Below are 72,089 nucleotides of genomic sequence, written 5' to 3'. Positions count from 1 at the left end.
TGAGTTAACATCAATCTCAAAAACAAATGTGTGGGCTGAGAGGAAGACTACTGCAATTGTAGCTGGGTAGAGCTGATGAGATTTCTGAAAGACAGAGGGAAGAAGTTTAAAAAAAACAAAAGGCACTGAACGAAGTGATGGATAGTTATGATAGAAACAAGAATGGTTCACAAAGACAAAAAGAGATGGAGAAGTATAAGGAAAGGCAATGGAGTACTGTAACTTAGTTTTAGCTGGGTCTTCTTTTTTTCTTTTATCATTAATTTCTTTTGTCTTACTGTTTTTTTTTTAATCCTTTTCTGTGCTCTGTGGAATATTATTTAAACCAAAGGGGGGTACAATGGATAGATGGATGGTTTTATTGATTTGATAAGGGAATTATTTATTATAACCTTTCGTATACAAGATAGCAGAGCTGCATGCCTGTAGCTTGCTCCTGTGTTTTGGGACTGGAACAAAACATTTTATGTGTTGTGTTTTGGGTTTGAGGAAGTAAGTTCCAAAGCTCCTTCCACTCATCTTAGAGATGAGTTAAAAAGAGAACGTTTATCAAAAGAGTTTTTAAAAATTGAACTGGACAAAGGAATGTTAGGAGGTTCAGCTTGCAATGGAAGCACACCATATTAAGTACATTTTATTCAAGAAACTTTCAGAAAGAAGGTTACAAGATAAATCTTTTAGTATTCCCTTTCCCAAATTGTAATCCTTAGCATTGATCATACTGACCAGGGCTAATGGAAGTCCCAAACATCTGGAAACATCAGATATAATTAAGACCATGTGATTTTCCAGATAATCAATAATTCCTAACAGGGATATCTAATGATGAAGAATAATGGGGATGATCATTGAAGAGAATTTGGAAGGTCTCAGGCAAAAAAAATCACCAATAAAGCAGTAAGGAAAACCAAAGTTCCTTTAACTACAAAGCACATTCATCAACCTGAAAACTTCCAGGTTTTTGAGACTCCAATCCTAGTATTTCCAGCCAACTCCAATCCTAGTATTTCCAGCCAACAGCTGCTTCAGAATCCTGCTAGCAAAACAGTTAACACTTGTTCTAAATAGATTGGGAAACACTTTAAAAATATGGAAATATTGGGAGAGAAAGTTTTTCCTATTTCTTTTTCTTTCTTCCTCTAGAAAAATAATCAAACTAGGGAACATTTGGAAGGGTAAAAATATGCAAATAATTTCCTTATTCAGAATAAGCAGTGGAAATGTTTTTAAAGTTTTAAAATATTTGTACTAAGATTAATTTATGTCCTAAAAATCTTGTAATCTTGCCTGTCCTACCCACAACATTTATAGCTATCATGATATTCTTCATAAGTGTCCAGTGGTCCTGTTACTTATGGTCTACCAAGACACCATTATGTCCCAACAACCCAATCTTTTCCCTTGGTTACACTATGTTTGCCTTATCCCCAACTCTTGAATGACAGCCTTAGGTTACCACAAGGGCCTTTCCCAACTTGCAGTTAGTCACAATGCAAACTTATTCTCGTGGCATTGTGATCATTTTATTTTCATCCAGTGAGTGAAACAGCTTTTTGTCATTCTTAGAGATATGGGTAAAGAAGTACTTTCCCTATTAAGCCAACAACAACAACAATGGTTTCCTGAATTCATTTCATGCAACCCCCTTTCTCATCTCTGTTACTCTCTCATGCAAAGATTGAAAACAACTTCTACCAACAAGGTAGAGTAGGGAAGACTAAGCATCTGCTATTTGGGGGAGGGGAGATGAGGAAGCAGAGTTACATGAGCATATGCTAATAGAAGTCGTAAATTATGTCTGTGAGGCTCCTTAACTTTAATTCAGTGGCCCTGCTTTTGGACTCATATTGTCAGCCTTCCCAAGTTGATCAGGACAGGAAACATGATCACATGCGCTCATACTATTTTACTGTAAGACCACTTTAATGGAATCTTGGAAATCTGAAAGTACAAATCTCTTGCCATCTCCTTTCCAGCCTGAGAAATTAGTGAAAGTTCCTTCTGAGCCTCTTTTTCCAGATGTTATGCAGCTGTGGACTATGCCCCCTCCTATCAGATTGTTCCTTATAGGCAGCCTTTGCCCCATTTCTCGAAGTCTTTATCACATACAAATGGAAGGGTCTATTTATTCCTTTGAATCAGGGGTGAAATCTAAAATTTTTTGCTACCGGTTCTGTGGGTGTGGCTTAATTAATGGGCGTGGCTTGGTGGTAAGGTGACTGGGTGGGCATGGCCAAGTCAATGTCACTTCTTTGCCCTTTTTTAACCTTTTTTAACAAAACACAACACAACACAACTAGCTCGCCCACAATGTAAAAGCAGCTGTGCTAGACCCAAAATGGCCCTGCAACAAGCAGGAACCTCACACAGCCACAAAAAGCCCAAAAAAACAACTTTCACACTTTACACACATACAACACAACACAACACAACACAACACAACACAACACAACACAACACAACTGGCTCACCCACAATGTAAAAGCAGCTGTGCTAGACCCAAAATGGCCCCTGCAACAAGCAGGAACCACACAGCCACAAAAAGCCCAAAAAAACAACTTTCACACTTTACACACACAATACACACACACATACAGCTTTGTGAGATTTTGTGTGTTTGTGTAGTTAGAGTGAAACACTACAGAAACACACAAAATCTCAGAAAGCTGCACAAATATTATATTATTTTATTTTATTTTATTTTTATTTTTATATAAAAGCAGCTAAATTTAAAACTTCCTAAACTTTAAATGGCTAGGTCTAAAAAAAGAACAACTAAAAAAACCCCCAATTAACTATTTTTTTTTAAAGCTCCCAAAGGGGAAAGAAACTTACCCAATAGAACAGGGGTCTCCAACCTTGGCAACTTTAAGACTTGCGGACTTCAACTCCCAGAATTCCTCAGCCAGCTTTGCTGGGAGTTGAAGTCCACAAGTCTTAAAGTTGCAAATTTGAGCTGCTCACCGAAGAGCTAGATTGCAGGCAGGGAGATTCAGTTGCTTGCTGATGCACTGGATTGCAGGTATTACAGCGTTGCGACCAGCAGCTAAGGTAAGCAAGCTGGAGGCTGGGGGGTGGGGGCGGGAGAAAAAAAGAAACTTTTTTTCTTTTAGATGGCTCTGGCGATCCAAGCTGAGTTGCCTGATTAGCAGGCAACTCAGCTGGGATCGTCAGAACTTGGCTGGTCAGAGCCATTTAAAAGGAAAAAAAGGCTCTGATGATCGCGCGGCTCAGCTGGGCATGGGGGGTGGGGGCAGGGATTTTTGCTACCGGTTCTCCGAACTGCCTGCCGCCATTGCTACCTACTCGCCCGAGCCGATCCGAACCAGGAGCATTTCACCCCTGCTTTGAATCCTTTCATTAGTGCAGACTAGATAATCCCAGACAAATGGCTTTTACTTGAATATATCTAACGACCGCAGGGGAGCATTAACTTTCTGGATTGCTGGTTCAGTTGCCAAATCACTGCAATATCCAAAAAATGATAGAAGTTGAACTGGGCTCACACTATATATCAGTTTCCCATATTGTCACCTTCAGTAAATTCCCTGCCCCTTGAAGTAAAGACAGACACTTTCTCAGAATCTAACCAGTTTATTTATTATGCCTACAGCACCATCAAATCTTCTGTTTCATTTCTCTCTGGGATATTTCTTCACTTAGTTCCTTCCCATATGTGTATTTTAAATATGCCCATTTTGTTAATTTTGGAGATGCCCAAAGAGAATATATGGGAAGAGGGACAGACAAACCAGCCTATGGAAGCCCAGCTGACCAACCTGAGTCCTGACATCTGACTATTCTTACTCATGCTGCTGCAGATTGATTGGTGACTGTTTCCCACACAGGTTGCAGATGTGCTTAGGATGGGTAGCAACAGTTTTAAAAAAAACAAGTCTCCTTACCTCTAGCAAGTGGGACACTCATAAATCAGGACAACAACTACTGGACAGATGCAGCCAAAACATGATAGGAATTAGCAACAGGAATTGTAAACGTTTAGCCGGCACCATGCTGAAGAATGAGTGAATAATCCAATAATGGGGAAAGATCAAGGGGCAGAGAACGTTGACTAATGAGAAAAGGCAGGGAAGTGATGGTAAGAATTGGAATTGGAGAGGAAGGATGATGAAAAAGCTGGAGAAAACAGCATATTCTTTCCTAGACAGATAATTCCTTGCTGCACATGAAAAGCCATTTTAAAATGAAATGGAAGTCAGATTAGTGTGCACAGCTGTCAGTCAGGAAACAAAACTACTAACATACTTTTCATCTACTTGGCAAGAAAGAAGGAAAATACATTGCATCCATTTGTTAGGGCCAGTGGTTAAGAGATGCATCAGGAAAATATTCCGTATTTTTCGGACAATAAGACGCACTGGAGTATAAGATGCACCTTAGTTTTTGGGGAGGAAAATAAGAAAAAAGCTGATTGACGGGTGGATCGGCCTCCCAGAATACCCCCAACCAGCTGTTCCCAGAGGTGAACTTTAGCAACAGGTTCGTTGGGTGTGAGCTCTGCATCTTGCTTTTTTTTTCAGCCTCTGAAACCTCCCTTTCAGAGGCTTTTTTCAGCCCACAAATTTTCACCCTCTTTTACTCCCTCTCAGCATCTTATACTCTGAAAAATACGGTAAGTGAATACCATCCACATTGATATACAGGATGAAAGTATACAAGACTTGGGGGGAAAAAAATCAGAACTCTGATGTTATATATGTTGACAGCAGCAAGACTATTCTACGCACAGAAATGGAAGGACACCATGATTCCCACAATGGATGAATGGCTACAAAAACTGGGGGAGTTAGCAGAGATGACTAAATTGACTGCTTTAATCAAAGAGAAAAAATATACAAATACTTGGAAATCACTTCTGGATTTTGTGCTTGAGGTGGGAAAAAAATAAAACTTTGATTTTGGGTTTTACCGATTAGATAGATTTGTTGTTATAGAAATGGCTAGTTTCTATTATTATGAAAAAGTTAAAAGTTGAGGGTAGATGTTAATGAATCGGAAGTCAATGCCTTTTTTTAAATTTTTCCCTTGCTTTCCCCCCACTATCCACTTCCCTTTTTCCTTCCCTAATTTCCCTAATATTTGCTTTTGTATCCTTTTTGTATATCATATTATAAATTAATAAAATTATGAAATATCAAGATATCCAGGATGAAAGTATGTGCAGGGTGTGTCATAGAGTCTTGGTGGACAGAGGAAAGAGGAATTCATTTCTCCCACTTTATTTACCAGTTACCCTCCGTTACAGCCAGTTAGGACTGGAGGTTGTGTGGCCATGATTTAAAGAAATTCTATTCATTGTCGAGATGTTCCACACACTAGTTCATCAATACTGACTTGTATGTTGCTGTGGTTGGGACAGTGTAAAAATATCCTCTTCCTAAGCCATTTGGGATGACCTCAGGAATGACATTTTAACACCCTTGATTGCCGCCTCAGGAAAAATTCTGTGTTGTGTGAGTAAATAGCACAACACCAGAAGAAATGGACAGCTCTTTATTTAACTATCTTTGGGTGTTTGCTTTGCAAGAAAAAGAGACCCTGAACAATGGAAAAAAACCCATCTTTTTAACAGAAGTTGAGGGCTACAAGGCCATGAAATCCCAGGGGTCTGGTTTTCTGGCAAGTTTGGGGAAGCCAGGCAGGTCCTTGTCCTTGTTCCTGGGGTTAGTTCTATGATTAGGCAAAATGAACCTTTCAAGGTAGCAGAGTTGGAAAATTCGTTATTAAAGGAGATGAAACTTGTAATTTCTCTAGGTTGCAATTTCTGTGTAAAGGTTGCCCTTGGGCTGTTCTGTGAGCTAGTGAGGAGGCTTCTGTTCTTTGGTTTCATGGGATTGTTATGTCCTCTACAATTACAGTACTATGGTCTTGTCCCACTTACCAATATATCTCAGTCTTGGTCTGCTGTGTAGATGCTTGGGTGATTTATGGGTGGGGAATTTTTGGTGGGTGGGTGGGTGTCTGGGGATTGTCATGAGTGTTGGGTTTGGTCTCTGGGTGTTATGTGAATTTCGTTGTATGGGTATACTGTGTATATACATACAATAAACTTTATATATCTGGCCCCATGCATGGAGAGAGACACAGAATGGATTGGAGCCTTCATCTGGATGGAGGTGAAAGAGCTCTCTATCACCTCATCATTGTTGCAGATCACTATATCACTATTAGACTGATGCTTGGTACAAAACTCTGCCTAGTTGGAGAACACTGAAAATAATTTACATATACTTTAAATATAAATTATATAATTATATAACTATAGTTTAAAATAATGTAACCCAGCAACTGATAGATCTGCATGTGCTTTCCTGCACGTGCTTAGGAAATTTGTCATATTGCTTGCTGGTAATAACCTCACTGAATGCTATCACTGAACTATGGAATATAGAGATGGTATGTACAGTTAACATCATTACAGCTAGACATTGTTTTTCTATTCAAATCATCTTCCATTTCTTTATCATTGGAAATGAGAATGAAGAGGTAAATAGGGTGTCAGCTAGACCACAAGCGGAGGAACTCTCAGGATGCATCAGATCACCATTGAAGTAAAGCCTACCCGAAGCTGTTGTGGGACCTTCATCACTTCTTTTCAAGAAGAGACTGGATTGCCACCCACCTGTCTTAAATGGTGTAGGGTCTCCTGCTTGGGTGGGGGGGGTTAGACTAGATCAGTGGTGGGTTTCAAAATGTTTTAGATATTTTTAGATTTTTAGATATTTAGATATTCTACTCTACTCTACTCTACTCTGCTCTACTCTACTCTACTCTGCTCTGCTCTGCTCTACTCTGCTCTACTCTACTCTACTCTACTCTACTCTACTCTACTCTACTCTACTCTACTCTACTCTTTCTTTGCAGACCATATCTGTTTCAATATGAACATAAATATTAGGGGGCACAATGTACACCTATGCCTGGGACAATTGCTTGTTTTGTGATTTTGGACTTTTTTTCTGCTTGTAGCTGTGGACAGGATATGTGGAAAGCTGAGAATAACAATATGATTACTCAACCCTTGTCGTTCCTTGTTAATTAAATTAACCAATACAGGACTGCCCCATGGTTAAGCGCCTCTCCTTTTGAGAGGGGTGTGTATCTCTTTGCCTAAAATGGACAATAATAACATCTTTATTGAAGAAAACTTTCCTTGACAGAGGATAGGTACAATTATAGGTCAGTTTCAGATGTTCTATTTCTGGAAAAGGTTATTCAGATGCATCCAAATGATAGTGATTTTTAAAAATCTATTTCAACTGAGCTTTTGGCAGAGATAAAGTACTGAAATTTGTTTTTATTGCTTTAGTAGATGACCTATGCTAGATGGATTGCAATAGTGCCAGTTTTGACTTCTGGACAGCCTTGGCCTTTTCTATGTCATATCCATCTCCATCTTTGGTTTTTACATGTTCTTCACCCTTTATATCTGACTTACTTTTAAATAATATCCTTTAACAAATCTTCCTCTTTTCAACAGGAACTTTTGTGCATATGGATGCTGCTGCTAACAACTGTGAACGCATTAAAGTCCATGTCAGTGGAGATGTTGAAATATCTTGAGTCACTCTGTATCTCCTGCCATGAATGTCATCACAGGCCAGATGAAGCGATGTTCAATGCAGTACAAAGATGAGGAAGTTAATTAAATCGTTCATCAGACTTGTCCCTTTCTGCCACTGTCACGCATTTGTTGCATAAACAAAGCACAAACAAAGGATGAGCAAGATAAGAGCAGAGTTCACAATGAATGCTCCATGACATTACATCCTTTTTTAAAATACAATTTTATTTTAAAAAAAATTAAAAGGGAAATAAAAGCTAAAAGCTAATACAAACTAATATAAAATAGGAAAAGAAAGGAAGAAATATAAAGGAACAAACTAATATGAGAAAGGAAAGGAAAGGAAAAAGGAAAGGAAAGGAAAGGAAAGGAAAGGAAAGGAAAGGAAAGGAAAGGAAAGGAAAGGAAAGGAATAAAAAAGAAAACGTTCAAGAATTGAAAAAAGTAAAAGAAAAATTGAAAGGAATATATATATATATACATACATACATCCATACATATATATGTGGCTTCCAAACATCTTTACAGAAAGTATAAATACAATTATACCTCTTACTTTAGGGTTAGACAACTCTTCTTTCTATAATCTATCCTGTGTAATCATCAAAATCATAAGTCATAAATTCATTTTTTCTTTTTTATGCAAATCATCCATGGGGGCTTTCCAGTCAGCAAGGCATGTAGTTAATATTGCTGATTAAAGCAGCTATTGCCCATCTCAGCAAATTCCACCATCTTGACCAACTATTGTAGTTAATGCTGAATCTTTCAATCTTTGTGAATACAATAATCTCACTGCAGTTATCATATATAAAAACAAAATTTCATGACTTTTTCAAACTGTTTGCCCATTAATCCCAAAAGAAATACAAGTTGTCTCAATTGCATATTAATCTTTAAAATCCTTTGAATCAGTGTATATATTTGGATTTTCTAGAATTTTTACACATCCAAACATTAAAATATCTCTTACTGTTATTCACGTTTGCAACATAAATTTGAAATGTTTTTATAAATCTAGACAATTTATCTATAGTCATATGCTAATGGTACATCATTTTATAAATAATCTCTTTAAGATTATAACATAATGTAAATTTCAATTCTTTCAGCCACATATTTTCCCATTGATCCATCTACATATTATAACCAAAACCTACATATTATAACCAAAACCTACTTTGTCATATACTCTTTCACTTGTTCTTCTGTTTCTAATTTCAATAAAGGCTTATATATTTTAGCAATTACATGTTCACAATTTTATTTCAAACCTAATTTTACAATGTTCAAAACTATTAATTCCTTTGCCTACTATGAATATTTTTAATAGCTGTAAATAAGTAAATCATTGGCAGTTGTATCCCACTGCCACCAGTTCTCTTGATTTTTTAAAAAATTTCTCCTCTAATTCTAATATCTTAAGATATGTTACCCATTTATTCTTAGTCATTATTTTGAGCGTATAAAATCTTTCCTATGCTGAGAGCCACAGCGGATGTTTGGGCATGAACTGGGTTTGTATCTATTTGATATTTGCAGCATGGCACATTTAAAATAATGATTTTTAATATTCACAGTAACTTTGATTTTATCATACCACAAATATCCATTCCACTCAAATCTTGTTATGTCTTTCTTAACTCCAAGAGCTTTCGATTTTTTAGTAGTACCCATTTTTTATCCAAACAAAACAAGTAAGCTGAAAAATATAATTTAAAATCAAGTAAATTCTGTATCTTGCAACACCGTACAGTGAACTCATATTTTTCCCCCTCCCACACAAATTTAGATAATATCCTTCTGCCATTTTTTAAATGATGCATCAGTTGTCAAAACAAGTATCATCTGAAACAAAACATCGTTCAAGGCAGGACATTCATTTTTATCACTGAAATTTTCCCAGCAATGACAACTGTAGTTTCTCCCATCTTAATATGTTTTTTAAATTCCATTCCCTGTCTTAACATGATTATTTTGAAATAACATACAGTACATATTTACTATAGTGATATCAAAATATTTACTTTCCTCTCAATCTTAGAACCTGTTTTATTCATCAGTTGTGTTTGATCTTCTATTTTCATGTTTTTGGTAACATTTTTGTCTTCTGTTTATAGATCTTCAAACATGCTACACACCAAATTCTTTTTGTTTTCCCATTAATGTTCCAATTCCTTGTAAAGGACCTGCCAATATCAAGTCATCTGAAAAAGCCATTAATTGATCAGTTTCTTTTTAAACATTCACTCCCACAATCCTCTCATGTTGTCTTTTATTTCTATTCAGTATTTTAACAACCAAAATAAACAAGAAAGAAGACAGTGAGCATACCTGCTTGTTCATTGTATCTCACATGTTTTGTCTGTATCTCCATTAACAATTATAGATAGTTAGTCCTTGACTTACAACCACAACTGAGCCCAAAATTTCCGTGGCTAAGCAAGATAGTTATTGAATTTTACCTAGTGGTGGGATTCAAGTAATTTAACAATCGGTTTTCTGCCCTAATGATTTCTTCCAACAACCAGTTTGCCAAACTGCTCAGAAAGTTAACAACCAGTTCTCCCAAAGTGGTGTGAACTGGCCGAATCCCACCACTGGTTTTGCCCCATTTTATGATCTTTCTTGCTACAGTTGTTAAGTGAATCACGGCAGTTGTTAAATTAGTAACACAGCTGTGAAGTGAATCTGGCTTCCCCATTGACTTTGCTTGTCAGAAGCTTGCAAAAGGGTTATCTTTATTAAATTTCAAGCAAAATTATTAAAAGGAAAAATAATATAAAAGGAAAAATGGTGGAGAAAAAAAGGACAGGTTGAAAAAAAATAACATGAAACAAACATATAACAAGATGATTTCCAACTGTTTCCAGTACAGAGACAATAATACAACAACCCCTCTCTAAATTTAGATAAATCATACCAATACTTAAAATCCCTTACAATGTTACAATACTAATAATCAACATTAAAAAATATTCATATTATATTCTTCATTTAACCGTAGTCTAATATATAATAAGCTATCCAGTATGAATAATCATATAATTAAAAATCCCCACTATTTCCCCAGTCAAATCTAATCTAGTTTTGGGAAGCATGATGACTTTTTAAATAACCTACAAAACCCAACAGTAAAAATAAGCCTCTATTCATCCACGGCTATGAAATGTTTGTGAACAATCCAAGTCCTTGCACTGCAGTGAAGAGAAGCAGCTCAGGGGGCAGAATGGTGGTGGGAGAACGGTCACTTGTAGAGGAGTTTTGTTTTTGTTTTTTTAATTTGATTTATATGCCGCCCTTCTCCAGAGACTCAGGGCGGCTTACAATGCGTTAAGCAATAGCCTTCATACTTTTGTATGTTTATACAAAGTCAGCTTATTGCCCCCATAATCTGGGTCCTCATTTTACCTTTGTTGTTCCATGGTTTCATTTTGCTACCTGTGGGGGCTAAACAGTTGTAGGAAAAAAGGGCAATTGGGCAACTCTACAAAATTTAGGCCGTATGTTCATGTCCCAGTGATACCCAGGAGGCTGGTACTGAGTCCATAACTTCTCCCAGCTGTGTTCACTTTTCATCATCAGTCCTCTGAAAGTGCTACAGTCCAGTGGTGAGTTGCCCCCGGGTTCGGACCAGTTTGCAAGAACTGGTAGTAAAATCGGTGGGAGGCCCCGCCTACTGCCCCGGATGTCATCATCAGTGATCTGCGCGTGCGCAGAAGCAAGGCGAGTGTGTGAGCAAAGTTCGCACTCATGCATGATCCCATTGCGAACCCGTAGTAAAGTGCTACAGACCCTCTTGAAATGTACAGCCACTAGATTTCTGGGGGAGAAAAAAAAGAGAGATAATTTTTTAATTAATTACACGACTGCAAGCAATTTCTTTTCAGTTCCTTTGTGCTGCCTGGCACTAGGATGGATTCTTTGCATACTTCTATGAATAGATTTGCTTAGGCAAGTATACTCAATTATGCAAATACAGTTCCACAGAAAAATGCCATTCCGGGAATGGTGTTGGAAGCAAATCAGTGGAGTAGGGAATCAACAGAGAGCCGGCCTACACCATTACAGGCAAGCAGCTTGTACAGCATTCTTCTGCTTCAGGAAGCAGAGAATTTTTTTCCTACCACAATAAAAGTAAGCAGTTAGATAGCAAATGGCGCTTTTTATACAAGATGTTTCTTCTTCTTTTTTATTTGGCATCTATTGTTCACTGTGCTCCTGGGTTCTCAGGAAATAATATGAATAATATAAAGGTGTGAAGGTGATCTTTGTATTTAGCTAAGCACCACCTGGCCTCAAATGTAAACATTTTGAAATAGGAAAATAATTTCATCATTATTTATTTTTTTCTAGAACAACTGCCTAGGACAAGGGTCTGCAACCTTAAATATTCAAAGAGCCATTTGGACCCGTTTCCCACAGAAAAGAAAATATCGGGAGCCACAAAATCTGGGTGGGTGTGGCCAACTCAATGTCACTTACTTCCACTGGTCACATGACCCCCCCTAACCACACTTACCCAGCATTAGGGCAGAGAACCAGTTGTTAAAAAACACCGGGAACCACAAAATCCTTCTGACATCTCTCTCTCCCCTCCCTTCCTCTCTCCCCCTTCTCTCCCTCTCTCTCTGTATCTCTCTGTCTTCCTCTCTCCCCCTCTCTCTGTATCTCACTGTCTCTGCCCTGGCCGCTTCTCCATCCCCCGCCGTTGCCCTTACCTTCTCAGGCCAGGCGAGGAGTGACTGGGAGGGGAGGGCGAGGGGCGGGGCCAGCCAGTGTTGGGATCACCCAACAGGGAGCCATCGCAGAGGGCCCAAAGAGCCCCATGCAGCTCTGGAGCCGCAGAGTCCTGGCCTAGGATGACCCAGGCTGTAATAAAGAACCCTTTTAAATATGTCTGCAATCCAGGCTGTGTTCACCCAATATGTTATTCCAAAGCATTTAAGTCATTGCTTACTGAATAGGCATACTTTTGCTAAGTCATAAGAACTTAGTGGTCACCGGTGTAAGTTAAATCAATGTTAAGGCAAGCAGGTGCACTGCCATATAAGCACTAGGGAGGATGATGGGAACTATGGCTGAACAATATCTGATGAATCAACATTTGTGTGAGTGTCTTAGAATAACAGTCTGTGAATTGTCTGTAAGCAAAGGAATTCCTGAAAGTATTCCCCTAGTCTGATCATTATAATCCTGCACATCTGGATTTCTTTCCTCCCCAAATCTAGGTAGTTTTTGAAGAAAAACAGAACTGTCAAAAAGTACTGTTTCCTTTAAGTTGAACTTAACTATAATTTCAGGGATACATTTGTTTGCTTAACAACAGTACAAAAGCCTTTTTGACATTTTCTGGAAATGTTTTTTTTTTCTGATTTAATAGCCAGGATACTAATTGGCAGTGGGAATATCTAACTTAATGCTAATATTGTTTTCTGCCAACTCAAAGGGTGGATAATTTTCCACTTCGGAAGGTGGGGGGGAAGGCCCAAAGAAATGGGGCAGGTCTAGGAATTTCATTTCTGTGGCATCGTGTTCTCCACAGCCACATATGAGTGAGATGGAGGTAGAAAATGGAGGACAAGTACGTAAGCCCCTCCCTACTATGTCTGTAGTAGCTTTTCCCTCCCCCCCCCCAATCTGGGAACTGAGGAAGAGGGAACTGATAGCCTACCAATCTTTTCTGCAGTGGCTAAAAGGACTCTTAAAATGAATACTCCCTTTTATCTCAAAGATCACATGTTCTTGTTCTCATTTTACCAAAGAACAACATGCAACCCATCCTACCTTGAATCCTACCAATGTATCACCTCCACATTATATTTCTTTGGTCTTCCATATGGCCTGTTGACCATATATAACAAGACTTAAAAACCAATAATAAAGGGGAACAGACCATTCCAAATCTGCATCTAGCTGTCATTTGAACTAGACACGCTTTATTTCAAATTAAAATCTCTACTATCAAAAACCCAACTAATATTAGTTCAGTCTTTGTTTAGTAGCAACCACAATTGGGATGAGCAACCCAGTTAAGTTGTCATCAAGTGAAATCATAACTGGACTTGCGATTTTATTTCAGCTTTCCTTTGCTTTACATACCTGCAAAAATCATAAATGTGTAGATTGGTGGCAAATTAAGTTTTTCAACAGTTATAACTGCAAATGAGGACTATGAGTAACCCCATAAGCACATAGTTGTTTACTTGACAGTTAAGTCCATGAAACCAAATCTTATGGCTTGGAAACCAAATTAGAATGTCACACAATAATCGATATGTTACTTTGGAAGTATGAAATAGTCTTGTGTTGTTTTTCATTGGGTTCAGATATACAGTAAGTATTCAAAAGAAATGCAGAATCTGAAGCGGACACGAGCTTACTACTGAAGTAAAAGTTTGCTCTAAAATACTTTTTAAAGGAAGTTTAAGAAGGAGTAGATTCAACTTAGCTCGTGGACAAAATTAATCACTGCTTTTTGCTATGTAGTCTTTTAGAAGTTCATGGTGCTTATTTGCTTTTCCTGGGAGAATGCAGGCAGTCTTCCCCATAGGACATCATACAACACCACTTGAAGAATAGTGTCACCTTGTTTACTTCTCTAGTTACTGGGCAATTATAGCAGTGCACATGGCCCGGAAAATTACCTTCCTCCTTATTCTAATTCTACACTTCCTTCCACACAGCATGAGCCCCAAGAGCTGATGGTAATCCCCTTCAGTTGGCTTTCTGCCAAGAAATTATGCCTTTTTATAGACGGTGGGGGTTGGGTGGGGTGGGGCTATAGTAATCAGTTATGCAAGGCTGCATCAACCAGGTTTTGCACCTAAAACCTGATTTCTACAACTGGCAGTATATTTCCAGCTGTTGCATACAGTCCAGCCAATTGAAGAACTAACGAATAATTCTCTGTTCTATGGGATCATACAGATCAAGATAAGCATATGAACCAGTCCAGGAAATATTTTGGAACATGAGCTTTCCATGCACTTTAAAGTGAAAATGATGCAGATGTTATAGTAAGTGATGTCCTGTACCCATGGGCATATGTGGTACACTATCTATATCACATACCAATGAGGCAAGCTAGAGGCATTTGGCAAAGTTTAAAAGTAGGGTAGACAACCTTTCAATAGCTAGGAGAGACATCTGTCGGGTGGGCGAGTGTCAAAAAAAAGTCAAAATGGCAGCTGCAGCTGCACAATAGAAACTTTTGCAAACTCCTAAAGCCACACTTTCCAACTTTTGGGAAACCATGATGTGATACACTGAGAGCATATGTACCAAGACAAATACCTTGTGTGTCCAGTCACACTTGGCCAATAAAGAATTCTATTCTATTCTATTCTATTCTATTCTATTCTATTCTATTCTATTCTATTCTATTCTATTCTATTCTATTCTATTCTATAAAATGGGAAATTATGCAGAATGGCCAAAACTGTGTCAAGTATATGAACAGTGCCAGGATTTCTGAGCGTGTGTGTTTTTTTTTTATGTGGATTTTGAAGGAAAATTAGGACTGAATATTGCTTGTGTCAATAATGTTGTTCCTCACACAAATATCTTGCCTTAAGGCTCGCTTAAGCCTGGCAGTGCCATGGCCTGGAATGGCTTATTCACTCACCCACTAAGGAAGTTAGCAATAAAATGAACACCTATCTGTGAATTGGTTGTTATCTACAGTGGATGAATCTATGTTGTACTGATGTTAAAAAAAAACTTTACAGGTAGTCCTCGACTTATGACCACAGTTGAGCCCAAAATTTATGTTGTCAAGCGAGTTTTGGCCCATTTTTCAATCTTTCTTGCCACACTTATTAAGTGAATCACTACAGTTGATAAGTTAGTAACCCGGTTGTTAAGTTAAATCTGGATTCCCCATTGACTTTGCTGTCAGGAGTTCACTAAAGGGGATCAAAAGGCCTTAGGGCAGGGGTGGGCAACTGTGGCCCTTTTACAACCTGAGGACTTCAACTCCCAGAATTCCCTCCCTGCCTATTCACGCATCTTTCAGCTCTGCTGATTGCAACTAAACGTTTGCAACTAAACACTCCGGAGGGTTAGTTTTGCACCCGAGAGAGACTGATCAACTGAACCTCTTTGCCTGCCTCTCCCGAGCCATTCTGGACTGCTGCCCATTTCCCCCACAATGCCCTTTGGGGACGGATCTACTTGTCGGGCGCCTCCTCCCTGAGTCTCGTCCTCCAGGCCCAGCTTGTCTCAGGAATTCTGGGAGTTGAAGTCCACAGGTTGTAAAAGGGCCACAGTTGCCCACTCCTGCCTTAGGGCACAGCAACGGTCATAAACACGAACCAGTTGCCAAGCATCTGAATTCTGATCACACGGTTATGGCGTTGCTGCAAAGGTCGTAACTGTGAAAAACGGTCATAGCTCACTTTTTTTTTTGGTACTGTTATAACTTTGAACAGTCACTAAGTGAACCGTTGTAAATCAAGGAATATCTGTATACAGCTAGTGGTAGCCTGGGAAAAGGTATCACTAGACAGAGGGGAGGGAGGGAAATCTGCTAGCTGCTTTCTCTAGTGTTCGCTTCCCCACTCCTCCTTTGCTCCCCAGAGAAGCTATTCCATAATTTGGGATGCTAAATTAAAGGAGCAGCAGCACCGAAGAACTTTTAAAGGAAAACAAGCACAAACACACACACACACACACACACACACACACACACACACACACACACACAGGTTGCAGCCTGTCACTCTCTGCACGTGCACGCTCACGAATAAACGTTAAGTGGGGTTTGGCCAGATTTCTAAAGGACGTCCTGAACGTCGAGGGAGGTTTCGAAATCAAACGTGAACGCTGGTAAGGGAGGGATGCAGGGAGGGCAGAGAGTCAGGTGCCCATCGGGGGGGACGCCGCTTGGATCCTCGCAGCTTCCCTCTTAAAGCGCCAGGCGAGGGTGTTGCGAGACGGGCGCTTTCCTCGGGCGGAGGCGGGGCTTGAAAGTTTCTCGCCCAGTCTTGAAGCTTGAGGCTGTACTTTTCCCTTGGCCCGGCGATGGAGAATTGGGGTTGCAACCCGGCAGACTGAGTGCGGCGCGGACGTCTCGAATCCCAGATCTACCGGGTCCGACTTGCAACCTAAGCTACGGCCCTAGGATGGGCCTGGAGGACGAGACTCAGGGAGGAGGCGCCCGACAGGTAGATCCGTCCCCAAAGGGCATTGTGGGGGAAATGGGCGGCAGTCCAGAATGGCTCGGGAGAGGCAGGCGGAGGGGTTCAGTTGATCAGTCTCTCTCGGGTGCAAAACTAACCCTCCGGAGTGCTTAGTTGCAAACGTTTAGTTGCAATCAGCAGAGCTGAGAGATGCGTGAATAGGCAGGGAGGGGATGCTTTGAGCGGGGTGGGTGGGGAAGCCGGGCGTCGGGGCAAATGGGAGGTGGAGTAAATGGGCAGCAATCTCCGTGGAGGTTTTGGAAACGATCAGCTGGCATTCGGGAAGGATGCAGGTATGGGCAGCCCTTCTCCGTGGCTGCTGCTACAGCTGCCACCGGTGACTTTCAGAGCCAAACCTTCCGTGGATGACCAAATGACAGTTCTGGGGGGTGGTTCGGTTCCCCTCTCTCTCTCTGCGAAAAGAGAAGGGGGTTTTTTTGGGGTCCTCCTTCCGGGCAAAGAAAAGGAGATGGGAGCAGAAGACTGAGCTTGGCTAAGTGGGACCTTCTCCGTGGCGTGGAGTAAGTGCCTCGAAGTAAGACCCGGAGGGGTGGGGAGTGTGGGGAGGAACGGATTCCGGTTCCCGGATCATCTTGGGTCTGGCCCCGCGGGCGGGTGATCGCGGCATGCTAAAGACTTCCTCAGAATAAGTTGCAATGTTTACTGCTTCGAAGCACTTTTAAAATCCGGATTCGCTCGCTTTGGGGAAGCACGAAAAATGCAGGGGCTGAACGGCAGCCGTACAGGAATGGGCTGCAAGCGGCGGCATAGGTCCAGGATCACAATCTGAGCTCTTTATTGGACTGAAAGTTTTGAAGGTAGTACTTTAGTGCTTGGTAACAAAAAATATTTTTGTTGTTGTTGTTGTTAATATGTTGCAATACTACTTTGACGCATTATTTTTTGTAGAAAAGGAACTAGAGTGTCAGGCTGAAAATGCAAATAGATGCATTGAGTGTGCTTGTGCTTCTGGGCTGGGGACTACAGAGAAAACAAAAGGGGGCATTTTATCCTATCCTTGTTCACCCTTGAGTGTTGCATGGACTCCCCTCCCTTTCCTGCGAAGGTCTTGGTGTCTTGCTCCCACCTTTTCCATTGTGTTTACACACCGGGATGTTTATTTCTATGGTGACTTGAGTGTGTGTACAAAGTTCCTTCATTCTTTTTAACCATTTTTGATAGGAGAGGGAGGACAGGGAGAGAGATATCGAGACTCATAGTCGACCCATTAAAACTGACATCTTTCCTGAAAAAAATAAATAAAATAACACTAGACATGATTTGTCCGTGGGAAAGGATTATGCAAGATAAAATAATTAGTAGGCTGGTTAATTTTTGCAGCACCACCATAGAAGGGAGGAGCAACATTGTGAAGGGGCTTAATAAATGGGGATACTACACTACACCTCACCACAAGGTGACTTTGTAGTGTGTTAAGAAGGATTAATGTGGAAATCAGACTTGTGAATGGCATCCCAGAGCTGTGGTAAAAATTCAGAAATGTTCTTGATTGAAGGAACATTGGCCAATCTCTCTTCCTTTGCTTGAGCATTGTGACATGCAGCTATGCAGATTTCTTTTTTTCAGTCACAAGTCCTTTGTGTGAGTTCCACATCTATTGTCTTTGGTTGCTGGGGGGCATGTTCCCTGCAGATACTTATCTTGATAAAGGATAATTGATTCCTATGGTCTCTTTGCTCAGGCTGTTGTTTAATTTGACAGATAATCAAATGTGTCATGATGAGCTGGGAGCTATGTGGATTCATGATGTAAGGAGATTTCTCCATTCAAGGAAGGCGACCTCAATGCTGAATAGGAGATAGTGAATGCATAGGAAAGCTTGTTCTGTCTGTGACAAAAATGCTTTGGGATGTCATGGCAAGTTTGCAACCAGAGGACTGTTGTTTTTTTCATGGGTCCATACTGAAGAGATTTTATTTATCTTGTCATGGTCTGCCTGGGCATACGTTTAACCAGTTTGCAACTTTTGATTAGTGGAACTGAGTTACTTTGTTTGCTGGAAGACTTGTTTGGCTTCCTACTTTGCAGGTTTCCAAGCAGAAAAAGCACCCAATCTTAGTCATCAAATCAAAGCTTTGCCTCTATTATCTGGTGTCAGAGACTATTTCAGAGGTGTATCTCTTGAGTCTTCTCCTTCCTTTTGCTGCACTTGTTTCAATTAGTATTATACATATCAGGAAGTCTAGCATAGAAATCTGAGTTTCTATAGTAGCTAAAATAGAGCTTTCATTAAGAAATGAGAACTGAGGCAAATGTTTTTGCCCAGTCCAACTTTCGTAATGAGAGAGATTCTAGATTGCTGGTGAGGAAGAAACAGCTGCCAACGGCTTCTTTTTCTATCACTAAATTCTATATTTGCTTCCAATAACCTGTACAGAAACCTGATGATGATGGGTATGTTGTGCTTTGGTTCCATCTGTTAATAACTTCTGTCCCACTTTTTGTCTTTGTCCTGCAAATTCCACTAGATTGAATCAGATGGCAGTCCTCTATAGACTGATTGGGGAGCAATTCCAGGTGCAGCTACCTGGTTTACTTGAAAGCTTAATAGCCCTGGGGTAGGGGTGGGTTCTACTTTTTTTTTTTTTGCGATTTATATGCCACCATTCTCCCTTTACTTACCTTTACTACTTACCTTTACTACTGGTTTGCAATGGGGCCGCGCACTTCTGCACATGCGCAGATTGTCATTTATGACGTCCCGGCAGGTGGGCAGAGCCTCCTGCTGATTTTATTACCGGTTCTATAGAACCAGACAGAACCGGGAGCAACCCACCACTGCCCTGGTGCTGCAGTGGTTAGAATGCATATTGCAGCCTGTCCACTCTGCCCACAGCCAGGAATTCGATCCTGACCAGCTCAAGTTTGTCTCAGCCTTCCATCCTTCTGAGGTTGATAAAATGAGGACCCAGATTGTTGGGGGCTGACATGGTAAACCATTCAGAGAGTGCTATAAAGCACTAGTTTGTACCCAGTTCCAGGTGGCTGGATAGGTTCATACATTATTTCTTACTTATTGATTTCAAACTGTTTCTCATCTCCCTTCACATAGTTTCTGTTCGGTATTTAGGATAGGCAAAAATGAGAGAACATTCGTTTCTGTATGACTTAAGTAGGTTTACATTTTTAAAAGCAGCAACTTTCCGTCCAATCCTGCAGAATAACATAAGGTTATTGATACTTACAGTATCCTAGATATAAATACAGAATGGTTTAAAGATTCTTTCTCTCTTAAAATTTTAGCAGGGATGGGCCAAGTAGGAAACACACTTGCTGCTTTGCTCACCCTTCCTTCTACCATAGTAACCTATACCTACTGTAAATTAAGTGGGAAGACATGTCAGTAGGGAGGTCTATGTTTTATTTGTTGTTTTATTCTCCTAAGTGCAGCACCTCCGAATAAGAGGCCAGCTATAAAAAGCTTTAAGCGTTGGAAATATACCTGAACAGCTAGGAAAATAAACACTGCCATGAACAAGGTATTATGTTGATATGCTATACTGATGAAATTTGCATTTTCTCAATTAGAGAAACACTCCCTTTCAGCCCAGGAAAAGGCTCCTCTTCACCAGAGGGAACATGGCACAATGATTAGGTTGCTAAGTCTATATGTTACTTTTAAAAATGGCCAGTTTCTTCACAGTTTAATATATTTTGCTTGAGTAGACACTTGTTTAGGCAATTTTCATTCTCTGATGCTAAAACATCTTAGGCAGCTTTTGGTATGGCTTCTACTTGTGTATGTACATGAATGTGTTTAGGCATATTTGCCTTTTCCATGTTTTGCCATGACAAATTTGGATTATATTATTTATTGATTTCAGAAAAAGATCCCCAATATTTTAAGTGAATTGATTTGGTTGACTCATTGTGTTCAACAATGGGACGACTGCCACAAATTCTATGTCCTGGCACATTTATAGTTCAGTAAATGTATTCACTATAAGGCATTTTAGTGTTATGCTTCCTTTTAAAATCCATATATACAAGACTGAAGCATTAGAACATTTAAGTAAATTGCTTCAGGCGTATTTTTGATTAGGGCTGTAAGAAATTATTACAGTAATCTTATTTCATTTCTTAGTTCAGATTTTCAACCAAACTCTAGTATTTTTTCCTGAAGACAAAATTTCTCTCCGTCTCCCTCTCTTTCTCCCCTCTTATGTTGGCTTTCATTGATAAAAGACTTCGCTTATTTCCAAGTACCGCCATATATTCAAATGTACAGTAATGCATAAACAAGTTCCCATCCAGACAGGTGGCATTTCCTTTTATTTTCCCCCCATTGTTATTAGCCATCTGTATTTATAAAATGTAGCAGCTGTCAAATAGGCACCCATTTCCTGGCCGGTAGATTGTCTTACATCCATGGTCTGCCTACCTCTACCCTATGAAGCAAAGGCAAGAGTTCTGAGCCTGGGGCCTGAAATTGACCTTACAATTCTTTACTAGATAAATGACAAAACACCTGCTTGCAGGCACAAGAGTTTTCTACTTTCAATGCTTCCACCATTATGTTAAGTCAACATGGTCTCCTCTCTTACCTGCTTCAAAGAGTGAAAACAGAAGTGTAATAGCATCTGCAGCCAGGGAGACCTAAATTAAAATCATGTTGCTATCCAGTGCTGTTTTCTGCATAGCTCTTCATAGTCTGAGTTAGGGCAGTTATGCTGCAACTTCATCTTCCACGGTTTCACATTGCATCTTTGATCCAAATTAGAAGTAACCGTGACTGTTTTAATACCATGAAAATTCCCCTACGAGTTCAAATCCTAGAACGCTGCTCACAACTTCTCTTTTATTTATTTATTTGGGGGGGGGGGTGTTCTTGCAGGTCAATGGTTACAGGCTTTGTAGGTGACTCATTAAGAAGGCAGAAGGTGACTATAGTTCATTTACTGCCAAATAGAGCAACCTGGATGGCAGGGAGAAACTATTTTAGGAACTAGGAATTTCAAAGGAGTTCTGACACAAAGACTATTCCTCTTGCCTGGGGCAGAAGGATAACAGGACCCTCAAAACATTTGGTGATTGCTGATTGTGTCCTTATTGAGATTAACATCCTCTATTGGGGTTGATAGTAAAGTTGTGGTTAAGTGTGTGCAAGGACTGGGCCAAGAGATAATCTTTAATCTGGGATCAAGACTGAGACGGCTGTTAGCATGTCTGATGTTAAAACGTTTCCCTAACATTGAGATATCAGCAAATAGGAAGAATTAAGTGTAGCTTCTCTCCAAAGGCAGTTTTATCAGTCAGCCTCCCACAGCCTGATTCCTCCCCAAAATATTGGAGCACAACTTTTGTTATTCCCAACCAATAAGGTCCTAGCCATGTTGTCAAGGAAAGAATGAGAGTAGTGAGCTACCTTCCTGGAAGGTGCCAGGTTAAAAGCAACTGACTTGAACCTTTGTTGACTATAGCCATGGTCTACATGAGCCCCATAGCCATGTCTCTGCTATCATGGCATCTGCTAACGCATGGGTTGCAAAGCAAATCATGAATTTCTGCAGTAAAAATGTATGCTTTTCTGCTCCTGTAAAAAGGTTTCTGTCTTTCAGGATGTTTGAGAATTTCGATGACATTTCTATTGGTGGTATATTTGACAGTATATTTGCCTTATAGGGGAAATTGGCGGCATAGTAAATAAATATATTTTTTAAAATGCTGAAAGAATGTGTGTGTACTGCTCCTGCTCTTTTCTGTTATCCTTGTTGTCATGCATCCTGATGGTGTACACTTTCCAAATTGAAATGCCCAGTAGTAAGAGCTTCCCTGTAAGATCTTTTTTGGAGGTTTCATTGCAGCCTAAGAAGCCAAGGAGGCTCAGGCTGACAGAAAGATAGTTGTGCGGTGACAAACGAACAACAAGATGTTTGCATACGCCTTGACATTTCGTAAATAAATCCATGCAAGAATAGAGCTGCACCTATTTCTAAGCAGGTAAGCCTAGGGGCAGATTTTGGGGTAGGGGAGAGATGCAGGATAGTGAGGTGTTAGGTAGGTAGAATTTCATGTCATGCAGCCTGCTCTGGGTAGCCTCACTTGACCTGTTACCTTTCAATGGAATTCGTTTCCCCTTGTATTTACTAGGAACTAATCTAATTTAATACATAAACTGGAAGGGCCTTCCCTATTCTGAATTACCTGACATTTATGAGGCAGTTGTTTTGGGTTTTTTTGAACATTGGAGAAAAAAATTTACATTGGAGAAATAAAAATGCATGCATTAGGAAATAGTGTTTGGAAATAAATCTGCCTTGGGAACAATTGCATGTCAGGTATGGAAAAACAGGGTGAAAACAGGTTTGTATTAGGAGATGATAAATTGACAGTGTGCACATTTTATCAAGCTACCTTTTGATATCTTGTATGCAGGTATCTTTCCAAGACCAATTTTCTTTGTAACAATCCAAATACAATGATTCCAAATTTCTTCATAAATAAATTCCTGATTTTAGGAACCAATTTTAATAATACACCAGGATCTTTAAATCTTTACTCACTTTCTATCACCTTTCTAACAATTCTAAGAACATTTAATTATTTTGGAGCAATCAGAACTCATGACCAAATCCTATGCATTAATCCTATTCTGGTGTTTCCAAAATAGTTAAATATTCTTAGAATTGATAGAATTATTTATATTAATTTCTGGAATTATTTTTGCATTGGAAGATAGGAGAACAAGTATTGTGTGTTCTGTTGTCAAGATAAAAGTAAACTGCGTCCATAGTGATTCTGCTTTTTATTTGAATTTGTTATCAATAAATAGCAACAGTGAAAGTTTAAATTCATGATATAAATCAGTTATTTTTTAAAATACCAGTCTAGATTTAGGACATTTATGATTGGGTTTTTTTAGGTATATCAAGAATGGGCATCCTGTGTCCTGTGGATTCCCTTTACTACAAGCTTTATAGTCCCCTCTAACTCATTAGAGCTGTGATGGTGCAGTGGTTAAAATGCAGTACTGCAGACTACTTCTGCTGCCTGCCAGCTGCCTGCAATTTGGCAGTTCAAATCTCACCAGGCTGAAGGTTGACTCAGCCTTCCATCTTTCCGAGGTGGGTAAAATGAGGATCCAGATTGTTGGGGGCAATATGGTGACTCTGTAAACTGCTTAGAGAGGACTGTGAAGTAGTATATAAGTCTAAGTGCTATTGCTATTATTAAAAAAACAATAGTGTTCTTTCCATCCATTTTAAGTCTAAAAACATGCAAAGATGTACCATAAGTCTAAAAAGAGGGAGAGACTAATCAGGGAACTCACACCTTAATTCCCCAAACCAAGAAAAAAAGCCCAAGAATTATCCCAGCTTTACCCATAATACACCCCCCTCTCCACCAGTCCTGCCAAGTTGCATCATTGCTTGCCCATTGGAGCTTTCAGCCCTCCCAAAGTTGTGTGGAACACAACACTCGCTACAGTAGGGCAACTTTAAGATGGGTGGACTTCAACTCCTAGAATTCCTCAGTCAGAACCTTTAAATTGCCAAGGTTAAAAAATCATGGACTAAGACTATTGCCTTAGCAAATGCCGTTCCCTGAAGATAGATCGTTAGCACAACTCACAGTGTTTTGGATTTTGCAGCATTCCAGACTGAACTCTTAATCTGGAGAGCTCCAAATAGGGATGGCTGATGCAGTTTCTGATTTGGCCCCGATGAATGTGTGAATTAGCTGTAACTTTCCTGGGAGATTGCTTTGCAAAGTGGAGGAGGAGAACTGGGCTAGAACACACAGATTCTGGTCCGGATCAAGATCTCAGAGATATTTTCAACATTCTGATATTTGTTTTCTCCAGTAGTTGTAGGGTGGGGAAATCCCCTAATTTCTGTACAGTATATGAAAACTCTGAGTCCTTTGACAGTATGGGTGTGAAGAAAGATGGTTAAAAAAATAAAGTTTGAAGGAACCTGTATAGGCACTAGATTGGGGAAGAGTAGCAAACTAATGTCTTATTGCCAGTAGGATGCATCCCTCTCTTGTATACTGAAGCAAATCCAAATTTCCCCTACACCTACATCAACAACACAATCACAGGCATCAACAAGTGCACAAACTAGATTAGTGCCAACGTCAGCTGCTCTCTCTTTAATGTGACACATAGCATGTCTGCAAACAATGCCCTCTTTGTGCAAAAATAAATTATAATAATGGACACAAGTTTGATATCAGGACTCAAAAAAACATTTCTGCCTCCCAAGACACTCCGTTGCAGATTTTAAATCTATTTTGGAGAAAAAGAAACTTTCCCAATCAAATTCAATGACAGAACTCACATACTAGACATCAAAAGATTTAAGCCAATCTCAGAGTCTCAACAATGTGTCCTTAACACGTTCTAATTGTTAATGAAAAAGATACTGTACTTGTGATCTATCCCATGTGCAGAAACACCTTCTCTTCCCTTCACCCCTGCTTCATTGCAATTTAAATCCTACATCATTTTAGCCACTGCAAGCATGTGATGAAGTTAGCCATATTCATGAGTTTTAATAAAATTTGTTAGAAATGGTGGTACCCAACTCCTGGAACTAAATATTTCAGCCAATTTATTTTCCTGCTTGCTTCTTTCCCATGTCCTATTTCAGTAAAATCCTTGCAGTACTGTAGCCTCAAGATATTGTAACCAATAGTAAAGATCCTTGCTGGTGGTCTATCATTACACAGTGAATCTAACCTCCATGACCATTGGTCATCATGGGAATTGTCAACCAACCATATCTGGATGGGTGTACATAACTCCATCTCTGATCTAAGTCCCCAGTGTACTTGTCTCCATTTCCTGTGAAGCCACATGGAAATTCTTGGTTAGAGATTAAATTGACTAACTCCCCCAAGAGCACGACTGAGACTGTGCTTTGTTTTGATGGCCTGTATTTCTCTATTTTATATTTTGATAAACTAATAAAACATTTAATCTCAAAGGAAAAAAGATTTACGGTTTTTATAGTTTTGGGTTTTATTATTGGGAGCTGTCCAGAGTTGTATTTTAGAGGGGTGGCCGCACAAATATTATGGTAAGCTGTGATTTGGAAGGGACCTTATACAGTAGGTCTTCTAGTGCAACCCCCTGCTCATGCATTTTGGACAAAATGGCTGCCCATTCTCTTCTTGAAAACCTCCAGTAATGAAGGATCGTTAACTTCTAGAGGCAAGCTATTCAAGGAAATTTCTTTTTAGATCTAGGTTGGATCTCTCTTTAATGATCTTCCATCTCTTATGTCTTGTCCTGTTCTCAGATGCTTTGGAGAATAGGTTGACCCCATCTTCTCGGTGTCAGTCCCTTATTTTAGAGGGGTGGCCGTACAAATATTTTAAATAAATAAATAAATAAATAAATAAATTTGAAACTTCCACTTAATAACCTTTGGGGATATTAAAGATTTACTGACATCCCACATCCTATAACATGCTACAATACACAGGGGCTATGTGTATGATCAATGCTGTTCTCTGATTATGGAATCTTTTAATTCATTATTAGCCAGTTTGGAATTAAAATTAACTTAGACAAATCAAATCAAATTTATAGCTTCTGCCAAAAATGCCTGAGATTTATTTTTTTAAAAATACTGGAAATTCTGTGGTATTTTTATGAAATACGTTTAAAACTCTAAAATGGTGCAGATGGAACTTCCTTTGCCTTATGTTAGACAAAACTCTTGCTTAAAGCCCTACTGTTTCTTAATGTTGACACTACACAACAGTGCTAGACTGAAAAGTGTTACTGCTGGTTTTAGGTAGCTTTGTATTTCTTCATCCTGTGAACTACACGTGTATGTACTAAAGAGTGGCATTTTGCTTTCTCAGCTGATCCATGATTGTATATTCTTGTGCTTTCCCCAATCTGCCATGTCCTCTACTTCCCCAACTGAAGGTCACATATGAATCACTCTGTAGTTTGTGCAACTGTAAATATTTGAGATCTCCTTTTAATTTTTTTTTAATTTGGGCGATAGAAAACAAGAACCCTCTTTGCTTATCAAGTATCTCACAATCAACATTTTATTTTCCTCCTCATGTGTTTTTTCCCCCGTGAAATTACATATATTCTGCAATAAACTAAAGCAAATATTGGGCTTTTAAAACCCAATTCCTTAGACAAATTATGTGGTTTTTTTTTTTAATCATAGCAATTCTTATATGTTTATTATTTCTCTTCCAAAAGGTTGCAATGATTTTTGTTTGGATCCTTAAAAGCAAGAGAAAAGTGACTGAAATTGAGGGATCTTTCATGCCTTTGTGCATGTGATGAAGATGATAGTTATCAAATGTGGTTTTTCCATTTTTCATCAATGAAGTCGTGGTAGTTATGCGAGTCCAGGGACATTAAACCCTTCTATTCATTTCTTGTTGCAACTATAATCCATCCTGTTCCCTATCTCCAGCAAAGCTTCAATGCCCAAAATAGACTCGGCTAGGGGATGGTTTGCTTGGATGGTATATGAGCCTTGGTGGCGCAGCAGACTAAAGCACTGTTAAGTAACACCAGCTGCCTGCAATTATTGCAAGTTCAAATTTCATCAGGCTCAAGGTTGACTCAGCCTTCCATCCTTCCGAGGCAGGTAAAATGAGGACCCAGTTTGTGGGGCAGTAAGCTGACTTTGTATAAAAAAGAACACCGCTTAGGGGGGCCCGAAAGCCCTACTAAGCAGGTATATAGAAAAGTATGAAGGCTATTGCTTAACACATTATAAGCCGCCCTGAGTCTCTGGAAAAGGGCGGCATATAAATAGAACCAATAAATAAATAAATGGATCAGTTAAACATTCGATGTGCACTTTATGTGCTTACTGTTTCTCTGCCAGAAATTGGCAAGACCAAGTGGTCCTGGGTTTTTGACCCCTCTGGATCTAGTGATTTTTCGTTTTTAACTCTTGTTGGGATCATGCTTCCTTAAAGAGAGTTGGTGCACTATCTGGGGCTCCTCCTGATTCATGGGTCCTGCTGAAAGAGCAGGTGACAGCCTTGATCAATGACCTTTCATTCATCTTATGCACCAGTTGTGCCCATTCCTGGGCCTGGAGATTTGATCACTTCCACTCATGTCTTAGCCATTTCTCAACTGGTTTACTGCAACCCCACTTCTCTTACAACATGAGAATACTGAAGAATACTCAGAATTCTGAAGAATACTCAGACGCATCAGTGATTTCAAAATATACATGCATAATTTTGAGTGCTGCAAAACTTGCCACTGTAGCACTGTGAGATGCATTACCTTCCTGTATGCTACCAGGATACAGCTCAGGAGGCTGAAAAACCTCTATGGCATAGGGCCAGGCTTCATGTGGGACTACCTATCTCCAAGAGTTTTGACCCATTTTACCAAATCTGATAGATTCAGCATGCTCCAAGCTTCCTCTTTTAACCACTGTCATCTTGCAGGACTGAGGTGATATGCCTTCTCTAACATAGCATTTTCCTATGAAACAACTTGGCCTCTCAGATTCAGAAAGCACCAAGCAGAAGGCCACTAATTCCCCAGGCATTAGGACAAGGATGTTAGGAAAGCCAATATTACAGTCAGTTTGGTCTAGTGGTTAAGGCACCAGGCTAGAAATCAGGAGACCAGGAGTTCAAGTCCTGCCTTACAGCCAGCTGGGTGACTTTGAACCAATGACTCTCTCAGCCCAAGCCACCTCACAGGGTCATTGGGAAGAAAATAGGAGGAGGAAAGTGTGCTGGATATGTCTACCACCTTGAGTTATTTGTAAAACTAAAAAAATATGGGGTACAAATAAAAAAAATAAATGACATTTGTGCATCTGTGAAGTTGTTACATGGTGCCTTGATTTTCTTTTGTATTGGATTATATGTTTGGTTATAGATTTTTTTTAAAAAAACTAATTGTGTAAATTGGTTAATTACCCAGATTTATATGTTTAAAATGGGAGCCCAAATGAATGTTCTAAACAAATAAATAAATAAATTTGTCAGGAATTGTCAAAATTGTTCCCATCTTTGATATACTCTAAAGCTGATTAGTGACAATGTTGTGTCAAAGGCAGCTGATTGGAGCAGAGGTCCCGCATAAACAAAGATACTGGAGTGTGAAAATTTTTGTTTTCAGTGACAGCTCTCTAAAAGTAGCTGCCATTGCTTATCATTTGGTGGGGGTTCTCAGAGGTTATAGCAGTTGTTAGAGAGATAATGGCTGCATTCTTTTTGAGAATGAGGCAGCACAATAAATTTCTTTGTACTTCAGTGAGCTGCAATGTAAACAAGTCCCCAAATGTGAAGAATTCTGTTTTTGCAAAACTCTCTGGGAATGTTAAGTAGCCATGTGTGCTACTCTGAATCTTGTTTGTTGGGTTAATGGATAGGGAGATTTTTTAAAATTGCTCTTTATATCCTGCAGTCCATTCAACAGCCTTAATGGCTATTAAATGCATCTTCTTTTCTCTCCTAAATCTAGCTGGAGTTGTCTAAACCTTTTTATTACTTTTCTAGTAGTTGTGACTTTTTCAAGTTCATCATTCACCTTTGGATCCCTGGGGAAGGAGAAACGAGGAGAGGACAACAGTTGACACAACTGATTTGATATAAAGTGACAGGACAAAGTCTGAGTAATTGTTACAGAAAGAAGTAAGGAATTCTGCCTGCCCACAGTTACAGATGGGGAATATTTCAGAAATCACTTGAGAAAGTGCCTGGTAAAAGCAAACTTTTCCGAGTGAGAACACTCTTGGTAATCAAAAGCGGAAGTGGAGATGCAAAGAGGAACTGGGAGAGTGAAGTGTTAAATTATCATTTGGTTGCTGCTGTTCAGCTCTCTGCTTCTTCCCCCCTCCCTATGCACAAATACACTTCCCTTCTAGCAAGACAGGAACATTATGTTGACTGTTATAGAAGTGATTTCATGAGATGTCGCAAGTGCTCCTATGTTGTGTTGTAGCTAACTATTTTGCAGCAGTCCTTTCCCTGTTCACCAAGACTCTATACTTTTCCACAGATAAAAGATATCAGTTAAATACATTTAGGAGAATGGTAGAATATTAGCCGCTTTTAGAATTAGGAAAGACTTTACAGCTTATTTTTTTTCAAAAAAAAAATTAAAAGCAGATTGGCATATATAGGATACATAAGGCCAGATATCAGGAGAATATGACTTGACCCCAGGAAAAATTGTTTTTGGAAAAAATGAATAAAGGCTAACCCCTTAAAAGGAGAACCTGCTTGTCTTTTTAGTTTCACATATAGTGACATGCAACACATTCAGTGTTGCTTTTGAAAAACTACCAATGACCTGGTTTGCTTGTTTGTTTCATTTTTGTGTGTCAGTTTGCACATTCATCATTTAAACATTGCAGTTTTATTTGGTTGTACCCAGTGAAATGCATGCTTTCTTTATCCCAGCATCAAGTATTCTGTTCCATGTGGGAATTGAATAATGACAATTTTACTTCTTTTTCCAAGAATATATTCTGTCTGATACTCTTATCAATTAGATCAGTAAGAGGTTGTGAAAGTAAATTTTATGAAGTGTTTTATCTGGAGTTCTCCTTTGCCTTAATTCTTAGTGGCCTTGTTCTTTCTGGACTGAGGAGCCCCCTTTCAGGAAGGCCCAGATCTACTAATTGGGATGGTAGTTTCTTCATTATGATGGTCTTAGATACCTCATGTATTTACAGGACACTTAAATACTTTCATTTGTGCTACTAAATGTCCCAAGCTTCTATTGTTCCATTGTGGCTGTAGTAGTTAATGTTCTCAGGCTATGGAAGATCTGGTGAAGTTATATTCTTAGAATGATTTCAGATTCTCACAGAATTATACTAGAGGAGTTCTTTGGTTAAAGCAAAAGAAGAATTTGGGAAAAATCTGCTCTCCTATAAGATCTCACCATAGTGATGTAAGCATTCTTCCAAGCCTATTAAATTGTTCTTCCATAAACAAATTCAGCATTTTTCTATTACTACCGTATTAAGTGTGCGGATCTGATGCAATAGAGTTGCTCTTGTTGGGAAATAAATACTGGCTATGATATAAAATGAAAACTTTAACTGAAATTGATCTGAATGAAATCCCGTGCTTCTTTAAAAGAAGTTGGTTTATGTGGGAGCAACTGTTGCAACAATACATACATCTGGAAAGTGACAGGATCTCTCTTGATAAGGCAGCCACAGGGGTCATCATATAAAGTGTCATCATATAAGGTGTGAGTTAGAGTGGAAGCTATATAGTCTACTAAGAAATCTGGAACAATAACAATAGCAATAGCACTTACATTTACGTATATATTGCTCCATCTTGCTTTACAGCACTCTCTAAGTGGTTTACAAAGTCAGCATATTGCTCTCAACAATTTGGGTCTTCATTTTACTGACCTTGGAAGGATGGAAGGTTGAGTCAACCTTGAGCCAGTTAGGATTGAGCTCCAGGCTGTGGGCACAGTTAGCCTGCATTCTAATTGCATTCTACCCACTGCGCCACCAGAGTGTACACATTTCTTTTTGTTTGGCTCACATCCCTTACGTGATCAATGGCAGTTTATTTTACTTCTGAGTACGTTTCAATCACCTGGAAGGTCTTTCCCATGTGTTTGACTACTGCTTGACTACTGCCTTGCAAAATAGGTCCCTCTGCTTTCTGTCAGAATGGTGAAATTGAACCAGGGAAAACATTATGCCCCAAATTTCTTCAGCAGGGCTGACATCCAGAAAATCTTACTGATGAATGCCAGCATTTTCACTTAGGGTTTTCTTAAGTAGTTCTACTTTCTTTTTCTATAGCCCTCTATGTAATCTATGTCATAATTCCCATTCAAATGACTTCATTCTTGAGGCAAATTGTGCTTATTTACTTTCCAACAAAAGGAATGTTTTCTTTCTGAACTTTTAAAGGAATTACTGAATAATACTTGAGGGGCTGAGAATCATGGCTCACGTGCTGCTTTAACATAGTCATAGAAAATCAGTAACAGACTAGATGTTATGTCTGCTGAATGGACAGTAGCATTCAAACATGATGACATGTGCTCACATGAAGAAATTGGCATGCTAGAAAAGTGCTGAGGAATTGTGTAGATTTTATTCTTTTCATCTGTTGGGCTCGATTAGGAGAAATATGACTACAGAACTCAGTGAAAAAAATTCCAAATGTGTGGTTGCTAACTTAGATTTAGAAATCCGCTGCTTCAGATTTAGTTTTTCTGTGTGAGGAAAGGGACACAGGTTGATTTTTAGGAATGAGGCTACACAGGAAAAACCATGGAGTGTTTCAAGTGCATTTAACACTCCCGTTTTGAATGTAAGGTGATGTTAGACAGTGGTGAGTTTCAAACAATTTAACAACCAATTCTCTGCCCTAATGACCAGCTGGGTGGGCATGGCCAGGGCGGGGTGACAGGCAGCACTCGGCCTCCTGTACCCTCCTGGGAGCAAAAACGGGCTGCTGGGGAGCTGCGCTGCACCCCTGTGCCCCATTTTGGGCCTAGTAGGCCTCCCTATACTTACCTGGGAGCCAAAACGGGGCGTGTGGGGACTCCTGAAAGGGGTGGGGCGGGGCCAGCCAGCAATTTAACAACCAGTTTGGCCAAAGTGGTGCTAACTGGTTGAATCCCACCACCGGATTTAGAGAGTAATTCATGCAAGAGGATGTAAGACCTAGAATCCATTGTCAGTTTGGCTTTTTCAAGGTTTGACAACAAATAATTGGTAATTTTTAGGTGCTAAATTTGAACAAGTTCTAAATGAAGCGTCAGGACTCCATCTCAGGAAAACTAGCAGGGCTGGACTTCCCTTCTTCTTTTCTACATTTGCTTTTAGCAGATAATTTGCATTACCAAGGGGGTGAGGTGGCAATGATGCTGTTACAGACTTTCACAGTATAATCTGTATTTTAATGTTTTGGCTTCTTTATATTGTCTCCTTATTGCTTTAACTTAACTTAAACTAACCTGTTTTATAAAATAAATATCGGTAATTTCTTATAAATATGAGTGTCACAGAAACTAGGTGTTTTAAATTGAGTTCTCAACATTTTTGAGCTGATGGTCATATTTGAAATTCTGAACTCATCTTCTGGGCATTCCATAAAATGGTTAATATGGGGAGTGTGGCCAGTTTGCCTAAAGGCAATTTTTTCCCCATAATGCCCTCTAGCTTCCCAGAATGTTATTAACTATCTTACCTCTCTTCCCTTCGGGGCATGGAAACATATTCTAGATAAAAATTCTGCCCTTGATACTTTGATTTTCTAAGAATGGTTTGGAGTACACATGAATACAGAAACCTAGAGAGAGAGATAGTGATGTGCTATAGATGTTAACAAGTGTTTTTGATGTTCATAGACTGTACTGGAAATTAGGAACTAGAAAACTCGGATCTAAAATATGTAAGGTTGCTCTTGAATTCTGTGTTTTGTTGATGGACCATAAGTTATTTCTGGCACATGCTTCCAAGGAATAGCTCTCATTAAGCTCAATTGGAATTCTTTTGAAATGCAGGACTGTGCATGAATTAATTTGATATGTGAAGTTTGTGTCAGAAGAAAGGCCTTAGTTTGATTTGAGGTCCTGAATATGAGTTTGATGCTATAAAACTGCTCACAAATTAGAGGTCTCTTCAGTTTCAATTTTGAGGAAGGAAATGCTCAGATGCTTAAAAACTAATCATTGCAATAGCCTGCTATTTTATGTATAGTATGTTACATTTTTTTCAGATCAATACTATGGATAGCTGTTTATTACAACAAATATGTTTTTAATTCCAAAAAATTGTTTTCATTTTCAACCATTTCCTTTTTCTTCTTTGAAAACAGAGAAGCATAACTGAAAAAAAATCAGCACAAATATATGTGGTCTTTGGTATACTACATTTCTAAGAAACTCTTGTCAGCCTCATCCTTCCTCTGTCGGCTTCACTGATGCTTGCACTACCCTATTAGGAGGTTTCAGATGTTCTTGTATAACTGTAGAGTAAATGCTATTCAAAGTAAACATTCTTGATGAAATTTAAATAAAATCATAATAAATATGTGAATAAGATGTTGCCATGTATAACACATCTTTCTATGTGAGCTTCAGGGGAAATAGCAGGTTTATGAAGTAAAGTTACAGACATTTTAGGAAAGAGACATTTGATTAGATGGCCTTGATCCTCACTGAATCCTATCTGATTGGACTTGTTCTACCATATGGTCTTGATGTTTGGTTAAGTGGTGAAATTTGTCTCAGTGCAAGTGCAGAAATGAAATCTATCTATGCTTCTGATGGTACATGGTAGTAGGCATGACTCTTTCCTAAAGCTGATATAATTTCTGCTATGCTAATTTTGGTTTTCAAAAATTGCATTGAAGTTGGAATCTGGCAGTGATTTGCATACTGTTTCTACAATATGTTTACCATCATATCTTAATTCAATGAATTTGTGAAGTTGCATGAAAGAATAATGACAGTGCTGGTGAAAGTGAAGCCAAATGTGTCATGGACGGCAACCCTAGTGTCAGAAGCCATCTTTCTACTTTTGTGCCTTAAGCCTCAGGCTTGACACAATTTCTACTGTGGGAAAATGGGAGGGGGAATTGTATGGAGTGAAGAAGATATGTAGTCAAAATAGAATTCTTTTAGAAAGTCAAGGCCAAGGTGCCCTGCAGCTGTGCTGAGAAGAATAAGAAGATATCTTCTGTACCAGAAGGTACCTGATTGGTTCATGTGATGCACATGTGGGTGAGGGGAAAGGACTTGAACTTTCTTTTGAGTGAGGAAAACCCAGACATTCTCAGATTCGGGTTTTCCCAGATGTGCCAATATGACATTTCTAATAAAAATTAGCTTTGAGGAACCTCAAGCCTCGGAGTTTGATTTCGTTGGGGGTGTTACTTCGATCCTGATACCCAGGAGGCCGTGGAAGAAATCGATTATCCAGACATTTTTCAGTTGGACTGTAGGACTGTGTATAGCAATGAAATAGTGTTTATGGCTGACAAGGACAGGAGTCATACAACCTTTCTGATTCTACTTGATTTTTCATCATCTTTTGATTCCATTAGTCATGTATTCCTTACAGACTGTCTCGAGGGGTTCAGATTAGGGGATAGTGTACTGTAGTGTCTCCTCCTTCTCCTGGAGTTGGTTCTAGTTGTATGAAATCTAGCCCCAGTTCTTTCTAGGCAGAGTATCACAGTTTTGACATTATCCCAACTCCTATTCAAAATCTACACAAAACAACTGCGTAAGATTATACACTGACACATACCTAATTCTATATCTGAGCTCGACAAACAATATTGTGGAGGACTTGTCCCTGTATCAGAAGGCGGTAAGGGTATGGATGAGATGGGGAGAGGGAACAGATTGGGGATCAACCTTAGCAAAATAGCACTGGTTTCAAGGGCATTATTTTTACAAGGATTTACAACCTTAAAATATAAATAGGTTTGCACTTCCCTAAGCAAAATGTGTTTGAAATTTGGGGATTATCCTAGACCAGTGATGGCTAACCTTTTCCAGACTGAGTGCCCAAAGTGCACACACGCACAAATGCGCACAGGTGCACCCAAACCCCCAAAATGCAATGCGTGCGGGGCCCCCGTGTATGCGCCTTACTCCCGTATGCACATGCCTCCCTCATGTGCCTCACCCCGCACATGCCCCCCTGCATGCGTGGCATAGCTGAACTGGGCTGATGGCTCATGTGCCATCAGAGAGGGCGCTGCATGCCCCCTCTGGCACACGTACCATATTTTCGCCATCACAGTCCTAGCAGGTGGCAGTCATAGCAGGAGGGCAAATATATTTTGTCTGCCGATTACATTTTTTCTTGGATTGAGAAGCCCTTCTCACAATCATTCATGTTCAACTGCTATGATGCCTTCTTCGTGGGGCTTGAAGACACGATAGCCTTAACCAGGGATGGTATTCACTTACCTTCGCTACCAGTTCGCAAATGTGGGCGCGCATGCGCACCTCCTCCACCCATGTGCAGAGCCTTCTGGCTGAATTTCACCACTGGCCTTAACACAAAATAAACATAATTTATAAATTTATAAACATAAATCCCTGCTACAAATCTTGTACTAAACAGATACAGTTAATTACAATTATAGACTTGCTTTATCTTATCTTCTATTAAGAGAACATGTAATGAAAATCCTATTTCTTAGCTTTGGTTTTGTTCCTGTTATGTTTCCTGTTTTGATTTACTTCATGAAAATGAAACACTTCTTTAAATGCATAGCACAGGAAATCATACATGAGTTGGATTAATTATGAGAGTTTTAAAAATCAAATGCAGTGTAGATAAGATTTCTAAAAGACTTTGCCAAGTAGGTAAACTGTCCCAGCCAGAGGAGGACTGAAGTGGGAAAATAGTCTGGAATTGTTATGTGAATACAACACATAAACTCAAGTGGGCAAGGTCTGCTCTCCTCCCCACAGCCAAAAATGTCTTTGAACCTTATTTTCAGTGGGGAAATTCAGCCGGTTCTATCTGGCTTGGGCGAATAGGTAGCGCCGGTGGCGGAAGGCTCCGCCCACCCGCCCAGATATCATCACGTCCCATTTTTTTACCCTCTGCGCATGCGCAGAAGGCTCTGTGCATGCGTAGAGGAAGCACGCGCACGCTCACATTTGCAAACCAGTAGCAAAGATAAGTGCTTATTTGCTTATTTTGCCTTTTCCAGGCTAAAGCTACCAGCCAGGGGGGATTCCTGTGAAATAGGCATAGAACAATAAATTAGCTTGTTTGAACTCTACAAATGTGGGTCTGGTTGACACATAGTTATGAGTAGAGAGGCTTTGTTATGTTTCCTAACAAAGGGTTGATTAGGCAATGAGATTTTAAATTACACATTTAAAATAAAAAATAAATTTAAAGTACAAGATTTTTAAAGTTTGCTTTACGATTCAAGTAACTTCAATGGCTTGACAATATGTTTACTTAATTTGTCTGCTTCAAATGCAATTATAGGGAGCTTTCAGAGCTTACTTGGAACCCTTTTTTTCATTAGATGAGACTTTCTGGTCACTGCTTTTTAGAACTATAGACATTGTTACTCCAATTCAGTATCTGCTGCTCGTCTCCTAAATCCGGAGTTATCTAGGACCTCTGAATTGGGCAGCTCTTTACTAGTTGAATATGTTGCTTCACATCCTGTTGCCACCACACACTTTCAATAATAGCGTAGCTTGACATTTTCATTTTTTGTCCCACATTTTTCAGAACAAAACTAGCCCATTAAGAAAAAAGTTTCACAGTTGTGTTTCAGTGGTTAGGCTCATTTTGTTTGAACCATGAAAAAAGATCTTTATCAAATCTGGTATCTTTGGATCCTTGTGGTAAATTGTTTTCAGAGAATCTAACTATACCTTTTTGGCCTTCCTCTTCCTTTATGAACCACAGGTGAGCTGTAAATAAGTCTCTTATCTTCAGGATCCTGCTTTTGTGGCTCTTTGGGTGGGTTTAACTATTTTTCAGTATGCTTAGAAATAAATGTTTCTTCTCTGTTTCTGAATGCTGATTTGCACATGCATGTAACATTATCTAGGCAATCAACAATAAGAAAACAGAATGGAAGCATTATTAAAGTGAAAATTAATCATCCTATGCTAATGTAGTATAATTATTTTTACATCCTTGGCTGAAAAGATGCACTTTGATACTTTGACAGAAAACAGAAAAAATGGGAACTTGCTGTTAAAGCTTGGGATAGCACAAGGTAAACAAGATAGTTTCTGTTCCAAAACCAGGCTTCAAACTAGCTTAAAATGGAGATAAAAAACAGTTTCATACAAGAGGTCAAGGATTTATTTAGCATCCACTTGCTTGGGAACATTTTCTAGTGATTCCGGTGTTGGCAATTGGACCATAGTTATCTTCATCGTCTGGGCCCAGGTTAGGATTCTTCATGAATAATCTAAGTAGAGCTTCTCTTAAAGAGGCCAATAGCACCCCCGGTCTCAGTGATTTTTTGAACACAGAGCTTTCCCAGAGAGAAATCCAGTTTAATTGAGTGCACAGTCCAGAGTTGGATGGGGGAGAGGGAAAGCGGTTCAGGTGAGTCTCGCCATAGAATTTCTTAGAATATATCTAATAGTTTAGAAGCAGGGGTGGATTCTAAAATTTTTTTACTACTGGTTCTGTGGCCGTGGCTTATTTTGTGGGCGTGGTTTGAAGGTCATGTGACAATTATTTAGGATTTAGCAGAGGTACTGGTCTACCAGGCTTTTAACTGGTTGCAGAGCCGTACCGGTCTACCCATTTGTTTTTGGAGCATTCTGGTCTACCTATTTGTTTTTGGAGCACACTGGTCTACCACCACAATGCCTTTTACTGCTGATCAGCTGTAGGGCGGCCCTTTGAAGTGCTGCAGCAAGAGTTTAAATAGTTTTTTTCTTCTAGCAAATCAGCTGGGACTCGGGAGGCAGTGAATAGATTGGGGGCGGGGCCAGGCAGAGGTGGTATTTACCGGTTCTCCAAACTACTCAAAATTTCCACTACCGATTCGCAAGAACCGGGGAGAACCGGTAGCATTGGTTAGAAGATTATAACTTTAGTTTGACAATATTCTGTTAGCAAATAAAGGATTGAAATCAATAGGATTTTTCTGGGTTGTCTCTGGGCTTGGGCTTGACATCATTCCTATACTTGACTGAGAAAACCCAATCCAAATTACATTCTGCCATCTGTGCTGGACTGATGTCATCTTAAGGTGGCCCCATGATTGTCATGGGTACCATGAAGTTCTGATGTGTCTTCCTCTAATTACTTCCGTGTATATCTTGAAGTTGCCTAGGACAATCTCGGCACAAGAAGAAATACTGATATACTCTGGGGTTGGGGATTTACCAGAAAAAAAACCCAGTTTCCAAGGTTTTTGACATTAAAAGCTCTAGATTGGAACTAAGTTGAACAGAAAGTCTGAGAGGAAAGGGATTCTGTATAGATGACAGTGGCACCCAGTCTGCAACAATCAAAATTATGCTCATGGTGCACTGAATACCTAGGAGACCATAACTAGAAGAGATTGTCTACAGATCCCTCATATCCTGGACATTGTCTCACTTCCTTCTCTCAGGATGGTACTAAAGGGTATTGTATGCCAAGACAACTAGACTACAGGTGGGTTCTACTTACCTTTACTACCGGTTCGCAACGGGAGCGTGTGCATGCGCAGAAGCTTCTGTGCATGTGCAGATTGTCAATTATGACGTCCGGGCGGTTAGGCAGAACCTCCAGATGCTTTTACTACTGGTTCTAAAGAAAAGGACAGAACCGGGAGCAACCCACCACTACACTAGACACAGGGACAGTTTTTTCCCCTTGTGCCATTACTCTGCTGAACACCTAATTCTCACAGTTGACAACATACAGTGACTGCTAGGTTCTGTCTAATATGCATGTATATTAACTAATAGAGATGGCTTAGTATTATTTATCCTTTTATTACCTCTTATTTTCTTCTTCTTCTGGTTGCAAACTTTAGTATGTTCAGATGTTCAGCCAGATGGATTTGGCATTTTTATCTACCTATTGAATCCTTTCCAAGGACCTGGGATAGGCGGATGTGGATGTTTGATGGTGTTACAGATAGTGTGGCAGGGTGTAAGCTGTTCCAAGTAAAGCTGCCTTTTGTAATTGACTAATGGTGAATTTGTCAATGTCAGTGGTGTTCAAGTGGTGCTTCACTTGTTTTTTTTTTATTATTATTATGGTTCATCACACAGTCAAATTATGATTTATCGTTCGTTGTTTTTGCAAGTACACTAAGTGCTTCTGTACCAGAGACAAATTCCTTAGGGTTAGGGTCACATTTAAGTATAAATAAAGTATTCTGCTCTGCTCGGTTCTGTTGGTCTGTTCTGTTCTGATCATACAGAATAACATAATTGGAAAGGGCATTGAAGGTCATCTAGTCCAACTCTCTGCTCAAGCAGGAAACCCTATACCATTTTAGACAAATGGCTGTCCAGTCTCTTCTTAAAAGTCTCCAGTGTTGGAGCACCCACAACTTCTGAAGGCAAGCTGTTACACTGGTTGATTGTTCTTACTGTCAGGAAATTTCTCCTTAGTTCTAGGTTGCTTCTCTCTTTGTTCAGTTTCCATCCATTGCTTCTTGTCCTGCCTTCTGGTACTTTAGAAAATAGGTTGACCCCCTCTTCTTTGTAGCAACCCCTCAAATACTGGAACACTGCTATCATGTCACCTCTAGTCCTTCTTTTCATTAGACTAGACATACCCAATTCCTGAAAACATTCTTCATATGTTTTAGCCTCTAGTCCCCTAATCATCTTTGTTGCTTCTTCTCTGCATTTTTGCCAGAGTGTCAACATCTTTTTTATATTGTAGTTACCAAAATTGGATGCAGTGTGTTTCAAGTGTGGTTTTACTAAGGCATTATAAAGCAGTAGTATCACTTCTTAATATCTTGATTCTACCCCTGTTTTAATGCAGCCTAGGACTGCATTAGCTTTTTTGGCAACTGCAACACACTACTGACTCACACTTTTGAGTCTATTGAGATCCATCTGAATCTTGTGCCTTGGCTATCCCTGCGGTGGTTGTATTCTGTTCTATTCTAAATATCCTGATTTTGTACTCAACTCACATTTTGAACATTAGGTCAAGCTCTTGATTTCCAATTAAATCATTTTATTTTAGAATGAAGACCATTAGCAGAGCAGAAGGCAAGTTGCTAAAGGAGCCAGGAATAATTTGGCTGTGGAAAAACACCATTTGGTATCAGTGATGTCCCTTGTTTCTAGTTTAGCAACAAACAAAGGTTTGTATCATACAATTGTTAAATATTTAATCCTCCCCCGTGGGTTGCAAGGAAAAACTGGTTGGGAAAGCTATTGGCACCAAATTCCAAACTGGCTTGGCAATAGAACTGAAGGAACACTTAGTGATGTTTCAAGTTCACTAAGAATATCAATAGAGTTCAATCCTTCAGCCTAGTTTTAGAAGACTGTATTCCTGAAGTATAAAAGCCATGTGATTTGATTGTCAATCGGAGAATTTGTACATCTCATTGTGGTAACTGTCTCCCCTCTCCCAAAATGGTATGTTTTATCTGTGAATTACTGTTGGCCAAGTCAACAGAATATAGAAGTAAAACTTTGGGCAAAAGGTCAAACCAGAGCCCAATCATAAACTAGAAATTGTAAAACTCAGGCAGGCCAGAGTTTCTAGTGTGTGGAAAAACAGGTACACAAATTGCACAAAAATGTTTAAAATCATTGAAAACAAGTTGTGAGGGAGTTCTTAAAAAGGTCACACCTGGTGCTCTTCTGTAATTGGAATTGGTGCTTTTGAGAAAGGTGTTTGCTTTGCTTTCTTTTCTGAAGTACAAAGGTAGGTTTCTGGCTACGCTACTTAGAATTTGAAGTTTCACCAAGCCCTGAATAAGTTCAGAGTCCAGTTTGCAAATGGCTCATTGAGAGTTAGTTCAAAGCTCATGCTCAGATTCAACAGTTCTGACTAAAATACTGAAAGCGTTGTCTTTCTGAGGCAGCTAAAGATTCCTAAACAACTGATTCATACGAAAATATTTGAATCATGATGTCATAATATGGACTGAGTGACTATAAATATTTACATGGTGATATCTGGACTGATGCAGCAGTTTTTGAAAAGTAACAATGTGGAACAATGAATATTGGTTACTTTCCCTGCTGTTAGTGCAATTGTCTACAGAGGCGTCTTCCAAAAGACAAATGGGAAAGGGTAAGATAAAATCCAGTGGGAAAGTTAATGACGTTGCTGAAAGCTATGAAAGAATTTGCCTACAGTCTTTTGATCATTTGTCAAATTGTCTTTTCCCTGAAATAATGGCCCCAAAGGTTTTTCATACTTTGTCAACATGACATCTCAACCCAGTCCAATAATCATGAGGGTCCAGAGATTTCATGCAGATCTTAGAGGTTAAATGTACAGGGAACCTGTACAGCTGACAGCCTTAGACAATCTGCATTAAGTTTGCATGGAGTCAGAACATGTTCTTCATTATCATGTGAGGAAACTATGACATAAGCCAAATCTGTACCCTGTGGCTTTTTAACTTACGGGAATATTTTTTCTTCATTTTCTGTGACTGTTGACAGTTCTTGATTGCGCAATTAGGAATTGGGCGAAAAAAGCGAATTTGAGACTGGGTAGACTTCTGTTTGCTCAGGCCAGTTGAGGAATCACACTTCTTCCGCTAATGGACCTTTGTGTAAGGAGCTGACATTAGAAAATACTATTTCTGGCCATGTTCAGGATATGAATCATGTCCTTTATCCAGTCATCATTTCCCTTATGACATTTGTTCCACAATGTAATTAAGACATTGTGATTTGGAGATGAGTTCCTTCTTTTTTTAAAAAAAACAAAAAAAACCTTCTATTCTTCAAAGCACATTTAATCCTGAGCTTTGGGTAGACGTTCCTTCTTCCAGAGATGAGCTTTTTTGAAAGTGGCAATGTTGTCCAGAACCAAATGCTTTTCCAGCAGATATTTAAAGCCACACTAGATGTATTGGCTATTAAACATGTTGCTTGCCCTAGAACTTCTCCCTTTGAAGGGCAATTCGCTTAAAGGCTCAGATTGTTGAGGTGTAAGGGGTAAGATAGATCTTGTCAAGATTTAGAAGAATAGGTCATCCACGGGTGTTTTCAGGCTTTTTGTTAAGCCTTGTAGCTGTGGTTCCATGGTTTTCTAGCAAGTGGTATATTCCCCAAAGTGTCTATCTGACCCCACATTTCTTTAGAGATAGAGGTATTAAATCATGGGTGTCAAACTCGAGGCATCATGTTGCCGTCACGTGATGTATTGTGAAGTTTTTTTCCCTTCGCTGGGGCGGGTGTGGCCTGTGGGTGACACATCTGGCCTGCAGGTCACCAGTTTGATACCCCTGTTAAATGATCCCATGTCCAGAACTTTATTATTTCCTTCAACCTTGCTGAATTTAAATGGAGCTCTTTGCCCACTGCTTGATCCATTTCAGGCACAGACCACACTGCCAAAAAATATATTAAGCCAAGAGAAAGAAATTGGAAGCAATGGAGAAAAAATAACCGTGATAGATTTTAATAATACAATTAATATACTACTAAAACTTCTGTTTCTGTAACCTTTAACTGGGTGAAACAGTTACTGGGTGAAAGGTAAACATCATAGGGCAAAAGTTTTTGAACCCAGGTACCTCAAATGGGCTAACTTACAGAATGCTGGGACCCAGGACTCTCAAAGAAATGAAATTTGGGAAAGTTGTTGCTGTTTCAGTACTGCAGGGCTGCTGTGGCTGCTTCAGCATCATCTCATTACACTGTCACTTTCAGATGTGGTCACATGATCTCATTCTCAGTGTTCCCTGGCAGTTTCCCACAAGTCCAAGGGAGCATCAGTCCCTTTGCTCTTGCATCACACTCCCTTGCTCCCTTCCCCACCCAGCAGCAGCTACTTACGTGCCTGCTGGGAAGGAAGAGAAGGGAAGGGAAGGAATGGGAGGAGAGGGGAGGGGGAGGGAGGGAGGGAGGGAAGGAAAGGAAGGAAGGAAGGAAGGAAGGAAGGAAGGAAGGAAGGAAGGAAGGAAATTATTATTCACTGAAACATAAACTCACCATTCAGGGTTACTATGTATGGCAGGTTAATCTACACTGTGATTTAGAATAATATGTGAACTCAGACGATACATTTAGACATGTGGGATGGAGTTTTAAGAGCTACAATCGAGGCTACGTCTGAGAAAAAAGTGCATAGTAACTTTAAGTGAAGCTCCTGGAGTTGTACCCAAGGTTTTGAGTTGGGAAGAAGAAACACAGTTTTAGAGCCTCCGTGTATGAATCCCTAGCATAAAACAATTTTATTGAATGAGTGGCAAAATTGTCAGGGCATAGCAGGTTGTAACTTGGTTGTGTTGCATACTCCCTCTCCTGCTTTCATCTTAAGCACATTTCCAGTTTATAGGAAGCCAACAGTTGTGGCTTTCACGCAACTTCTTTTTTTTTTTTTAATTTGATTTATATGCCGCCTTTCTCCGGAGACTCAGGGAGGTTTACAATGCGTTAAGCAATAGCCTTCATACTTTTGTATATTTATACAAAGTCAGCTTATTGCCCCCACAATCTGGGTCCTCATTTTACCTACCTTAGAAAGAATGGAAGGCTGAGTCAACCTTGAGCCTGGTGAGATTCGAACTTACAGTAATTGCAGACAGCTGGTGTTAATGACAATGCTTTTAGTCCTCTGAGCCACCAGGCCCTCATTTTTGCAATGAATCCAACCAAAAATTGTAGAGGGAAAAAATTGAGAGCGAAAGCTTTCCTGTTTTGGTTCAGTGTTGGAATCACTTCCGTTTATCCTGTCCCATTTACCACTGCTGTTCTACATTGCCCAGTAACAAAGGGCTCTTTTCCCCATCTAGCAACATGACAATTCAGCAGTCAAATTTGGGGGAAATTTATCTTGACAGCAGAGTTTGTGGAGATGCTAGTGGTCTGGATAGGAAGTTGTGTGCATCTCAAAGGCAGAATGTAATGGCAAATTAACCAAGAAACCTAAAGGTCAGAGGTGGATTAAGCTAAAAATTGGGGTGGGTTACTCTAATTAGGTTTGAATTAATTAATTAATTAATCTTGTTTAGGAGATGAAATAAAATGCAGCACACGACGTGTACAGAGGACAGGATCCACCATGCATTGGAGAGGTGCCTTCATGGCCTTAGCAAAAGGACATTTTCTGCAAGTACATGGACAGGTAAGTGAAAAAACTTTACTTACTACTAGTAAAGAAGTACTGCTAGTAGAAGATACTACTAGTAGAATATAATACGAGTAAAGAAGTACTAGTAGTGTACTAAAACTACTAGTATTCAGGTTTTGCTGAGCTAAGAGCTATAGCTGGTTTTTGGAGCCATATATCAAAAGCTGGTTTGGGAGAAAATTAAAATTCTTGTACTCTAAAACAATAAAATGTACAGTGAGTTTTATTACTCCCCAAGTATGAATTCATTTATCTCCCTTTCCCTTTAAAATTAGAATTTAGTGTCAATTTGGAGTATGGATTCCATAGGATGCATGGGGCCATTGGGCTCTGAACTGCACATAACTATTTGAAGAAAAGGTGTAGCTACTATGATATTGGTCTATATACATTTAATCTAAATAACAAACTACTATTACTACCCCTCATTATTACAATTCTTCCATTTCTATTCTAGGTTAAAGTTCTTAAGAGCCTAACTAATAACCCCCTACTTAGTAAAAACGTCTCCTTGAGAGCTGGGGGAATATGGTAAACACTGAGTGTGTGCTCGGGTACTTTGCTCTACTATCACAGGTGTATTTTTGTGTTGAGCTCTGGCCTTGTGATGCTGCAAGTTTCAATAGCAACAAGGTCACCACAAAGACTAGTTCCAAAGGTTAAACCAGGCAAAACATCCTTGGGAGTCAAAAAGGGTCAGACTAGCAAGAGGAATGCTGTTTACAGGTGGGACTTTAGTGGTGGAAATGTTTGTAGCTGCTTCAAAAGAAAGAAGAAGACAACTTGTGGTAGTGCATTTGAAAATTGAAATTCTGGTTCCATAGCTTCAAATTTTGTATTTGATATGTATGGTATTGACATCATTTATTGAGCTTATATACAGTGGTTGAATAGACTTGTGTAGCCTTCTGTTTAATTTTTCTCCTTTGACTAATGCTATAGAAAGTGTCTAGAAATAGCAAAACTGCTGGCTTTCCTCTTCAATTCTCTTCCCTTCCTCTAGACAGATATTTTTTTCAGACATATTTGCTTATTCTTATCACTGAGAAAAGTTAAGAGCAAGGAGAGAAGCTTCCACTTGAGGGGTAGATGCACCAACCCTAGTTTAATCCAAAACCTGGGCATTTCCAAATCCTCTAATACGCTTTAAGGCAATGCTGGGCAACGTTCAGCAGAATTGTCTGTCCTTCCATCTTTCCTGCTGCAGGTGTGTTGCCTTCTTTTGCAGGAAGGGTCTAATATTGTTCTGTTAGTCAGTGAAACCTCATTTCAATTTCCAGAGCTTTAGAAGAAGGAAATCAGCACCATTTCCCCAGGCACTGCCATTTTTCAATGTGCACAGCCTTTTGTTTGTAGAATTTTCCAATAGCAAGCAGTCCGAGTGTGATAGCAGAATAGAAAGAGAAGAGGCATCTATTGTACCCACTTGGATATTTGTGTCCAAGTGGCCCCCAAGACCAGGAGTGTCAAACTTGGTTTTATTGAGGGCTGCATCAAGGTTGTGTTTGGCTTTGGAGGCTGGGGTGGGCATGGCCAGCTTGAAGTTACTCGTGTCAGGGGCGCCTGTGGCCCGAGCACAGGCGCCCCAGGCTCCCGAGCTCAGTTTTCAGCTGGGACAGCCTCCTGCAACACTCTGCCAGAGAAAACAAAGCTCAGGAGGGCTGCATGCGGCCCTCCCGAGCTCCATTTTCACTGGCAGAGGCACCATGAGCCAGTCCTTTGCTGTTTCCAGGTGGTCCCATGGGCCAGATCTAAACACCCCGTGGGCTGGATGTGGCCCATGAGCCTTGAGTTTGACACCCGTGAATTAGACGGAATCCTCAGCCTGTTGCTTCCTTCTGGCCATCTGAAACCTTCTAAGAATTCTCCGGAACAGACTTTGGTTTTTTGAAGGAATCTGCAAATGAAGGGAATTGCCTAGCATTGGGGAAAAAGTGTAGGGCAAGAGAGAGAGAGAGAACATGCTAGACAGTTTAAAGAAATGCACTCCAATATCCTCAACAGGTTAAATTAGATGGTTTTGCCATTTCAGTATACGCATCATACATGTATTTCTAATGTCATTTTTACATCTGATTGTCAGTTATTTCCATAATGTACCATCTTGCATTTTATATCTTGGCTGCCATCAGTCTAAAATACTGACTATAGAAGGTTAGGGGCTTCAATCAGTATTTATGACAATTTCTCATGATAATAGTCTGCTTTAATATTGGTCAGCCTATGTCTTTATCATGGGTGGAACCTTGATATTTACATCTCCCAGTGAGGTTTTCAACAGTTGCTGGTTGCAACCTTTGAGATTTACTTATATGACAAAGAATTGAGAGAGGAAATGCTAACCACAGATGCCAAGTTAAGGATTTAGCATTTCTGGGGGACAATATAATTCTAAGAAGAACATGCTGCATTCTGAAAAAGTATCTCCCCCACTGTATCAGCCCGCAGCAATATGAATTCTGCCACCCACTATCACCCAGCTATAAAATTTTGCTGCTTTCAGAATGTGTTATTTGATATACTTTGAGCACATTTACAGAAAATAAAGGGCTGTTTTTGCCCCTTGGCATCTCCTATTAGGGTAGGAGAAACTCTGACTATAAATCTTAGGAAGGTGCTGCCATTCAATGCAGCAATACAGAGTTACGTGAACCAGTGGGCAGCATCTTAAATTACTTTCTACGAGTTACTGGATTTAGAGGCTTGTTTAGCCCAGGTGAATTAAATATGAAGCCAGTTAAAAAATAATTTAACAAAGAGACACTGGCCAGCCTGTTGATTGTATATCATAGTTGCTTTTCAGTGGTGGGTTTCAAAAATTTTTACTACCAGTTCTGTGGGTATGGCTTGGTGGGCATGGCAGGGGAAGGATACTGTAAAATCTCCATTTCCCCCCCCCCAATCAGGGGAAGGATACTGCAAAATCCCCATTTCCTCCCGATCAGTTGGGACTCAGGAAGCAGAGAATAGATGGGGGCGGGGCCAGTCAGAGGTGGTATTTACCGGTTCTCCGAACTACTCAAAATTTCCGCTACTGGTTCTCCAGAACTGATCAGAACCGGCTGAAACTCATCTCTGGTGCTTTTCTGATACTCATGTTGATGGTATGAACCTTCACTTTGCCATTTAAGTTATCAATAATTAGTCTGTGTTGTAATATTAATTATTGTTACTAAACATATTTCAAAATGGCATATACAGTTTCTGCTTTATTCTCAGATCAATCATATCATTCAGTGGATAGCCTCAGAGCATCAGACCTGAAGGAGGGTTTTAACTTAAAACTCAGATTCCAACCTGGACTGATTTTGTCCTTCCTCCAAGGATTAGTCTAAATACAAAGATGTTCCCTCTATGATATTAAAAGGCCCTTATCTGGCCCGCAACACTACCTTCAGTTCAATTGGTACACTTGCTTTGCTGCTCTGAGTGACAGGTGGAATACACACTCAGGTTAAAAAGGGCATACATTATGGGTTTGCATAGTATCAATGAGTATAAATAGCTCACGATTGTGCAGGGCAAAAGATCTGATCCTATGTTCTGCAGGTAATGTATGTGCAATCTGCAAAATCTTATGGGCAAGCAGACTTCTTTAGTGAAAACTACTTATGCTCTTGGCTTTGTGGTATGATTGGATATTCTCTAATTATTTTTCCTCTCTTCCAAATAGCTGGGCTTTGTCTGAACTGCTGGACCCTCCAGGAGCTAGTTAGTCGCGATGCAGGGAACTACCTCATTCTCCTGGAAAAAATCCTACAGAAGACTCAAGAGGTAAAACAAAGGGAGACATGGGAAAGAACATAAGATCTGATGATGAACTACCTTCTTGATGATACAATTACCTTGTTTGCATGTGTTGAACCTTCTACAAAAGGGAAATCATCTTGTGGACGAGCATCTAATGAGATTATCTAACTGCCTATCTGCATCCTTCTTGGAACTGATTCCATCTTTATTGAGAGACATCTGGTCTCAGTAGATTTAGGAACTAGTTTGAAATTGTCAGTTCTGTTTTCTGCTGTGATGGAAACAGCAGCTAAAGTCCAGAGTTGGGTCATGCAGGATTCAGAAAGGTGTTGTTTTTTTAAAATCTATCCTGCTTTGAACAACAGCTCCTGATATGAAGCTACTGTCCTAATAATAGACATTAAAATTCATTCCTTTGATCAAATTCCACCTTCCTCTTTTTTTCCAGAGAATACCTGTTTTTGTGAAATGGGCAGGTTCAGCAAGGGAGGTCTCACCTTTCTATTGAAAAAGGAACTTGCTTTGATTCTGAAACAAGGTTACTTCAGTGTTACTGAATAGAGATTAGTGTAAGGAGTTCCAGTAAATCCATTTGATATCTTCTGGACTTATTCTTCTTTTCTCCCTGTCAGTGACTTCCTGGTTCTTTAATAGAGCCTTGCCGCGGTTATTTTGAGTTTTTGTAATTTAGAAATAGTGTTTGGTTCAGGGTACATAAAGCAAAATCAAATCACAGGTGTGAATCCATTAGAAGAAAGTTTCCTTTTCATCTGTACAAGACCATGGAGTTTAATAAAAAGTCACATTTGGATCATAGGAAATAAACCAAAGCCTCCAGAACCTTTGATGAAGCACTCAAAGTCCTCTTTCTCTCTCTCTTTTTAAAAAAACAAAACTCTGTATAATGGTAAAAATATTAAATAAATGCAGTACTGCAGGCTATTTCTGCTGACTGCCAGCTACCAGCAGTTCGGCAGTTCGAATCTCACCGGTTCAAGGTTGACTCAGCCTTCCATCCTTTCGAGGTCGGTAAAATGAGGACCCAGATTGCTGGGGGAGATACGCTGGCTCTGTAAACTGCTTAGAGAGGGCTGTAAAGCACTGTGAAGCGGTATATAAGTCTAAGTGCTATTGCTATTAAGTATTTGTAATTTTAATCCAATGAAATTAAATAAAGTTTAATTTTTCTTTCAATTCTACTCAGAACTTTCTGAATGTGGCCCCTGGCATGCCAATCAATGCTGCATTTGTTCAATTCAACCTTCTCCATCTTGATTCCCCCTCCCATCTCATCTATTGGATTCTTACATCTATAAATCCCAAGGTGTTTTCCCCCTATAACTCCTTTTATAAAGGAGTATAGTTTAAACTTCAGTACTTCTTGATAATGCTACTCATGCTTCTCATTTTGATAGCTGTGAATCTTTCTTGAATGTGAGGATACTGTTGTTATTACTTTGGTCTTGTTGAACCTTTTTTTAAAAAAATAATTAATTAAAAAAAAGATGAATAGATATAAGCAAATAAAACCATACTATTCTAGCAGTACCTTTACAGTAAGCAGTGAGAACATTGGCTCTCAAAGTATAGTTTAATTCTGATTCCTCTCAGACCAAGCCATCCTGGTCTGTGGACACAGAAGATGGAGATACCATTGTACAGCATCTGAAAGGTCACATCTAAAGCATCTAAAGACAAGCATCTTCTGCAAAAGGCATCACTTCACTTGCCTGTAGTATCTAATACAATGTCAGAATAACAGAATTGGAAAGGACCTTGAAGGTCTTCTAGTTCAACCCTCTGCTCAAGCATACCATTCCAGACACATGAGTGTCCTATCTCTTCTTGAAAATCTCCAGTAATGGAGCACCCAAAACTTCTGGAGGCAAGCCATTCCATTGATGAATTGTTCTCGCTGATAGGCAATTTCTCCTTAATTCTAGGTTGGATCTCTCTTTGATAAGTTACCATCTGTTACTTCTTATGCTGCTGTTTGGTGCTTTGAAGAATACTGTAGGTTGACCCACTCTTCTCTGTCACAATGTCATTCTTTTTCCAACTAGCACCACTATCTAGAAAGATGTACTGATAAATTATGTTGAGTATTGTGCCAGAGCTCAGAATCACCATTCAAAGTGACTTTATCACTGGAACAAGTACCCTACAGGCCTGGTCCACATTTTGCACCACAACACATAAGTGTGTTTTTTGAATAATGTGGGAATCCAACTCTTCTGCTCTATATTATGAAATATGTTTTAGTATAATGTGTAAAAACTATGCAAAGTGAGATTAATATTGCTTTTAATGGATTTTCTTTTAAGTAGTTTACCAAATTACATATTTTCATTTTCTGTTCTTTCTTGTTTTTCTTTTTTATGAAGGTCCAAGAAAAATGTGACTACAATCTCTTTACTCCATTGGCCTTTCTCTTCAGTGCAACTGTCCTGTGTGTAAGTTTGGAGCTTAAACCCTGAAATTCATGGTCTAGCTCAGTAGTCAAGCCTTTGTGATGATGACTCACTGTCATTTAGATTTTTTTCTAAATTGATGCGATAATCTATCATGAAGGCGTGCTGTAAACAACTACCACTGGACCCTGTGTTTATTGAAGCACAATGAAAGAAATAAGTCAAGCAATATCATCAGAGTTAGAGGTTCTGCTTGAGGAAGTCATAGTAATCTGTCCCTTGTCACCTCACGGTTGGATTATTGTAACACGCTCTACATGGGGTTACCCTTGAAAAGTGTTCGGAGACTACAGTTGGTCCAGAATGCAGCCGCGTGAGCTATTGTGGGTGCACCTAGATACACCCACATTACACCAATTCTCCGCGAGCTGCATTGGCTCCGTATCGATCTCCGGATGCAATTCAAGGTGTTGGTTATTACCTTTAAAGCCCTACATTGCTCAGGGCCAGGCTATCTTCGAGACCGCCTTCTACCGCATAGCTCCCATCGACCGGTAAGATCCCACAGATTTGGTCTCCTCTTGGTCCCGTCAGCTAAACAATGTCAGTTGGCGGGCCCGCAGGGGAGGGCCTTCTCTGTGGCTGCCCCGGCTCTCTGGAACCAATTACCTCCTGAGGTCTGGACCGCACCCACCCTATTGGCCTTCTGGAAAGCGGTGAAGACCTGGCTTTTCTGGCAGGCCTGGGGCCGTTGATCTCGCTATGGCGATCTTGTGAGACCCGGCCATGGAATGGAGTGTATGGGTTTTAATGTTCTTTTAAACAAATTTTACGGGATATTGTTCACATTGTTTTTTTGCTGTAAGCCGCCCAGAGTCCCTAGGGAGTTGGGAGGCATAGAAATGCGACTAAATAATAACCAGAGAAACCTTGGCTGCAGTAGCAAGCCAGAAATTTATTTTAATATATGCTTCAGTGGAAAGATGAGGTCAGTTGGAAAAGTAAGTCAATGATCAGGTGTTCTCTACAAGACTGAGGTCTTCACTGTCTAGATTCTACCTCTTCAAATCTATCAGTCCTCAATAAAAATAAAAAGGAATGTGTTTAAGACAAGATATTGTAGCTTTAAAAAGTAGTGGCCATTGTAATAAATATGGATTGAACAATCTATGTTTGGGAACTCGAGAACTTTTTTACACTTATTTCAGCTGTCTCTTGACCATTTTATTAAGTGACATTTATTGATGGATCTTATAATCCATTAGAAGGGTGGGCTTCCCTTCTTATAAGAGGGACTACCAATGGCAATAATAAATGAAGGAGAGAGAAAGAGAGGGAGAGAGGGAGGAGGGAGGGAAGAGAGAGAGAGAGAGAGAGAGAACATCAAATTCTGTGCTATTGTGTTATGAAGATTTTTTTTTCCTTTTTTTCCCTGGAGCTTTTTCTGGGGGGAGGTGTTACCATGCTGTTAAACAGATAAATCTGTAGCATCAGCTCATGCTTGATATCTCCAATTGGCCCTTGTGTTATTTGTCCTCAAGTGATGCACCTCTTTAAAATACCTTTTCTCCTTAGATCCCCCATTTTCCTTCGGATTCTGATCTGCTTTTGAGAGCTGTGAGGATGTACCGTGATTTTCTCACCTGGCCTGTGCCATACTGCAATATCTGTCAGGAATTACTTAACTTAATCAACAATGAACTCAAAGCCCCAGGTAGGAATCTTCAGGAATTTTTTGGAGACTGATTGAGCTAAGCACACTGTCCTGGGAAGACAGCTTGCTGGACAATGATATGGCAATTTTAAGCATGTTGATACATTTAGATTTCCTAGTCATAGATGTTTGTTCAATTAAATTGAATAAATAGAAAGCATGAAAGTGTCCCAAATTTAGTTTTAGTCATGAATAACATTTTAAAGAATGTTGTTCCCCTGTCTTGGCTATCTAACCAGACAGTGGCTAATTTTATTTATTTGTTTATACAATTTATAGACTACACAACATACAAGTAAAGGTAAATAAAAGTTACAAAAAAATGAGTGACCTGAAATCAACATATAACTCCTCCACACAGAATCTATACAGCAAAGGGTTCAAATTCCACTTGACCAAAGATGCAAATAATAGCTAGCTCTTTAATAACTTCCTGAACACCATCAGAATGGGAGCCACCCAGAATCTGGTAAACTCCTAAGTCCTCTTCCCAGCCATTCCCATCCTACTTTCTCAGGATTGTGAAAAGCAGATTGTCCCTCTCTCATTCCAAGTTGGCTCTTGCATGAACTTTGCAAAGCTGAAGCTTTTTTGGACAGGATTTTGTTTTTCTCTGGATTTCTGAGTCTAGCCTATAGCTCTGGATTCCCTAATGTTTTTTGACAATATAGTAAACAAGATAGTCTTTTCAAGACAGTCTAGGTCATGGTGCATTGGGTATGTATTAAAATTGACAGACAGGGATCTTAAGCCTTAAAAGTACTTAGCTGATCTATTTTGTTTATTTTCATGAGCACAAAAGGCGAGGAAGCAGAAAACTGATGGTTTACCTTTAAATTTCAATGTATTTATTGTCAAATTGCACACTCTCATGTGCACAACAGAATGGGAACATACAGCATGGAATGGGTTGCTCAACCTGTATCACTGCTGTCCTGTTTTGCATGGTGAAAGCCAGCTCATGCTGCTTCTTTGGCTGACCGCTTCCCTTCCTTTACAGGGATTGCTTTTCAAAGGCTTGTTAAAGCTGAGCAAGGATTACCTCAAAAAGACTGTGAGAATTCTACCGTGTAAGTATTAAACATTCTACATTTTTAGAGCAGTTTTCCTAACCTGATATCCTCAGGATGATTGGACCATAATGCCCATTACCTTTAGCACAACTGTAGGACACCAGCTTAGGAAAACCTATCTGTAGGGGAAGAGGCTTTGTTCCTTTGGTGTGTTATTAACAGCTTTGGATCCTTGTGGCTCTCTGACTTCGGGGCTTTGCTTGCAAACATTTCATTGGAAACATCACTAAGGACTCCATGCTGCAACCCTGAGCTACATATTCTCTTCTATTAATGGTTTGCTTGTTTTCCTGTCTTCTTTCCCTAGAACAGTCCTATTGCTGAATCCTTCAGAAGTTGATGAGGAATTCCTATCAGTTGCTGAAAAGCTAAGCTCTGCAGACTACTCCCAGCATACATTACTAGTGACACTCCTGGAGCACACATACCAAGCTAACTTTGGGACCAGATGCAACCTGGCAAAATTACGTCAAATCCTGAAGGTAAAGAAAATCCTCTGGTCTAGGCCTTGATTTATTTATTCATATTGCTATTAATAGTAGAAATATAAATACATGCATTCCAAATACATCAATAAATAAAATTATTTTCAGTTAGGTTTTAGGCTAGGACTTGGTATGGAGACAGCTTTGGTAACTTGTCAGTGACCTGTAGTGAAGTTAGGATTTGGGTGATGTATCTGTCCTGGCCCTCCTTGATTTCTTAATGGTCTTCAATGCCATCAGTCATGATATATTTCTGGACTGGCTGCAGGGAAATAGGAATGGGAAGTCCAGTACTGCAATTGCCTCCTTTCTCCACAGTCATTGATGGTGGTGGAAAGAGGTCACATTCAATACTGCTGCTTCGTGAGGTGCAGTGGGACTCAATACTCTCCCCTCTCCTGTTTAATATATACATGAAGCAACTGGAGGGGTTAGTCATTGCTTCAGGGGCATATATCATAAATATGTGGATAGTACTTTGTTGCATATCTTGACCTCCGGTTGGCCAAGTGATGTCAAGGTATTGTCTTTATGCCTGGAAGCTGTCAGTAACTGGATGGGAGGAACAGGCTCAAACTTATTACTGGGAAAACCTGGTTGTGGATGCTATGACCTAATGCTGGGAACTTTCCACCCTTGGTCTTCAATGGGGCAACACTCCCTCATTCAACAGTAGTGTACAATCACAGCATCTACTGGAACTATTACCTTTTGCTTGAGGAATAGGTGGCAGTTATGCCCAGGAAGGTCTTTACACAAATCTAATTTGTACACCACTTGCTCCCGAATTCAGAGAATCACTCTTACAATTACTCATGCCTTGGTTTTCTTCAGATGGGCTATTGCAATGACCTCTATATGAGGTCATTCCCTGAAAATTACTCAGAAGCTACATCCGATCCATAGTGCAGCAGCTTGATCAGTGATTGGCAGGTCTCACTATGTCCATATAAAGTTCTGCTTCATGAGCTGCACTGATATACCAATAAGCTTCCTACTCTCTGGTTTTTTCTCTCTTTGCTCTTCCTTTTTCTCAATTTTTTGGAGTCTATCTTCATATTTCATCATCATTTGCTGTATGTTCTCCACTTTGTCATCTGTTTTCTCTGTTCTTTGTTCAATCTTCTCTACTCTTGTTTGTATATTTTGAACTCCTTGTAAAATCATCTGTAGTGTCGTCTCCTTTTCTTTCTCTTTTTCTCTCTCCTTCTCCTGTTATAGCATCGTCTGTATTGACCGCTGTCCTCCAGATGGTGATGGAGAAGGCGTCGATGTGGAAGAGCCAATAGCTGTTGCTTTTTTACTCATTCTGTGAAGTAGTTGCAAAAGGTTTAAACAAATAAAAAAAACCAAATTCTTCAGGTTCTTCTATACCTTAATCCTTTTATGGATGGGGCAAGTATTACCCCAAATATCAATAAACTACGCAAAAAGCAAAAAAAGAAGAAAAAAAGAAAAAACAACAAAAAACAAAGAAGCAATCTTCAGGCTCTTGTATGCCTTAATCCAATTCAGTCCAATAAAAAATATTAACCACTTTGGCAATCTCCACTCCAAAAAAGAGAGGAAAAAAGCAAAATAAAAAACCAAAGGAGAAAAGAGACAAAAAAAATTATATATATTTGTAAAAAAAATAAATTAAAAATTAAAGAAGAAAAATTAAAAATCCTCCATCAACTCATAGTCCAATTAAAAATGCTTACACAGGGAAAAGGTGAAGAAACTACCACTTAGGGGGGGAAAAGGATGAGAGAAAAAAATGTCTAAATAAAAATCACTTCTGCTTAAAATCCGAGGATTCTTTTATTAGGTCCCAAATAGTATTTGCAATTCTCTTTCAGAGTCACTATAAATTCCTTCTTATTCAATCTCAGACTTCTGCCTCTGATAGCTCCCAGAAGAACACCTGAATAAATAATTCTACAGACAGTTTTAATGTCCTTTGATGTTCTCCCCATTATTTTATCTATGAAAAGGCTCAGAGTCCTTGAATTGTAACACAATTGTTACTTCTTGAATCAAAGAAAAAGAAATAAAATTTACAAACCACTAGATGGCAGTGTTACATATTCTCTTCCCTTTCCCCTGCTATATTCAATGTACATTGGAATAAAAATAGCCAAATAGGAGAGAAAAAAAATACCAAAAAATGAAATCAGAACGAATTTATAATAAAAAGACACTAAAAAATTTAAAAATTCAATAGCAAGTCGGAAATCTGCAGTCCAATCCAGTCCAGTCCAGGTTGAAAAGCAAAAAGCATTTAAGCATCCACCAATACAAAAAATTTGAAAGTAAAAAAAACTACCTTCGACTTGTTTAATTCCGCCGCTTAATTTTCTTCTGTCTTCAATTTGATCTTCCTTTCAATCTGAGGGTGCTCTCTCATATAAGTTATGATTAAAAGTCTCTCACCGATTCAACACACTTCCTTCCGATCTTCTTCCGTTCCAGAGCCGTCCCAATTTCAGCAGCTACAATGGCTGCCACCCCACTGCCAGAAAAAGGGCTTCTCCTGGATTGACCAGGGACTTTGCGGTGTCCCTGGGATCGACAGAATGTGGCCTCCACTATCACCATCTCAACAGGACGGTGAGGTCCAAAAAGGACCGTCCAGTGACAGGGATATCGACGGTGGTCCTGGAACCCCAGGATCTTCCGTCGTGCCATTGCGACGTCAGCTCCGCCCTCATCCTAGAATAAATTGTTTTTGTTGGTGTTGGTACTGCTGCTGTTACTGCCATAGTGAACATTTGTTCAGATTGCAGTAGCTTTTATTTTTGAAGTAATTGCCAATCGAATTTTATATTATTTTCTTTCTATGCAGCTGAAAACTGCAGAAGAACTCATGAAAATGTTCACCAGAACCACAGAAGCCCAGGAGATGGCAGTTCTGACTAACAATGATCCTTCAACTGCTAGAGAACAGCTGGAATCTGCCTTGCTAGAGATTGCAAGAACAGCAGGGCTACCTGAAATAGCAGGTAGGAAAGCTAAGACAGGTGTGTGAATATATTTAGATGCTGTCTCCATCCTAATGGAGTCTGTCTACCTCTTAATGTGTCAATTTCTCTCTTCAGATGAAGGCCAGCTGTCTAAACTCCGTGTGATCCCCATCCCTGTTGCTCGCTGTTGTGTGTACAGATGGGATAAGGATAATTTTGGTAAGCTTAAAATCTGTAGACCAGTTTACATGCTTAATAATGTTTTCAGAGGGGAGGAAGGATGGTTTGGTAAGCCTGACTGAAATAAAGTAGGAGACTTGGGCCCAACTTCTTTAGAATAGAATAGAATAGAATAGAATAGAATAGAATAGAATAGAATAGAATAGAATAGAATAGAATAGAATAGAATAGAATAGAATAGAATAGAATAGAATAGAATAGAATAGAATTTTTTATTGGCCAAGTGTGATTGGACACACAAGGAATTTGTCTTGATGCATATGCTCTCAGTGTACATAAAAGAAGAGATACATTCATCAAGAATCATACGGTACAACACTTAATGATAGTCATAGGGTACAAATAAGCAATCAGGAAACAATCAATATCAATATAAATCATAAACCTAAGACTGGTCTTGATTTTTTAGAAATAGAGAAAGCATATATAAAAGTAGAGCCTGATATTATCTTATTAATTAAACTATTAATATCAATAGCTCTAAGACAGAAATTATAGACAAATGACATCTTCTAGGGTGTACCACAAATAAAGACTGCTTTAAACTGTTGGGGTTTTTGTTACATCTTATTTTGTATCTGCCTCCTTGTTACAGATATCTTGAATGAGGTACTAGACAAAGAAATGGATTATTCAAAACAAGTTCTTTTGGAGGATGAAGAGGAGGAGGAGGAGGTTGACAATTGCTTTGCCAAAAAAGACTGCCTGTTGTCCACCTTTGCCTCAGTCAGGAAAGACTCTATGTACTCAACATTGTCAGAAGATGACCCATGTGACTCACAAGTGTCTGTCATCTCTGCTCTTTCCAAAAACTCTGAGCTCTCCTTGGTCTCTAAGAAGTCCTTGAAATCTTTTGTCTCCAGTCTGAAAGATTCTATGGATAGTGGCTATGTGGAAGACAGTGATGACAACTCTTTAGATTTGACAGGACGCTTAGATCTGAAGGAAGTAAAAGTGTCACACAGGCATCGGCTGAGCAACAGGCTATACAAGTTGTTCAAGAGCAAGAGCCAAATGATCTTGGGCAGAGATCTGAGAGATGTTTCTGAGGTAGCCTCACTGTCGTTGCCATTACGCCGAGCAGAGAGTCTCTGCAATCCTGTAGCCAAGGAGCGTATCCCTGCACGATCCCGACGGGCACAGTCACTGCCACAGCATGTGCTGAGTGCCACACTTTTACAATGCCATATAGCACAGAACACTTTTGTCCAACGCAGGCCCTTGTTGAGTTGTGATGAAGATACAAAGATTTCAACACTGCGAGTAGTCGTGTTTGGTTCTGATCGCATCTCAGGGAAAGTGGCCCGGGCTTATAGTAGTCTGAAGTAAGTGGGTGAAAGCGATTCTTCATAACTTGTCTCTTGCCCTTTTCAAAACTATTGTTTTATTATGCAGGGACCAGCCAATGTAATATTTAGAAGACCAATGTTCCTATAGCTTACAGTAGCTTCTCTGTTAGTCACTGCAGTGAAATTTCTTCTGAGTCCTTATGTTATGTCATATGTTTTATTTTTGTCGTTCATGACTCGTTCATGCAAATAGGTGCCAAAAAAGGGGGGGTGTAATCGGAAATAGGCTGTATGCTTTTTTAGCACCTACTGTCACTAGAGGATAAGGCCTGTAGTGAAATCCACTTTTTTTTACTACTGGTTCTGTGGGTATGGCTTGGTGGGCGTGGTGTGGCTTGGTGGGCGTGGCTTGATGGGCATGGCAGGGGAAGGATACTGCAAACTCTCTATTCCTATCCCACTCCAGGGGAAGGATACTGCAAAATCTCCATTCCCTCCCCACTCTGGGGCCAGCCAGAGGTGGTATTTGCCAGTTCTCCGAACTACTCAAAATTTCTGCTACCATTTCTCCAAACTGTTCAAAATTTCCGCTACTGGTTCTCCAGAACCTGTCAAAACCTGCTGGATTTCACCCCTGGATAAGGCCCAGTATCCTTCAGTTCTGGACCATTGCAATGTGCTTTGTATGGAACGGCCTTTGAAGACCATTTGAAAACTTCAGTTGATTCCAAGTGCGGCAGCCCTTTGGGTTTAAAGAGAGCTATTTGACATATACATTGTTGTCATTGGTTGTAATGCTGCATATGTTAGGATTGCCTATTATGTTGTCCTTCATTTTTACCATGAAGTCCTTATTTTTGATGGATGTTGTAAATAGAACCAATCACGTACTGTTTGAAAGCAAATGGACACTGCATATCACTGTCTTCATGTATTCATATTCTCTCTCTTTTTTTTTTACAGATCTCAAGAAAGCAGCTGTCCCTGTTTAACTCGGTACTGTAGATTGCAATTTTTTTATGTCCCTGTGAAGAGGAGCAATCCTACCTCATTTGCACTGACTTACCCTCTTCTTTCATCAGGATGTCCTAATTCCCATAGCTCTGGATCAACGGTAAACCTCCTGGGCAAAGTTGGAGCTGATGCTTATAGTCTATTACACTGTGTAATAATAAAATCAAATAATTATTTCTTTATATTCTTCATCCAATAGTTCTTGAGGAACTTGAATATGAATCCGGTGGTTCATCTAGCAAAAATATATGCTATGTGACTAAAATTGGTTTCTGTATCAAAGAACTGGAAATTGAATAATATATTGTCCCCTTTTAAAAAGGGAATCAAGAAAATTACAGCTGGTATTTGTGAAAAAAAATTACTAGATTAAATTAGCAAGCATACAGAAACAGTATTCTTGCTGAAGAATAAATAGCAGGGCTTCTATAACAGCATATATAAGTTTTTGGACAATGTCAACAAACATAAATTGGAGAGATATAAGCAACACTACAGGTGGTCCTCAATTTACAACAGTTCATTTAGTGACCATTCGAAGTTACAATGGTACTGGAAAAAAACATGACCGTCTTTCACACTTATGACCTTTGTAGATCCCCATGGTCATGTGATCAAAATTCGGATGCTTGGTAACTGGTTCATATTTATGACGGTTGCAGTGTCCTGGGGTCATGCAATCACCTTTTGCAACCTTCTGACAGGCAAAGCCAATGGGGAAGCCAATGATTCACTTAACAACCATGTTACTATCTTAACAACAGCAGTGATTCACTTAACAACTGGGGCAAGAAAAGTCATAAAATGGGGCAAAATTCACTCAACAAATGTCTCGCTTAACAACAGAAATTTTTGTTGTAATTACATCTCACATGTGTTCGTAAGCCAAGGACTACCTGTATTTACTTGGACTAGTTCTAGTCCTAGAGCTTTGGCAGAATTCCTTAGCAAAGATTCCTAAGTAAACAAAGTGGATATGATTGTCTTCTGAAATGGTAACTTGATTTTTTTTTAAAAAGGGTGTGGAAAGTAACTAAAGACAGGAAAGAGAACTGGTACGGAGGGGTCATTAAGACTACTGCTTTTCAATTTATTCATAAATTATCTGGAAAGAATGATGAGTCATACGATGGGCATGTTTCACTTGATAAGATTATTTTTAATTGCTAAGATGATTGAAACGAGAGCAACAAAAATGTGGGGGGGGGAGTGAAGTGATGATCCCCAATAGGAATAGACATAGCTCGTTCACTGCTAGATAATTTTAACTGATGAACGTGGAGGTGAAAGTATCGTGTAACTAAGGATAGCAGCCTGATATTTGAGATGGCATTGATTAAGCAGAAAAGGTTGAGCTGGTACAAGATAGGTCAGTGGCAGCATTGACCCAGGATGTTTCATTTTGGGAATCAGTAGGAAAGGAGTAAAAACGAAAGCAACCAATATTACAGAAATCTGTGGTACAATTACACTCAAAACACTGTATTCACATTTGGCTGTTACATTTAAAGTAAAAAGGTTCAATTAACTCCTTCCTAAATGATTAAGGACCTGAAGCAGTTCTGCTATTAAAAAGAAAGATTTGGGGGGAGGTGGATTCTAAATTATTTTAGATACAGTATCTCATATAAAAGTTGTATAAATCTATCCACAGAATGGCAAAAATGAACAGGGAAGTTTGCCTCATTCCTCATTATGGTGGAACTGAGGCCATTCAGTGTAACTGAATCAGGAAACACCTTTTTATGTAATACCTAGTTGAATGTTCAAAACAATGTCAAGATAGTTGTCCACCTGGATTACTTTAGAAGAGGTTTAGACTGATTTACACATATCACTATGTGAAAGGACGCTAATTGTGCTAGATCTTTATCAGCATCGGTATAATTGTTGCTCCAGGATGTGAGTGGAAATATGCTGCTACACTCACATCCTTTCTCTGTGCTTTCCAGAGACATCTGGTTGGCTTGGGTGAGAACAGCATGCTGGACTAGATGAGCTTTTGATAAATACTTTAAGAGCATGTCTCTTTATAGCAAAAATTCAGCTGATATAAGTGAGAATTGAAAAAGCATAGTCTCTGTGTTTGGTGGCAAGATAGCATGAATGTGATAGAAGTCACTGCTAATCCCTTCTCCAAGTCATGCTTGCTTCGTGCATCCCCCATTTGGGGAGGGTGAGTTTAGCAATATAGACTTAGACTTAGAATAACTTTATTGTCACTTTAAATGTACACTAATCGGCATACATTAAAATGAAATTTTGTTGCATACAGCTCTCAGAGGGTCACCACCTCCAATATACTCTACATAAACATGACAAAATAAATAAATACAAAATCATGCATATACCTATATATTATATGACACAGAGAAACAACACAGTCTAGTTCAGATGTATACATGTACATGGCAAGAAAAATGAATCTTGCAAGTTTACCAGACAGATGGCATAGGGAACAAGCTGTTATAGAATCTGGGACTCCTGTTACAAATACTTCGAAACCTCCTCCCAGAGGAGGCATTGGATTTTGGAAGCCCACGCTATGAGGCAACCTGACTGGAATGCATTGTTAGGCTATATGCTTCTTACAACAAATCCAGCTAGATTTGAACAAGGATTCATATACATCTGTCTTTAAAAAGTGGTTACTATGTTCTCAGCATAATAAGAATTTCCACTTGGACCTTTGAGCATTGCGGCTATGTTTCGGTAAAGCTGCTAATAAAATGTATTTTTTTTTATTTCAGGATCCAGGTATGGGAGGGATGGAGAGCAGCACAAATGATATCTCATTCTATATAGGTATGCTGGATCCCTGGTACGAACGCAATGTTCTTGAGCTAATGAATCTCCCCACCAACGTTTTATGCCAGGTATTTTCTAAATTCTGAATTGCTTAGTGTGCATCTTGTTATTCAGCAATGCACTCCAGGCCCTTATTCTGTCAAACCTTTGCCCTTGGTCATCGTTGCCTATATATTGGAAATGTATCAAAAGACCAAAGAGTATTTTTAAGGAAGTGATCTTGTCATGCATGAGGGATGCCATACAGAAAGCTAAGACAAGATGGAGGCAGAATTGTGATATTGTGGTAGTGGAGAACAGAGAAGAGATCTCCTTTCTATTAACATATTAAGAACCCTCCTTTGAGTGTTCAGCTTATTGAAACAAAAAGTAATTCTCCTTTCTATGTTTGAAGAGAAATGTTAAATTATATCCTGTTCATTTACACAATAAGGCCATTAACATGTGTTAGCTTCCTGCCATGGGGTTCCATAAAATGCTAAGATTCTTGGAGGACTGACAAACATGCATGTCCTCCTGTGTGGCAAAGAACTGCAATTAATACTTATTAAATTATTAAATTTAGTTGCATTAAATACACATAAACCTTGTGCCTATTTGGATGTATTTGTCTTATTTTGTATTGACTTGCAAAGTTGCCTAGCTTTCCACTTACAAATTTTCTCTAAAAAAATTGAAATGTTTGGGGAAACAAACTCAGAATCCTTTCTTGTCTTAGGGAGATATTCTTATGGGGTAGAGGGTTAGCAGAAGGCGGTGGGAGAATTACTGAACTGTACTGTTTAGATGGAAGAGAACTGATGACTTTTTGTCTATCTGCAGCAATCCATTAAGCCTGAGGGAGAGTCTTCAGAGGAAACAGCCACCCAACTTCCCATCCTGGCTGATATGATTCTTTATTACTGCCGCTTTGCTACCCACTCTATATTACTCCAGGTCTATCAGGCAGAGGTGAGAATCATAAAAACCAGGGGTGTAATAAATAATAATAATAATAATTGTTATTAGTATGCTGTCATTATTATTGCAGTCCCATGCAATAGGCCAAGAATACCTTCAATTTCACTCAGCATATTTTATCCAATTTTGTGTTTGGCTAGGTTATCATTTTTCTGTGTGGCAGAAAAAGTCAGACCCAATAATACATTTTTCTTCTTGAGAATTAGAAGAGGGGGGTGCCCTACCTAAGGCATGGCTCTAATGGGCCAGTCTTATTTTTAGACTATTTTAGAAACCTCATCAGATGCCTGATTCATTCTTCTTCCCAAAACATTGTTGCTGGTTTCTTCTGCCTTGCCTATTTATAGAAGAGCTGACTGCCTCAACAAACATTAACTGTAGTCTTCCTGTTATTTATTGCAACTGTCTCTGAAAGTATGTATTTAAATCTTGATTCCTGGTTCTAATCCATATTTGGTCCTATAAACCAAATTTAATGTGTTTGTTAACTTGTTTTTAGCAAAAATGGTCTCAAAGTGGTGGTGGGGTGATTTGCTTTGGTTTATCTTGAAGGAGAATGTTAAATAGCCTCTTCCTCTGAATTTCACAGCTCACTTTCATTGGGGGAGAGAGAAAAACTGAGATCTTCATCCACTCCCTTGAGTTGGGCCACTCAGCAGCTACACGGGCCATCAAAGCCTCAGGTAAGGCAAAGGAGGCTCATTGTGTGATCACTTCGTGTTCAGTTTGGGGATTGGTCAGTGATCACTCAGTAATGCAAAGGAGAAAAAGCAAAGCTCTGCCTGCAAAGAGCAACCAAATTGATAAACTCAGACAGGACTGTCATCTACTGAAGGGTTTTCTCTTCAACAATTGCTAGCATGAAACTCATGAGAAAGACAGACCTGATAAAATAAAAGAGGTCCTTTGTAACTAAATTAATTAATAGGCAGACCAGCAACTCTTTGGTCTTGTTTTGGAGAAACACTAATCTACCCAGTTCCACTGCTGCCATCTTGTTTCTCTGGAATGCTTGTAAAAGCTCACCATAGAAAACAAAAAAAGAGAATTCTTTAGTCTGACTTTCCTTCACGTCCTATAAGGTACTATGAGAAGGAGGCAAAAGGGAAGTCTCCTGCTTTCAGGTATCCATTGAAAGTAAGGGGATCAATGCTGTGAACCAACCAATAAAAGAGACACAGATGGTCATGGCAACAGCTATGCACTGATGGACCCAAGACATGAAGTCTTCTTGAAGGGAGGAGAGAAGCCAAAATAGAGGAACAGCATGTGTATTTATTCAGTTACAAAACTAAACAGCTCTTCTCCCTCTGCTAAACTACCTGCAGAGAGTTTCTGTGTTCTATTGGTGTTTACTCCCATCCATCCATCCATCCATCCATCCATCCATCCAATCTCATCATCATCTTATTTTGTTCAGGTCCAGGTTGCAAGCGTCTTGGCATAGATGGAGACAGAGAAGCAATCCCACTAACACTACAGATCACCTACAACAAGGTAAGGAAGATGTTCTTCTTATGGGCCTCCCATGTTAGGACCTGGGTTGGAAAGGGGAAGTCTGCTCAAGAAAGGGAAGAAAACAGCAATACAAGTGTAAAGTTCTCAAGCACTGGGAGCAACTCATGGGGAAATGTATTTAATTAGAGAGAGCCAATGCTGTTAACGACAGTCTTCAGAGATTGGTACAAGGAACCAAGGGACTGGGAGTAACTCAATCTTTAATTTCTCCAGAGGGCAGTCAGTGGAAGGAGCCGCTGGAATGACATTGAAAAAGTTTGTACATCCATCAACCTTAGCAAGGGGTGTAAGAGACAAGAGGAACTTGGTAAGTGTGGACAACAATTCTGCTTCCATAAGATGAATAATAAGTGTTGGGGGGGGGAATCTTGTTGAATTTAGGATTTATCTGAAGAAGTGGGCAGCTGATTTGGAGAGACCCAGACTGTGCAATGGAGGTGTGTATTTATTAATGCACTCCTTGTTGGTTAACTTGACACTTGTGTAATGAGAGGCAAATGTTATGATTAAATACTTGTGTCCCAACATCTGGCACTAGTCCTTAAATTGTGGGATTGTGTGATGATATTCTTATGCATATGTCATCATTTTCTCCTGCTTGTTTCCCCCTGGAAACAAAACAGAAAGGGAAGGTTGGAGACTAATTAATCATTATAAAAGAATGTGAAGTCCAAGGATGGCCTCTTGAAGACGGGATACATCACTGTTTCTTTCAAGGCAGGAAGAACCTTCTGTCAAAGAGGCTGATGCCACTTTTATGTCCTATTAGGTGCCCAGATCTAGTAATTAGGTAACTGAGCTGACAGTACAGACTGATTTCCTTAGGAGTTACCAGTTGATTGCACATCATACCACTAGACTGTTCCCTGGGCACCTTGGCCTGCCTTGCCTGGTCAAAGCCCAAGTCAGAACGGATTTGAACGACTCTGTTTGCCAGAGAGATTCTCTACTTCTGCAATAGACCAAATGCTGCTACCGATATTTCCCCTTTTTTTGTATGCTTACAGCTTTAGAGATATCTGCTAGATTCATGCAGTAACAATCTTGGACACTAAATGTCATACACTTTCCTGCTTTTAACCAAAAATGTTTGCACTCCAGTAACCTGACTGGTTTTAAACACAGAGGGGTTGGCTGCTGTCCAATTATCTAAGGAAATCGTATTTTTAGCCTGATAGAACAATATGCTTACAACTTCAAATGCTTGTAATTGCACATTTAAACAAACTAGGCTAATGTACCAGAAATAACTTTAATGGGCACCTATTACAGATTGCAAGTGATTTCTTGAAATAGGGTAAGGAAATTTTGTAAGAGTCCCTTAAGTCCCTTATGGGCATTTTGAAATGGGAGCTGAGAATTATGGAAAATGCAAGGCTAAACGTTGTGGTAGATGACATACTGATATCTAGGGATGATATTTATTAATTAACATGGTTTATTAAAATATATGTATTATCTGTCACATTACAATACTAAATATAATCTTAAAAGAAGGAGGAATCTTATAATCTTAAACTCAGGAAGATATGTGTTTGAATTAAGGAGTTTGTTAGTAAACAAATGTGTTGTTTCTGCATTCGTTTGCTAGCTTAGCCTTGGTCTAAGGGAATAAGAAGATATTTCTTTCAATTACCAGGCATAGGTGAAGCCTTTGCACACACATTAAACTATTCTCTAGTGCACCTACAGCCTTGCCTTTTTTCACACAGCATTTATTAACTTAATTTCTTCAATATTTACTTAGACACTAACATTTAGAACACCTTTAAAATTATACTCTCTGACATATCACTGTCATTCCCATTTAGATCTCTAAAATACTCCTTCCAGTATTCCCTTGTTTAAGTTTCATTCCAAATCATTTTATTAGTTTTACTTTCAATTAATGTGTGTGTGTGTGTGTGTGTGTGTGTGTGTGTGTGTGTGTATATACTGTATATCTCAAAACTGCTGTATATTTTCTCTGGATCTTTAATATTAACTGCTAGTTGCTCTCTTTATTACTTTTTGCAGCTGTCTTTTTGCATCTATAGAGATTGTATAATAAACTTTTATACGTTTAATAAATTTATATGGCCACCAATCTCATATACATGACAGCCCTAACAATTAAATTAGAGTAAAATACAATCAAAATTGTAAATAACATAAATATCATAAAACAGCAGTCAGGAGCACTGTCCATTTTGTAGTCATTCTGCTGACAGAGTAATCTATTTTCTAATATTGTTTCAACTTTCTATTCCTGAATTGTTTTGCTTTCAGGAGCATTCCCCCTCCCCCCCCACATCCATGTTTTTTCAGAACTCACCTTGATATATTTTTTTTAAAAAAGGATACCTATCTGCTCCAAATTCAGAACCACATCATCATAATTCTTGACTAATTCTCTCATTTTTTTCATGATAATCAATCATACTTTGTGGTTTTTACTAGTTATATATTGTCTGAAGTGGCAATACATAAATTTGTGTTACATACAAAATAATAAATTCCTTTATCATGTATATCTATAAATAGACTTCAGTTTAAACAACTATTCAAAAGAAACAGATCTTTTTTGATGCTGAAACTCATCAGTCTTCATTCTTGGGAACCTAAATGGTTCTGGGGGATTGCTATGGTCAGCCCTCAGATTATGCAGCCACTTTGCATTGGTCTAATGTGTCATCTTTTTAGAATGTTCTTCCACTTCTGTTAAGTTTCTGCTATTGGTGGCTCAGCTGTTATTGTGTTGTTGCACTGCATGGATAGTTCTTTAGAGAAGAAAGATTTATCTTCTTGGTATCTGCATCTCCAGTGTACGTCCTTATCATAGTCAGTGCTATGAGTCTTTGTTTGCCAAATCTCTGGTGTTTCAGATGGAATCAGGCCTATGTGTTTTTTCAGTAGCTGAGTCTTATCTTTAATCTTCACTCCCTTCTATAGTTCCATCAGTTGACTAATTTCTCTATTCCGTATTCTTAGCCTCTAACCTCATTTTCTGTGGTAGAGTATTCTGCTATTCTTCATGTAGCCAAACATTTCCAGGATGTAGGGTATACCAGTTCATTGGTTTGAGTTATAGTGGTAGTGATAGTAAGGATTGTTATGAGGACTCTACTAGTATTTTCTAGCATACTATCTGATGGTACTTCTCCACTGAATCTTGGGTTTGAGCTATGTTGAGGGTTTACAGTAGCTAGTTTATCCATGATTTTATGCCTCATAAGAACTGTTGTGCTCTGTAATGGTGTGTATGGTAGTGATATTCCAGCGTCATGTGTTGGTTGCACATTCAGGTCTTCTTGAATCTGGGATGTAATGTATAGTTGATCTATTTCAAGTTGTAAGAGTAGCTTGCTCATCACTATATTGATTCATTGGTAACTGTTTCTTAAATTAATGTGGACGTAGTTCTTCTGTCCACCCATAATTCCCTCATACATTTCAGATATCCGCTTTCCTTTGGTACACTGCTTTGGTAACATTCCATCAATTCCAGGTTCTCTTGTCTCATCCATGTATAGTTTGTTCCAATAGCCCATGTATTGTTAGATTTTTCCTGGTTCCCCAACATTTGGTGCCAAACTTGTTAATTTAGATGATGTCCAAAGTGGCATGGCTGTTTTTGCCTCTGTAGCTTTCATATCTGAGATAGGCAGGTCAGGGTGAAATCTAGCAGGTTCTGATAGATTCTGGAGAACCGGTAGCGGAAATTTTGAGCAGTTTGGAGAACTTACAATGCGTTATTCTTAACGCATTGTAAGCCGCCCTGAGTCTCCGGAGAAGGGCGGCATATAAATCTAATTTTTTTAAAAAAACCTGGCAAATACTATCTCTGGCTGGCCCCAGAGTGGGGAGGGAATGGAGATTTTGCAGTATCTTCCCCTACCACCCCCCCCCCAAGCCATGCCCACAGAACCGGTAGTAAAAAAATTTGGATTTCACCACTGAGGCAGGTGAAGATTTAGGGCATCTTTGCCTAAGGACCCCTACTGTTAATATAGGTACTTGCCAGAATTCAAAGCCTGGTCTCCTGCATCAAAGGGGAGCATCTAACCACTACATTATCCAGTCACTCTCCCATTTTAATATCCCATTTGCATTTCATTGAAAATGACTCTTTTCCCCTACACACGCATCTTCTGAATTGGATAGCGTACATTTCTTTCTCTTACACATGCATCTTCTGAAGTGGACAACTTATGTTTTTCAGTTTTTTCTGGACCTTCAGGATATTTTCTCCTGCTCTTCTCATTTAAAGAAACATTTGAATTTCCATGTTCTGCATAGGCTAATGCAAATGACTTTATTAAATGTTCCATGATGCAGTGACAGTCATGCTGATTGAGAATGGGGTGTTGTAGTTCAGTAATTAATAATTACTGGTTAATCAGTTTGTGAAGGTTGGTATGGAAATTCCACATTTGACTATTACTTTTATTTCTTTTTTCTTCCAGGTCCCAAAACAGAATGTTTGACTCTTACTGCCACCGAGGTAATCAAGAGGCAAAGCTCTAAGTCTAAAAAGAGTTTCAATCAGGTACTGATCAATGATGCCACCCGTTGTCCCAATTGCTATGGTTGAGGGAAGCAAAAATGTGTCTCTATGAAACAAACTCATATATGTTTTTCTTATAGCAAATTGGTATATATCAGTTGAAAGTGGACAAAGTTCAGATCACCGGAGTTAACTGTTCCTTTGCTGTATGCCTAGATCAAGATGAACGGAAAATTCTGCAGAGCGTTACCAGGTGAGTGAGAGTGGACAGCACTGTCTTTGTAGTTTGATGAGGGATAGCTAGATTGGGAGGGTTTTAACCATTCTACAAAGTGAAAAAGATGCCTTTTGGAAGTGCATTAGGTTTTACCATTAAGGTTTTTCTTCACTAGTATCTGGGAATTTTTTTCTCTCTTTCTGCTATATGCATTACAATGCCTGTTCTTTTTTCCTTCCTTCACCTGAGTAGTGTAAAGGAACTTAGCAAGCTTTTAAGTTTTACATAGGTCTGACAGAGATAGAATAGAATAACAGAGTTGGAAGGGACCTTGGAGGTCTTCTAGTCCAACTCCCTGCCCAGGCAGGAAACCCTACACCACTTCAGACAAATGGTTATCCAACATCTTCTTAAAAATTTCCAGTGTTGGAGCATTCACAACTTCTGCAGGCAAGTTGTATTAATTGTTCTAACTGTCAGGAAATTTCTCCTTAGTTCTAAATTGCTTCTCTCTTGATTAGTTTCCACCCATTGCTTCTTGTTCTACCCTCAGGTGCTTTGAAGAATAGTTTGACTCCTTCTTTGTGGCAACCCCTGCGATATTGGAACACTGCTATCATGTCTCCCCTATTCCTTCTCTTCATCAAACTAGACATACCCAGTTCTTGCAACTGTTCTTCATATGTTTTAGCCTCCAGTCCCTTAATCATCTTTGTTGCTCTGCTCTGCACTCTTTCTAGAGTCTCAACATCTTTTTTTACATCGTGGCGACCAAAACTGAATGCAATATTCCAAGTGTGGCCTTACCAAGGCATTATAAAGTGATATTAACACTTCACGTGATCTTGATTCTATCCCTCTGTTTATGCAGTCCAGAACTGTGTTGGCTTTTTTGGCAGCTGCTGCACACTGCTAGCTCATATCTAAATGGTTGTCCACTAGAACTCCAAGATCCCTCTCACAGTTACTACTATTGAGCGAGGTACCACATATACGGTACCTGTGCATTTTGTTTTTCTTCCCTAAATGTAGAACCTTGCTTTTTTCACCACTGAATTTCATTTTGTTAGATAGCACCCAATGTTCAAGTCTGTTAAGATCCTTCTGTATCTTGAGCCTATCTTCCGGAGTGTTGGCTATTCCTGCCAGCTTGGTTGGATCCAATTTATTTGCAATTCTTATTATTTAAACTTCAGTTATTGAGATTGCTCAGAGTAATATGGTATCCTTTTAGTCTCAGTACATTTGAATGTTGACAGACTGTTGCAGCTCCTATGTAAGGATATGCAGAATTAGGTCTTTTGGATATCCCGCTTGAGCCAGAGAAGAATATATAGTGGTATTAAGTGAGTAACTTCTGACTGGATCTGACTGGAAACTTTATTCAGTGTTGGATTTCTTTATAGAGAATCCTAATATAGGGTTAGTATACTGTAATGGGGAAAAGGAGAATCTCATTTAAAAGTCTTGCTTTGAGAATCTGATCCATCTGGAGTGTGCAGATGATCAGAAGCCATGTGGACAGGTTACAAGCAGGCAATGTACTATTGCTACTTTGCTACTCCAGCTGGTGCCCACTGTTAGGGTTCCAAAGTATCCAAAGTAAAAGATGGCTTCCAGGACTGACACCCACATTGATGTAGTCAATCAACAGTTTCAAGGAAAGTTGCTACATCAGTGTACCATTTATCAAAGGATAATCAGTCTCTATTGTTCAATATTCTCTTGTTAGAGACATTCAGATATTTGAATTTCCACAGTATTGGAAATAATTTCATGTCTGGCTGAATTACATTAGAGTGACTTTGGTGTCTTCTTGTTTTCATAGATGCGAAATCTCTGCATGCTACAAACCCAAGACCAATGAGCCCTGCGCCAGGGGAAATCCCACTTCATTACTTCCTCCCCAAGATTCCTCTGATTTCTGCTCTCTTCTGTGCTTGCCAATTACTACTTTTAGTGGAGCACTTCCCTAAGAATACAGAAAGAATGGACTGGGTAACTTGACTCAAATGCTGACTGAAATTGCTGCCAAACTGGGACCAGCTACCAAAAATTGGCCAAAAAAAGAAAATCCTCCTTGCAGTCCTAGAAGGAAGCATCCCAAGCTTAGCAAGTGAATATGAAGTGAAAAGCCATATCTTAAGAGGTGGAATATTACTTCTTTGACTGTTGTTGAGTGTTGCTGAAATACTGTATTTGTGGCACCTGGAATAAAAGTCAAAAAAGCACATCTGAAATGCAGGGAAAGGATAAGAAGACATGAGATGAAGAAATTGCAGTCTTTTCCTTTCCTTTTTCACAGGGCATCCAAGGATATATCTATGATGGGAACAGGTACTTGACCTACGAGCCAGTTTAAACCAGCCAAGACAATGGTTGAAGAAGTTCAGAGACAAGTTGGTAGACTTTGTTGCCATTCACAAATTGCTTTGGCATCTTTGAATTCTATTATTTGAGCTGCCTCCTGGAGATATGGGCAAGGAGAACAAGGGAGCAGAAAAGAAAAGGCTGTTTCATTTGATTATATATTTCTTTCTGTGCCAATGATATATCTGCAAGCATTGAATGAAATGAAAGAGCAAATTTGACAAGGGAAAACATTGAGCAAAATAAGCTAGTAGGCTAGCATGATTTCATGACATATGGAATGCTTTCCCATTTCAAAGGGTCTGGAAAAGATATTATTGTTTATTTAT

At 39.4% G+C, this 72,089-nt stretch overlaps 1 protein-coding gene across 1 annotated transcript; it reads left to right on the top strand.

Annotated features, from left to right (window-relative positions):
- Positions 1-44,374: 44,374 nt before the first annotated feature.
- Positions 44,375-71,486, top strand: PIK3R5 (phosphoinositide-3-kinase regulatory subunit 5). The gene is made up of 18 exons (XM_070934488.1): positions 44,375-44,474; positions 48,154-48,254; positions 50,615-50,683; positions 52,217-52,355; positions 53,356-53,425; positions 53,736-53,910; positions 56,741-56,897; positions 56,994-57,077; positions 57,694-58,423; positions 59,351-59,501; positions 62,152-62,277; positions 63,032-63,160; positions 63,759-63,852; positions 64,590-64,666; positions 64,901-64,994; positions 69,133-69,230; positions 69,332-69,426; positions 71,219-71,486. Exons 1-18 carry the CDS (start codon positions 44,375-44,377, stop codon positions 71,364-71,366), a joined length of 2,637 nt encoding a protein of 878 aa, XP_070790589.1. The 3' UTR covers positions 71,367-71,486.
- Positions 71,487-72,089: the final 603 nt, after the last annotated feature.

The sequence above is a fragment of the Pituophis catenifer genome, unplaced genomic scaffold, assembly GCF_029215685.1.
Source record: "Pituophis catenifer annectens isolate HBS135680 unplaced genomic scaffold, rPitCat1.0.hap2 SCAF_2, whole genome shotgun sequence".
Taxonomy (NCBI): Eukaryota; Metazoa; Chordata; class Lepidosauria; order Squamata; family Colubridae; genus Pituophis; species Pituophis catenifer.
Note: the sequence above shows the minus strand (reverse complement) of the source record. Positions and strands in the feature narration are given on the sequence as shown.

Coding starts and splice junctions, on each gene's coding strand:
- PIK3R5 (XM_070934488.1), top strand. CDS start 44,375: ATGCAGCACACGACGTGTACAGAGGACAGGATCCACCATGCATTGGAG. Junction 50,684..52,216: donor TCAGTGCAACTGTCCTGTGT/GTAAGTTTGGAG, acceptor TTTTCTCCTTAG/ATCCCCCATTTTCCTTCGGA. Junction 64,995..69,132: donor TAAGAGACAAGAGGAACTTG/GTAAGTGTGGAC, acceptor TTTTTCTTCCAG/GTCCCAAAACAGAATGTTTG.